Source organism: Pinus tabuliformis, chromosome 6 (genome assembly GCF_031772625.1).
Source record: "Pinus tabuliformis cultivar Carrire ecotype Pingquan chromosome 6, CPIR1, whole genome shotgun sequence".
Classification (NCBI taxonomy): Eukaryota; Viridiplantae; Streptophyta; class Pinopsida; order Pinales; family Pinaceae; genus Pinus; species Pinus tabuliformis.
This window is the reverse complement of record NC_142292.1, coordinates 1,654,668,656-1,654,740,744: the sequence shown is the minus strand read 5'-3', so window position 1 is coordinate 1,654,740,744 and position 72,089 is coordinate 1,654,668,656. Positions and strand designations below refer to the sequence as shown.

At 36.8% G+C, this 72,089-nt stretch overlaps 3 protein-coding genes across 3 annotated transcripts; all 3 read left to right on the top strand.

Annotated features, from left to right (window-relative positions):
- Positions 1 to 23,981: 23,981 nt before the first annotated feature.
- LOC149265308 (uncharacterized) lies at positions 23,982 to 25,598 on the top strand. The gene is made up of 3 exons (XM_089402892.1): positions 23,982 to 24,404; positions 24,781 to 24,904; positions 25,018 to 25,598. The coding sequence occupies exons 1-3, from the start codon at positions 23,982 to 23,984 to the stop codon at positions 25,596 to 25,598; spliced, it is 1,128 nt and encodes a 375-aa protein (XP_089259018.1).
- Positions 25,599 to 25,907: 309 nt separating this feature from the next.
- LOC149265307 (uncharacterized) lies at positions 25,908 to 26,851 on the top strand. The gene is made up of 2 exons (XM_089402883.1): positions 25,908 to 26,216; positions 26,408 to 26,851. Exons 1-2 carry the CDS (start codon positions 25,908 to 25,910, stop codon positions 26,849 to 26,851), a joined length of 753 nt encoding a protein of 250 aa, XP_089259009.1.
- A 19,392-nt stretch (positions 26,852 to 46,243) lies between these two features.
- LOC149265306 (uncharacterized) lies at positions 46,244 to 46,669 on the top strand. Its single transcript, XM_089402873.1, has one exon. It carries the CDS (start codon positions 46,244 to 46,246, stop codon positions 46,667 to 46,669), a length of 426 nt encoding a protein of 141 aa, XP_089258999.1.
- The last annotated feature ends 25,420 nt before the right edge of the window (positions 46,670 to 72,089 follow it).

Sequence of the window (72,089 nt, the reverse complement as noted above, 5' to 3'; positions counted from 1 at the left end):
ATGGCAGAGCTGGTCATCTCCTTCTTCGGGCAACAGAATGGTCAGAGGACGTGGAATGCATGGGTGGTGGACGATTTGGGTGAGCGAGAAGAATGGTCGTCGAATCGAGGAAATGAACGGCGGAGATGGCTTGATGGAAGGCTATCGGCTGAGGTGAGAGCGGGGTGAGTTGGGGCCGTTAGATCTCCATCGGACAGATCGGATGGTCATCGGGCTACGGAGCTGCACGGATGTTTAACGGGCGGGGCGGATTGGTCGGGCAGTTAATGGTTTCCATCGCACCGCTTTCGGGCATAAAGTGGTAAAAGCCCAGGGTCAAGCGATTCCATTCAGCGATCGACATGTAGCGGCGGATGAGAGAGAAAAACTGCTCTCATCGCGCTATCGTTCGATCAACTTGTCGGCGCGATAAAAGCGAAGACCGTTAGATCTTGATGGGGATGATCTAATGGTGGGGAGTTGTAGAGCGGGTCGCCTTTATCGGGTGCAACAGGAGCCATTGGATCGGCGAGGAAGATCAATAGTGGGAATGCGGTGTGACAAGTTATGAATGCGCTAAGACATATGGTAGGGTTTTGTGGTAGGTTTGGGGTTTTGCGCTCGGGGCTAAAGTCAAAGGGGGTTATTTTTTTGGGTTTATGAGGCAAATAGGGAAACGGAGATGGAGGAGAGTAAGCAGGGTAGAAGGAAAGAAGAGAAGAGTGACCATTGCGAGCTCTCTTCGGACACAACCAACAGACCATGCTCCTTTCTGACCTTAGAACGTCAGCGCTGCATAGTAGAGCTAACACCATTCACCATGTTCTTCTTTCTTAACAACACCATACTCTGAAAATTTATATGTCCCATCCTATAATGCCAAAGCTTACTATTTGCTTCTTCTGTTGTATTCAAACTTTGTGATTTACTTGAATCAAAGGAGAGATTTAAAATTCTATCTTCAGTCATTTCACCTCTTGCTACAACTGCATTTTTATTCAACTTATCCATGATTAAGCATGCTTTATTATCAAACACTAACTTGTAGTTTTTCTCCATCATTTTTCCTACAGAAAGTAGGTTCTTCTTCAATTCTAGTGTCAACAAAGTGTCCTCAGTTAACTTCTTCTTTCCATGTAATGTTGGTATTGCAACTGTGCCTTTCCCTTTCACCTCAGAAACACTATCATCACCAAATATGACTTTACCAGAATAATTGTCATTAATTTTGGTAAACAACTCCTCTTGAGATGTCATATGAGTTGAACATCTTGAATCAATATACCATGCTTCACTTTCTTCACTATGTGCCATCAAACTTGAGATGAATAACTTCTCATTCCTAGTTGCTTCAACCACTGTATTAGCACCTTTTCACTCCATATCTCGCATTTTTGCATAGCAATCTCTTTCAAGATGGCCAAACTTTTGGCAATAATAATATTGTGTTCCTCCACCTCTTCCTCCATTTCTTCCTCCATCTTTTCCTTGTCCTCTTCTGCGAGATCCATCTCTGCATCTTCCTCTAAACTGACTGAGATTCCTGCCTCTACCTCTTGAAGATGATGCATTTCCTTGGGAACTTTGTTGATTTATCTTTTGATTCTGATTATGATATTGACCCCTACTCCTTCCTCTTCCTCTATGCTTTGCAGAAAAGGCATGTTCTACTCTCTCAAATGGTTGATTGTCTTCAACAGTTAACAAGAATCCACTTAATTCATCAATTTTCATGGTATTTAAATCTTTGGAGACCATAATAATGGTAGTGACGATCTAAAACTTAGGCATAACAATTCTTAAAATCTTCTCAATTAGCCTTATTTTTGGAACATCTTCACCTAATGATCTTATTTGATTAACAAGATATTGAATTTTTTTGATGTAATCATGAATGGATTCATTACTTTGCATATGGGCATTTTCAAAATTCCTCCTTAATGTTTGTAGTTTAGCTACAACAACACCTTCATATGTGTTCTTTAAGATATCCCATGCTTCTTTAGATGATATTGCACCACTGATTCTTGGAAATATAGATTCTTCAAGAGCACTACCTATAAGTGAAAGCGCTTCATTATCTTTCTTAGTAAGTTCCTTAAGGGATTTCTTTTCATCGTTACTTAATGCTTTGAATTCATTGGGAGAAGGCATAGTGTATCCATTAGTTACAAGTTCCCATAAATCTTTAGTGATGAATATATATATATTTTTTTTTGTAGGTAAGCACCCACAAGGGATTTGAACCAGTGACCTATCGCAAGGAGTGCCTTAACAGTACACCCATTCACCGTCAATCCAAAGCCCCGTGCGTCTTTATTGATGAATATAGGATGCATACGTTTTCTCCAATAAAAATAGTTTATGCCAACAAGTTTATGAAATACAATACTGCTTGTCCCCATGCTGAAATTAAGAGAGAATTAGAGAATTAGGGAGAGTGTGCACAATGAACATAATGTGTCCCACTTCAACCCAGGACAAGGACTAAATGTCCCAAAAATTGGGACTCAACGACCACCAATTTTTTTTATTTTTTATTAAAAGAGAGAGTACAAAAATGGCGCAACAAATACACAATTACAATCAATTTCTCCTTCAAAAATAAATAATCATGATTGAAGGTGATTAATACTTCTTACCTTCTATTTTCATCTCACTTACAAATCCCTTTTTATTAAAAAAAAAAAAAAACCATTACAGAAGATTGCAAATGTACCCTCAATTTTCAAATTAAATACGAGTTCAATTAAATTTCATGCTCTCTTCACTAATTCTCTCCTACCTCCATTTTCCACTAATTTTCTCTCATAAACACTAAACAATGATTCTTTCTGCATAAGAGACAAACACTTTACATGATTTGTAAGGCAACATTTAATATAGAGAGTGCTATTGTTACCAAACGGTTATTCTCTCTCAACAATATTAACTTAAAACATTTGTTAAAGATCTGTGGTTTATAAATTCTTTAAAGACTTTTCATAATGAACTTACGTTGATTCCAAAATTTCACCTTTTGAAATTTTTTCACTTTGCGACCTGAAAGAAGTAAAATTTCACCCACGTTCTGTACGCAAATCGCAAGAGAAGCTCCTCACAAACATACAGATCCATTTGACTTTTGAGCTCACAATGGCTGCATACTTCATTGCTGGCTCCGCCGCTTCGACTTATGCTACTATGCTCGGATTTCTTAAATAAATGCACATTGGCCACTCCACGCAGCGTTTAGAAAAAAGAGTTCAAGTATGCCACTCCGCGTAGCCGAACATGCTTACACATCCACACAAGTCTTCAACACATAGCCATCCACATGAATTCTGCTCCCACCACTCACACAGATTATAATGTTCACGATTTGTCCAATGCAGTAACATGCACCACGCAACAACGTCAAACTGCTCACACGTTTATGTGCATTCACATTATTTACAACATTTTTCCAACGTTCATACTATCAAAAATAAAATTCTTTATTGAAGGACAGTAAAAAAAAAAATTACAGCATTAACAACATTCACTTCTCTATTCCAAATTCTTTTTTAAAATGACATATCAGCGCTCATAAATTTCACAAACTCTCTGATCTTTGGTTTTGGGCAATGACTTTGATACCAAATGTAAGATAGAACAATATAGTAAAAAACTAAATTATAGAGCATAAAACATTTAATAATAATGCACATGTCTCACACACCAACTCAATTTATTTAATTAACATAGACATATATTTATACACTAGCTTAGATCCATATTAACTCCGGATCTATCAAGTGCCAAGTATTTCATTAACATAGATATATATCTATATGCTAGCCTAGATCCATCTTAACTCCGGATCTATCAAGTGCCAAGCGAGATCAAATTTCTTGAGGTGCAAACTTTTTTTTAGTGCAAAACTTGAGGAAAAGTTTACACCTCCAGAGATTTGATCCTTGTGGGCGCTTGATAGATCTAGAGTTAGGATGAATGATTGATTTTATCAATAATATGTAAAATCATCTAATACTAATATAATCATTTTAAATATGGTAAATATGTCTCATATTAATCTGGTCATTTTAATTTTAAATTTGCTTAGTTACTTTATTTTGTTGAGATGATAAATATTGTGAATAACTTTAATGATGAAAAATGATGAAATAAAAATTTTGAATATAAAGTGACAATGTAATATAGAAAATGTGAATAATAAGAATATAGTAAATTACAAATAATCTTTCATTGTGATTAATCTCAAACTATTTTCTTCTACTATTCTTATTCTCACCCTTTTTACTTTTGTCGTCTTTTCATATCCATTATATGAAAAGGACATGTTAAATCGTAAAACATAACATCATACATCGTCTCTCTTTCTCTCGAATATTAATAGGCTTAATTACTATAACACAAAATTCAAGGTACATTCTCAATAATTTTTTATGTTTACACTTAAATCAATGCATAATATTAATCAAATCACTTTAAAATTAATGTAACATCATGCATCCAATTATATCAAATCTGAAATCAACATCTACACTGAAATCAATGCATCTAATGCAAGAAATCAAATAAGATTAGAAAACAACATTTACACTGAAATCAATGCATATAATGCAAGCAATCAAATACGATTAGAAATCAATATTTACACTCAAATCAATGCGTCTAGTGTAAGTAAGCAAATAGGTTTATAAACCAACATCTACACTGAAATCAATGCATTTAGTGTAAGTAAGCAAATAGGATTATAAACTAACATCTACATTGAAAACAATGCATATAGTGCAAGCAATCAAATAGGATTACAAATCACCATCTACACTAAAATCAATGCATTTAGTGCAAGAAATAAAATAGGATTAGAAATCATCTACATTGAAATGAATGCATCTAGTGCAAGCAATCAAATATGATTAAAAATCAACATCTACATTGCAATCAATGCATCTAGTGCAAACAATCAAATAGGATTACAAATCACCATCTACACTGAAATCAATGCATTTAGTGAAAGCGATAGAATAGGATTAGAAATCATCTGCATTGAAATAAATGCATCTAGTGCAAGCAATCAAATATTATTAGAAATCAACATCTACATTAAAATCAATGCATCTAGTGTAAGCAATGAAATAGGATTATAAATCACCATCTAAACTGAAACCAATGCATCTAGTGCAATAAATATTCTTCCCTTTCTCCCCCTTCCATATATATATATATATATATATATATATATATGTATATATCCCTCCATCTCTCCTTCTTTATCTCTCTATCTCAACCCCCCAAACACACACGCTCTCTCACTCCATATCTATCAATCTCTTTGTCCCTCCCTCTCTCTCCATCTATCTCTTCTTTCCTCTCTTCACTTTACATCTGTATCTCTATCTACCTTTGTCTCTCTCTATCACCCCAAAAACATACACTCTCTTTCTCCAATAAATCTATCTATCTCTCCCTCCCTCCTCCTCTCCCTGCCTCTCTCTCAATCTTTCTTATCACTCCCTTTCTCTCTCCACATTTCTCTCTCTATTTCTTTATTCTTACCTCCCTCTCACTCTCTCTCTCCAACTCTGTTACTATATCCTTCCCTCTCTCCTCTCTCCTTCTCTCCCCATTGTCTCCATCTCTCCTTCTTTGTCTCTTTATCTCACCCCCAAACATACACACGCTCTCTCCATCTCTCCCTTGTCACTCCCTCTCTCCCTCTCCACTTCTCACTCTATATGTATTTCTTCTTCCCTCCCTCTCTTCTCCTCTCTCTCAAGTTCGCTCTCTCATACTTCCTCTCTCTCCCTTTCTCTCCTACCTCCCTCTCTTACCCCATCACTCTCTCTCTTTGCCATCCAATTCTCTATCTTCCCCCATCCCTCTCCTCCTCTCTCTCAAGTTCGCTCTCTCGTACTTCCTCTCTCTCTCTTTCCCTCCTACCTCCCTGTCTCTTACCCCATCACTCTTTCTCTTTGCCCTCCAATCCTATATCTTCCCCCATCACTCTCCTTCTCTCTCTTAAGTCTTGTCTTTCATTCTCTCTCTCTCTCTCCAACTATGTTACTATATCCCTCCCTCTCTCTTTCTCTCACTCCTTCTCTCTATCTCTCTTTCTTTGTCTCTTTATCTCACCCCTAAACATACTCTCTCTCTCTCCATCTCTCCCTTGTCACTCCATCTCTCTCCACTTTGCACTCTCTATGTCTTTCTTCTTCCCTCCCTCTCTCCTCCTCTCTTGCAATTCCTCTCTCCCTTTCTCTCCTACCTTCCTCTCTCTTCCCCCATCTCTCTCTCTCTCCACCCTCCAATTCTCTCACTATCTCCCTCCCTCTCTCATTCTCTCTCTCCCCCTCCATCTTTGTGTCTCCCTCTCTCTCTCTTACCTTTCTCTATATCTCTCACTCATATCCCCCTCTCTCTCTCTCTTCATTCCTCCTCTCCCCTATCCTGAAGTTTATCTCCATCTCTACCTTGTCACTCCCCCTATGTCTCTACCTTTATCACTCTATGTCTTTGTTCTTCTCTCCCATATATATCTAGAGTTAATATATATCATGATATATTAATATATATTATAATATAACAAATTTAATAATATTAATATTATAATATATTAATATGAATATTATATTTAGGAATAATAATAATAATAATAATAATATAAAATTAATATTAGGGTTAATAATGTTTTTTTTTGTATGGTATTAATAATAATTTGGCCCATGGATGTCACCTAAATAAAAACTATTTTTTGAGTGTTAGTAAGTATAAAGATGTTTATGAAGTAAATATAAAAAAAAGTTTTATTTATTTACCATGCTTTTGGTTTATTTATATTTATATTTATTTATCATATCTCTTTTATTTACCATGATATTTGGCCCATAGGTTTGGTATATAATTAGATTTTGATTTAATCCTATTTGATATATTTTTATTTATTTATCATACCTCTTTATACCTCTTTTATATTTATTTATTTACCATACCTCTTCTATAAATATGGTATTTGGCCCATGGTATTAATAATTATTAGTTCCATGGTATTTTTGTCATATGTTTCACCTACAAAAGCATATCTTTTGAGTTTTCGCAAATATAGAGGTTTGTGAAATAAATATTAAAAAAAGTTCTATTTATTTACCTATCTCTAGTTTATTTATATTTTTATTTATTTACCATTATATATATATATATATATATATATATATATATATATATATATACACGATAACTGTAGTTTATTTATATTTTTATTTATTTACCATACATTTTTTTGAGTGTTCGTAAACCTTTTTATATTTTAAATTTATATTGTGTTTATACATAATAATAATTAAATTGATTTTTAAATAGGGCCAATATTAGATTAAAAATGTTAAATGTTAAACATTACATTTACATTTACATGTTTACGTTTTTATGTGAGATCTACTTCCATAATGCCCTGTTTACATTTACGTTTACGTCTACATTTATGTTTGCCTCTAGGCACAATGAGGAGGGAGTCTACATTTATGTTTGCCTCTAGGCACAATGAGGAGGGATATTACCATTTTGTTTACGTCTACATTTATGTTTGCCTCTAGGCACACTGAGGAAGGATATTACCATTTTGTCAATTCCACAAATTTCTCAATCAATAACTCCACAAATCACTCCATAATTTTCTCAACAATCATTCCACAAATCTCCCACATATCATTCCACTAATTTCTCCTTAAATCTCTCACTAAAAACAATAACTTTAATTATTTAATATTTGACCAATAATCCATTATTACATCAATTTTAGCATCGAGGCAAGGCCAAGTTAGAGGACGCTAAGCAGGTAAAGACATGAATTAGCCCATCATATCCTACCGGCTAGATGGACGTTATGTCGGACTTGTACATGGTGCAGGTAGTTGCAGATCAGATCGTATTTTGTTTTTATTTATGAATTTCCTTCAAACGTGTTGATGGGTTTAATAATTACTTGAGAACGAACGCCTATGTCATGGGTTGCATTACATGCTCTACGGAAATGGGGTCCTCCATGCGTTGCATTATTTGCTGCCGGGAGAAAATGGATTGTGCAGGTGATCATGAACCTTACATCTTTTGATTTTTCCAAATTAAAAAAAAAAAAAAAAAAAATTAAAATTAAAATTAAAATTAAAATTAAAATGGTTAAATGTTTTTAAACAATCAATTTGTTAATTTCCTTCCTCAAATTATTATCGGACTTTTTGTCTCAGTGGACGTCAGAATCGCTAAAGGAGATCAGGGAATATGAGCTGTCCACCAACAGGGGTCACCAGATGAAGAATGGAAGGCTGGGAGCTGTCCACCAGGAAGGTACTTGTTTGCAACATGATTCTTGTGCTTGTCAATGGTTGGGATGTGACCTTTCATGTTTTTTTTTAATGTGATTTCTAAGATTTTTTTTGGACTTAATATAGTAGGGAATGCATATTTCTCAGGCTATAGGTTTATTAATTTGTGAGGTCTGTATTTGTGTAAATCTAATAATAGATATGTATAGGTTAATTTCTGGATAATGTACTTTCACAAATCTAAGGATAGACATATAGGCCCCCCACATCAATGAATAGGCTGGTAAATATTGGTTACCAATATAATATGGTAGTAGTTTATATGAGATATTTTGGGTTTCTGAATGTGATGGATTTTAGGGGTTGAGATATTTTGGGTTATTGAATGAGATGGATAATGGGGATTATATTTGATGGCATCTACCAGTGATGATAATGGTTTACTTAATATGGTAGTGGTTTATTTGACATATTTTGGGGTGGATACTAAAGGTTGAGATATTTTAGATTAAAGGTTGAGATATTTTAGATTATTGATGGGTAATGACGTTATATTTGATTTTATTTTAATTAAGTTATTAATTCTAAAATTAATATGATATAATGATGTTTATTTAATGTATATATAGATTAAAATATATATTAATATAATATTTTTTAAATAATTTTGATTAAATTTATTGATAAAAATTAATTACTTTGATTACATTGAATTAATTTTTATTTTTATTTTTAAATGAATTTTGGTTTTATATAATTAAGTTCATTTATTGATCTTTATCACATTCAAATGAAGTTCAATAATTTGTTTTGGTGAGGGATGTGATCACATTCCATTAAAATTTTTCACAATTCTCTAGAGCATAGGGACATTGTTGATTCTTATAAATCAATGACCCCGATCACATTGAACCAAATTCCATTCCAGAAATATAAATGAGTTTTGGTTTTGATGTGGTCAAAGTTGTTGATTTTGCATAAATCAACAACTTTAATTAAAAGAATTCCAAATGATATGCATTTAGTTCTTCATTTATTTTGTTATAATCTATAAATTAAATTTTGACTGCACTTCCTGCATACTATATTATATGGTTGTGTATAAAGTATTTATAAATTAGGGTTAATTTTAATTAAATTACTTTGTTTTATTAAATGTGACATAAGTCTATGCAACAACTCAATTAATGATTGTGTGTTGTTAAAAAGTATTATCTAAACTATGAGAATTAATATTTAAATCCTACGAGAGTGTGTACTTCAAATTAAATTTTAGAATGCTTACAACTAAAAAGTGACATTTTAAAATGCTTAAAAATAAAGAGTAATATTATTTCGTAGAAAGCAAAATTAATATTGTTATGCTTTGTTTTAATCTAAATTTTAATTTTAGACTTATAAAAAATATATAAGATCAATTTTTTTTTTTCCAAAGAAAAAAGAAAACTTATTATAAAAAAAATAAAAAGTTACATAGTATATGCCTAAGCATTAATTTTGTTGTATGATTTGCAAATCATAGAGCTCACAGGATGAGACAATCAGTCTTGTCCAAACAAAAATGAAGGAGAAAACTACTGCTGATGCACGGACCTCCTCATATCGATGAAAAATAGCCCCTTTTTTCAGCTCAAAACAGTAAAACTAGTTTAATCTATAATATCGAAATGTATCCAAAAGAAATCAGTTGTTTGCACTTCCCAGGTCTCCTCAGAGAGGAAAACAACCCAAACAGGAAGGAAACAAACCAAAACAATAGTCTGAAATATAAGCAGCATAACCTATATCAAGTGAAAAAATAAAAACACATCTGAAAACCAGTCTGTTTTATAGACCCAAAAGTCCATAAAGTGAAAGCTGGCTATGTATATGGTGGCTGATCCGACACACGGATCTCGCCCTGGTCCTCATCCGCTATCCTCCAACTGCCCAAATCTTGTTGCAGACCCTCTTTAGAAAGCCTGTCTGCTGCATCATTGCGATCCCTGTAGATGTGGCAAAGAGAAAAAACATTAAAGGAGTACTTTAAATGTTTTGTCTCTTCTAATAATGGTGATAAAATGTAATTTTGACATCTGCTCTCTCCATTGAACCATTTTATAACATTCATTGAGTCCCCGAAAATCTGAACCGTGAGAATGTTCAGATGAATAAGCCAACATAGGAGAAATTTAAGGGCTGACAACTCCGCAAAATTGTTTGTTCCAATCCCCAACCCCATTGAGGCTTTAAGACATCTGTTTTGATTTATGTGTATTACCAGCCCTGCTCCCGCTCTATTGTTTTGGGAAGCCCCATCAAAATATGCCCATGGTATTCCTTCCTTGAAGTGTACCACCCTAGATTGTCTAGGAGAGTTTTCTTTGACAGGCTCGGGTATATTGGTGTATATTGAAGTACATTAGATTGCAATGGCCTCATAAGAGGTGTGCTTATCCAGAAAGATGCATATGTTCCTTGCTATCCAAATGCCCCATGCTATGATAATCAAATTTGTTTATTTATAATAAATAAGATGAGAATTAAAAAACCAAAATGTGTTTAATTTTACTTTAAAAACATATATATCTATATATTATATTATATTATATAGATGCTTAAATTAAATAACAAATTAATTAAATTATATTTAACAATAGTCAAGTTTTAAAGTATAAAAGGCTTATATTTAGAATATATCATTAATGGTAGAACATTTAAGTGGATTTTGGGAAAATCTAAGTCCAAGAGTATTGAAAATTGGCCAACATTTACTATGTTATTTGATAAGTTTGTTTATATATATATATATATATATATATATATATATATATATATCATGTATGTTATTAATCTTTATCTTATTCTATAAAATATGTTTAATGTTATTAAATAAATGAATTAGTTAGTAATTTTGAATGAGTTGAAAATATTGTAGATGCTTAATTTGGATTATTGGAAAATATTTTATTTTATTTTAGTTTTATGAAAAAAAATATTTTGGTTTAAAAACAAATATTGTTTTTTGTTTTGTTTCGGTTTTTTTTATCTAAATATATTTTTGAAAAGTTTATATATTGTTTTACTTTTGAAAATCAAGTAAAATAGGTATATATCTCATGCATCATCAACATATCTATCACTAGGTAGGTGGTCTCAATCTACCTAGCAGGAAACGAGATATTTTTGACCACCTACCTATAGAATAATCAGTCCAAAATTCAAGTGTCAGCGCTACAAGCATAACTAGGCTATCTATGAGAGCATTGTAAAAGAAAAAAATAGAAATAAACATGAAAAATCAAGTATTTAAAGAAGCGACTGGGATTGTGGCACTAGCACTTGATCCTAGGGGAGCATGAGAATCTAGTTTACACTGGAAATGAAGCTCAATGTGTTTAATCGTCTCTTCAATCTCGTCTAGACGATAATTCTGATTGCATTGGTACATTTTTACATCTTCCAATCCAGTAAAGATGTTGTATCTCTTAGCTTGTTTATCCATCAAAATTTTTCCTAACATAGTCTTCCTCTTCCAATATAAGGTTAAAGCTCCAAAATAATGTTTCCTTCATCCCTGAGTTAGGAATCCAAGTGGTTACATATTCCGAGATCTTAGAATCCAAGAAGACCTATGTTTCTTGAACAATCTGAGACTCTAAATTATGAATGTCATTGTGGGTATTAGGGGGAACCACTCCATGATAGTTCTTTGCAGCCTCCACGCAACCTCTTGGGCCTAGTATTGAGCTTTATTGCATCCTTGGGGGTTACGTCCCCCTCCACCACACCTATTGTAAATTCTTTGGTGTTCCATCTTCCACCAATAATAATGAGTGCTTATGATGACACTCACAAGAATTAACATTAAGCCGAGGGGACATAACTACCCAACCTAGTATATTTTTGAACACTCACACTAAACTTGCCCACTGACGAGCAAGACAAGTTGTAGGGAGAATAAAAACACAATAAGAGGAAATTACACCTACCCACAAAGATCCCTCGAACAAGGTTGATTACTAACAACAACTTCGAGTGGATTTCTAAGATGAATCCCCACAAACATTGACCTCTATAAACCAATGGACCCTAAAAATCAGAAAAAATTGAAAACCGAGATAATTCCAAGCTTAGTTCAACAAACAAATACTATAAGTGACATTGCAAGGTGCAAAGATGGAGATAATTGACTAAAACATGACCTCACAATTGAGACCCCAAATACTATTCAAACCATTACAAAAATTACACTGTAACTTCTCACAGATAAATTATTTTCCAAATATGCACCATATAAAATTCAAAGAGTAATCTTCAAGATTAAAATAAACGCATTAAATATTGAAGGGTACCCTTTTGACGTAGTTTAGGGGAGGCACCCTACTCAAGGGGGGGATATTTGCATCCAGGATTATAAGCACGACCATACCAAGAGACCCTTTGCAGTTGCCTCTATCTATGCCTTCTTCTATCGTCTCCAACGACTTCCCCCAGTTAGTATGCAATTCCAGCCATAGAATAATGACTCTAGTGCTTCTTACAACGAATACCATCAAAGATTTCGCTTTGAACCAAGTCCCAAAACCGTTTTGTTGGAACCTCTTCAAGATATATCTCCAAATTTTCTCGTGGGGAAAAGAAATAACCCACTAGCATTTCCAGTGATCGAACCAGACTTTCACCATCTCCCAGCTTCTCCGCACTAACACCAAACATATTTATGGAAGGGAATTTAATCGACATGATTTTGCATGCAATGGGAAACCACAACACACCTGATATTAATTATCCTCATATTTCCACGGTTGTGGGCATGAACCCTTATTCTCCTTCGTTTCTCCAAATTCACCCCCATAGTGGGAGTTGTTGTTCAAAACGACATGATCTAGGTCATTTCTATCTCCTTCTAGGATAAGTTGTGTTGAAAAAATCTAGTGTAAAAGGTTCGATTTGACTTTAGCCTTAGTCAAATTGAGTAAATGGAATTTCCACATCAGAAGGACAACTTGGAAGTAGTTAACTAGTGTTACATGGATTTTTTTCACTTAGTTAGCTTGTAAATTCAAGTTAGAGGGCTTGGAGTTCAATTATGCATGTGTGATTGCTAAATCTTAGTCATCCAGTTCAGTTATTTGCAGTTGTATTCAGTTAAATGACCTCTAGCTATTGTTGGAGTCAGTTGAAGTTCAATTGTGGAGTGCGACAACAGTCTAACTCAGATATTTGTTAGTTAACTAATCAATTAGCCCAAACTAGCTAATGCATGCATGCAATTTGAATTCCTCAGCTGAAGTGGAGATGACAAGGCAGTGTAACAAGAGTTATATACTAGTTCTGAGTGTATAGGTGTTGCATGCAGTTAGTGATCAATCCTTGGGAATTCTACAAGCAATTAGGAGGAAATTCCTATCTTTTAGGGGCTAATTTACTCAGGAATTGTGCAAGGAAATAAGATGCTTGGTGGGAAAATAATTGGCTAAGTGTTGGCCAGAGTTTCTCATTTTGAGCAGAGAGAACAATTATTCTTTTGCAGGTTGAGCTCATAGTTGGAGCTAGCAATTGTAATAGTTTATATATTCAACTGATTAATGCAAAAAGGCTTGAGGAGTTTTTCCCAGTTGGGTTCCCCTATAAATCATTGTGTATTTTTGGTCTTCATTATTGCATGTATATGCATGTTGTTTTAAATTGTGATTTGCATTCCACAAATTAGTAGAGTAGAATTGTGTCTCTTGTTTTAAGGTTGAAATCTTGAGTAGTTGATTTCTATAAAATTTCTACATGGTATCAAAGCCATGAAATCATATTAGAACCAATATTTCAAACCTGTCTCTCAATAATTTCGAAGTAGTAGCTTTAGTGAAACAATTTCTCTTTAGGTTCGGGAGAATGTCTTTCAACGGACTAAGATTGGAGTATGCCCTAGAGGGTAGCTCAAATTTTGTAGCCTGGAAAGGTTAAAGGGAAGAAATGTTTGATGACAATGGCATGTTAGAATATGTGAAAACTGATATTGCAAAACCTCCACAGTCGGATGCACATACATTAGCCCAGTGGAAGAAGGATGTTGCAAAGGAGAGAAGAATTATTATGGAAGGTGCGAGAGACAATGTGGTCTTAAATATCCATGGAAAAGAGACATTGTTTGCTATGTGGAAGACATTGACTGAGCTATTCGAAAAATAGTAGCGACCATATAAACTTGGCCCTAAAAGACAAACTTTGAAACATCGGGATGTAGGAAAATGACACTATTTCGTAGTATCTCTCCAAGTTTACACAAGTTTGAGATGAGATTGGAGGGGTTGGGGTGAATGCTGCAGAAGATGACATGTTGAGCCTATCTCTTCTAGGCCTTCCAAAATCTTGGCACATTTACCAAGACTTTTTGAATGGAAGGGAAAAATTACAAATTGGGAAACGTTGTGGTCTGATTCGGTTCAAGAAGAGTTCAGGAGAAATAACAGAGATGGAACTTCATCCAAAGCAGAGGATAAAGAGAATTTTTCCTTGGTTGGAAAGGGGAAAATAAGTAAAGGAAAGACGACCCAAAGCAAACCTGAACCCAACCAAAATAATGGCAAGAAGAAAGACTTGAGCAAGATAAAATGTTTCCACCGCCACAAATATGGGCACTATGCAACAAAATATTCACATTATAAGTCTACCAAGAAGCTTTTAGGAGAAGCAGTAGGTGAAGCACTAGCTTCACAATTTGAAATAGACTTCACCCTAATAGCATGCATGGCAACCTCTATTATGGGGAGTGTGTTGTACCTTGATTTTGGTGCCTTGTTCCATATGACGCGGTGCAAGGATATTTTCAGTAGTCTAGAGGAGAAGGATCTCCAGATGCATATCAAAATGGGGGATGATGGGAGGTACAATGCTATAGGAATTGGTAATGTCACCTTTGAGAGGGATAAATCCTCTCCTTGTCGCCTCAAATATGTTATGTTTGTACCTGAGCTAAAGAAGAACGTGATCTTTGTAGCAATATTGGAGGATTGTGGCTTTGATATTATTTTTAGTAAATGGGAATCCTTTATTAGACACATAACTATTGGGAAAGTGAAGAGAATCGGGGTTCAAGTAAAGAAATTATATAAAATTGAGGTGGGAGATTACACTACATTAAGCAGTAAGGATGAAAAAGTGAAGAGTCGAGATGTTGGAGAACTATGGCATAGGATATTTAGTCATTTACACCATGGTTCCTTAAAAACCAGGCAGCAAACTACCATCAGTCTCCCCCAAGGCTCCCTTGACCAGCAGGATGTCTGCAAGGGTTGCACATTAGGTAAATATGTCAAATCCACTTTCCATGGACGAGAAAGCAGAGAAATTGCAATCTTGGACTGAGTCCACTCTTATTTTTGTGGATAATTTTCTACAACATCCACAAAAAAACGTAAGTACTATATTATTTTTATTGATGATTTCTCTAGAAAATGTTGGATCTTCTTCATGCAGAAGAAGGATGTTTTTTCTCAAAATTTGTTGAATTCAAGGTTGGTTTAGAAGGATACAGAGAATAAGGTGAAGGCTCTCAAGAGAGATAATGGAGATGAATTTGTTTTGCATGCCTTCAAGGATTTATGTGCCAAAGAAGGTATTCAAATAGAACTAAAAACACCCCATAACCCACAGTAGAATGGAGTAGCTAAGAGGAAGAAAAGGAGCATAGTGGGAGAAGCAAGGGCCATGTTATATGATCAGGGGTTGTCATTACATGTATGGGTAGAAGCATGCAACACCGCAGTCTACTTGCAGAATCGAAGTCCTCATAGAATACTTGGTATGACCACACTGGAGGAAGCTTTCTCTAGGAGAAAGTTTGATGTGTCTCATTTCAGAATTCTTGGAGCTTCAGTTTATTGTCACGTATCTAAGGATTTGAGGAAGAAACTTGAGCCTATAACCGAGTTGGGATATTTTGTAAGATACAGTGAAACTTCACACAATTATTGGGTGCATTTTGCTTCACTAAGGATGACAGTTGTAAGGAGAGATGTCAAGTTCGATGAGGAAAAGGCTATGAGATGCTATCTAGAACAAGATTTGAGTATCCCACTGGAGGAGCCTCAGGATGAGCTTTAGGAGGTTGTGGAGCAGCCACATGCAGTGGATTAGACAGGAGGCAGAGTGGAGGCACCCACTCAACCAGAATCTTCCAGAGAGGGGGGAAAGAGAATGAGAGAAGCTGATAGATTGGTGTTGGATGCTAGGGAGAATCTGGGAGCCCCTACATCACAGCACATGTAGAGGGGGTCACCTGATAGGTATACTAGTTACATGGCTCTCATGGCAGGGCTCATTGAGATAAAGACTTCTTCATTTGAGGAAGCAGTTTCTCAACCTATTTGGATTGATGCCATGGTGGAAGAATATGAATCCATTATGAAGAATAATGTATGGGAGGTGGTGCTGAGACGAGAAGGGAAATCAGTGGTTGGTTCAAGATAGATCTACAAAGTGAAGCGTGCAGCCGACGAGAGCATCGAGAAGTACAAGGCCAGGTTTGTGGCCAAAGGATTCTCTCAGGTAGAGGGAGTGGACTATGAGTAAAATTTTGCACCAGTTGTAAGATATTCCTCAATCAGATCCATTCTAGCATTGGTTGCGTAGATGGGGTGGAAAATTCACCAGATGGATGTCAAGATCGCCTTTCTCAATGAGGTTGTTGAGGAGGAAATTTACATAGAGTAGCCAAAAGGTTTTAAGACATATTATCGGGAGTCTCATGTGTGCAGAATCAAGAGAGCACTGTATGGTCTCAAATGGGCGCCCCGAGCATGGTACACTCAGATCAACAATTATTTCAGTGGATTGGCTTCACCAAAAGTGAAGTAGATGTGAACCTCTATCACATTGTGGTAGATAGTAAGTTGCTTATTCTTGTTTTGTATGTCAATGATTTAATATTAACAAGTGATGAGTAGCTGATACATTCTTGCAAAGATGATCTTGTAAGGGGATTTGAGATGAAAGACATGGGCATAATGCATTACTTCCTTGAGCTGGAAGTATGGCAAAGTGATGGTGAATTGTTTGTGTCTCAGGGGAAGTATGCCTTTGAAGTAGTTCGTATATTTCACACAAAGAATTGTAAGCCCATGGACACACCTCTAGATACAAGTTGGAGGAAGGAGAATTTCACTTTAGGTGAAGATGTTGATGCTACCATTTACAAGAAACTTGTGGGGTTTTTGATGTTTTTCATGAACACAAGACCCAACATGTTCTATGCAGTAAACCAACTGAGTCAAGCTATGGTGAGGCCTACCAAGCTGTATTGGAAGGTAAAAAAACATGTGTTACGGTACCTCAAAGGCACTATCATGCACGGATTATGGTACAAGAGGACAGAGGGAGTAAAGATTCAAGGCTTCACTGATGCCGATTGGGAATTGAGTTCATCTGACAGGAAAAGTACTTCAAGTTCTATCTTTAGTGTTGGGTCTGCAACTATTTCCTTGTACATCAGGAAATAGAGTTCTGTGGTGCTCATCTCAATAGAGGTTGAATACATGGTTGCAAGTCAAGCAACATGTGAGGCCATATGGACGAGGAAAATATGTGTTGGTCTTTTCAGTCAGAAGATGGACCTGACATTGATATATTTTGATAATCAAAGTTGCATTAAGCTCTTTGAGAATCTGATATTTCATGATAGGTCCAAGCACATTAATATCTAGTATCATCATTTGCAGAACTGTGTTCATAGGAGAATTGTGTTGCTACAATAAATTCGAAATAAGGAGTAAGATGCTGACATCTTGACAAAGGCATTCTCAAGACGTAAATTCGAATTCCACAGGTGTAGGATAAGCGTGGTGAAAAATCCCCTTTTTGCTAAGAGGGAGTGTTGAAAAAATGTAACAAGAAATGCTCAATTTGACTTTATCCTTAGTCAAATCGAGTAAATCGAATTTCCACATCAGTAAGACAACTTGGGAAAATGAAAAATGAAAAGAAATTACTCATGTATGATAAGGCTTGGATGTTTGTAGTTCAATTTTGTTTACATATGTTGGCAGATGTAATGTGTAAACTATACAAGTTAAATAAGAAATTCCAGGAGAAATATGTTGATGTTACATGTTTAGGGGTAAGCATAGATGTTATTATAAACACCTTAAAAGGTGGTTTTTAAGAAGTAACACATTTGCAAATGGCACATGTTTCGAATATTAATTTCTAAATGCTTCTAAATATTGCTATCTAGATATTATTGATACAGAAGGACTTGTTCATAGGCATGAATTGGGATTTGTATCAATTCCACATGCATATGGTGATTATGTTGATTCACAAAAATAGTCATGGGAATCTTGCACAAATGGTTCACTGGAGAGTTGCAAATAAATTGCAAAAGAGTATAAGCAAGCACTCGTAAAGAGTTTGAATGGAATATTCCTTGATATTCGTTTTTCAACTCTGCTAGGTTGTTTATCCCTTATCCTTAGTTATAAAATGTTCATGGAAGGGAAGAGAATTCAAAGCAATAGTTTGGAAAGATTTATCAGCACCTACAACATAGTTTATGTGAGAGAGAAGAAAACAAAACATTATTTGATTTTGAAGCTTGTCCAAAAGAGTTGCATGCATTTTTTGATACTCTGTGTTATTTGTGAGGATAATCCATGAAAGATGCTTGGAGTAATTTTTGTGTCACAAAGTTACATACAATTTTTTCAAACATGTCAAAATTATGGCAACCAATACTTACTTTTCTTGAAAACACAATTGCATGTGAGAGGATTCTTAAGACAAAACATTGTAAAAGATATAAGAAGAACAAAACTATCATTGACTACATTAGACACGTTGATGTGAGTGTCACTACCAGATTCATCAATTGTGAAATGGAATAGGGTATATGAAATTTGGTAAGATGCTAGGAAGGAAAAATTTTGAATATTTAAGAAGTTTTTTACATTTGGAATGATGTTGTATTTGATATGATCGATGTATAACACATCAAATATTTTGTATAATTTTTTGCAATTTGAAATACTTGTAAAAGTTCACTATACTTGAACAATTATGCAACTCTATTAGATTATTGGGTATAAACATGAGCATATGATTTCTCTACTTATTGTTTGGCAATAGTGCTTCATGTAGTCACTCTCTTCCCTATTTGTGTTGATTCTATATTTTATGTTAAATACAATTTCATAATAATTTTATATTCTTTTAACACAATAATAATAATATGCACTAAATTTAAGCATTTTTTAATATTATCATAATTTCCATGCACAAATCGCTTAGTATTCATAATAAAAATTAATTAAAAAAAACATGTAATACAAATAGTTAATTGACAAGTAAAAATAAATATCAAAAATTATGCAAAGGATACCTTTAATAAGAAACCCAACATACATTTTTTTCCTAATGGGAAGGATTACACATCAAATTTAACCCATGGATGAAGTCTTGAGATCTTATTTTTCCTTCAATGTCGAAATTGTTAAATTTAAGAAATATTTTGTTTAACTAGCTACTTATTGAAACTTTTCAGACATTTACATTGGTAGCATTGTCTAAAGGTTCTTTTCCATCATATATTAATTAAAAAGAAATATAGCCATCCTTTTGTCAAAATATGAACTATTAAGAAGGATAGTGGTCTTTTTGTTAAAACTACTAACACTAAAAATGAGAAATTGATATTGAAGTCAGGTTGGTAGAAACAATCCAAGACTATAGATATTTTAGAGTGAATTTTAAAGAAGTTAAAGTGGGATGCATGCTTAAGGGACACATTATAAGTAGAATAGATAGAAATATTCCTAATAAAAAATAAGTGCCTGACATTTATTGATGTGAAGTATGGGGATTAATTTTACCTACAAATAGATGGAATTAGATTGAATGATTACAAAAACACTTAATAATATGTTGTATAAGAGTGAAAAACACCACCATTTACAAGGGACTCTTTGCCAAAAGAAGGCTATACCCAATAGAATTAGAGGGACTTAGTAAGTTGCTTTTCTATTGATAAGAAATGATAGATGTGGATAATACTGAAAAACACTACCTCTTACAAGACACTCTTAGCCAAAATAGGGATATACCCAATAGAACTGTAGGCACTAAGAAAATTGATTTTGTATTCATAAGAAATGAAAAATGTGGATAACAATGAAAATTACTGCTTCTTCCAAGATACTGTTAGCCAAAAAATAAAATTGGAGGCATTAAGAAAGTTGATTTTTTATTGACAAGAAATGATAGAGGTGTATAAACAAGATTTGAAGAAATTACAATTATCCAAAAAGGAGAAAGAAAATATGGAAGTGATAGTGCAAGGAGTCGTTTGAAGATTACATCATAGAAAAATAAAGTTTCCATTAGGGAAAAATGTCTTAAAAGGCCATGCACAAGATTGTTATGAGAAGGAAAATGGAGAAGAAATATACCAAAAGAGAGCAATCATACTACATATACAATTTCAGTAATGAAGGAAAGAATAAAGCACAAACATACTTGGCCCTTAGCATCACATGGCATGAAAAACAAGTAATAGCACAATGAGTATCTGAGATATTACATAGGAAGAAGGGAACATCCAAAGAAGTAATGGGAGGAAAATATATGATAAGCATGTGGAAATAAAACGTTATAAATCAAACCATATTTTCTCTTACACTATAAGAATTAAACATGGATATCAAAAATAAGTTAATGTTATAGGGTACTAATATTCAAAATAGAAAGATTCAACTTGCTTGCCGCCGCTCTGCAACTGATCTCCTCTGCGATTGAGGTTGTTGCCTCGGCCCTGTGGCCACTTCGGAGGGCTTTGCTCTTCTCCTGTGGGCTGGGTTTTCCAATACCTGAGCTGTTCCTGCGCGGCGCCTAGACTGGGAGTCGCGGCGCATTGGGTCGGCGCGACGCTTTGAGTCGGTCATCCAGTGCTTCATTTGACTGTGCGCGGCGCTTTAAACCTGCACGGCACTCTGGCCATTCTGCGCTGCGCATCGACCCTCTGTTCTTTTCTTGGCTTTACAAGGGCTCTATCACTTACGTGTTGGCTAGAAGGACCATGTTTTGATCACTGGGATTTGTGTGTGCTCGTTTCGATCAAGCTAAGGCGTCGCTGCATCAATGGAGCCACCCCTACCGCCTCCCCTTTCTGATGTTGACGCCTTTCTCAAACTTTTGGATTCTCTTCCAAAGAAGAAAGCGACTGAGGCTGCGAAGTTTGTGAAATGTTTGGATGACATCCCTGAGATTTTGCTCCCTCCTGAGGGTCTGATTCAGGTCGCCCTTTCTTTGGCTGAGCGTGCTTTGGTTGGACAGTTCACTGGACTCTGGCCCTCCCCCAAAACCACGAAGAGCTGGGTCGCAAGGAACTGGGCGCCGCTGATTAAAAGCAGAGTCACTTCATATTTTCTAGGGAAGGGATTCTTTCTGTTTGAATTCTCTGAAAAGGATGATAAGGATCTGATATTTCGTAATGGTCCCTATTTCATGGACCCTCAGGGGCTGTATCTCAATAAGTGGACGCCCGATTTTGACCTAGCAGCTGACGTCCCCACAGCCGTCCCTGTGTGGGTTAGGCTGCCCAACCTACCAGTGCATTGTTGGAATTGGGAGTCTCTTAAGCACATCGGAAACACCTTGGGAAAATTCATTGATCGAGCAAACAGTAAAGACCAATACGACTGTGCTAGAATCTGTGTTGAAGTTGACCTTGAGGTCGGTTTGCCCGAGGCAATAAAGATCAGGGTTGGAAGTTGGACTCATGTTCAAAAGCTAGACTATGAGCAGCTTCCGTTCAAGTGCCGGAAATGCCATGTCTATGGCCATTTTGCTAGAGGCTGTCCAAAGAATAGTGAAGTGGAGAAAGGCAAGGAGGAAGGATGGACTCAGGTCAAAAGGACCAAAACTGCCCACAAAGCCCCTAGGACTGGTAATATAAAAGGCAAAGGCCCCCAGGCAGGCTCTGGGATACAAACACCTTTCATGGAAGAACAAGGAAACAAATTTACACAGTTAAGCTCAACAATAGAAGACACCCAAGAAATAGAGATGCAGAAAGAAGGATCGCCCCACAAAGAGCCCCCCTCGGGACCAAAGCAATTCGAAAGTAATGCAGACAGATCGAAAGAGATACCCACAGAAGAGGCTGAGGAAGTGCAAGGTTCAGAGGACTCAGAAGAAGAAGGTGAAATAGGGGATTCGCAAACCTCGGCTAGAAGATCATTGAGAGGCCGAAAATCTGCCTGTGAAAAAAGAGAGCAGGAGACTTATAAAGGCAAACTCCAAGGAAGCCAACTAACCCTCGAGAAACTCTTGGAAAAAACACCGAAGATGACCAAAAATCAATCTAAGAGCTCTAAAGGAGCTCTCCATTCAAAAAGCAAGTGATGAAGATTGTCTCCTGGAATTGTAGGGGTATGGGGAGCAGAATAAAAGAAGAAGCCATCAAAAGCCTAATAAGATCTGAATCTCCTGATATACTCCTCATCCAGGAGACTAAAATGGAGGACAAGGCAACACCAGACCTCAGCTTAGAGGTCAGCTCGTGGTGCCTCAGGAGGTCTGGGCACCCTTTGGAACACAAACAAATTCTCAAGGATCAAAGAGGTCGCCAACACCCATTGGCTATTCTCTAAGCTGCAACACGTTGATTCAGAAGAGACCCTCTATCTCTTCAACGTGTATGTTCCAGTCAGCGTAGGAGAGAAAAAGATCTGCTGGGATTCCATTAGAAGTTTGGCAGATTCTGAAGATTTAGCGAACATCATCATTGCAGGGGACCTAAATCTCACCTTATCTTTGGCTGAAAAGCATGGAGGAAGCATTGTAAGGGATCCGGCATGAGAATGGGTTGAGGATCTGCTTCAGGATTGGGACATGATCGACATTAAACCTTCGTCGGGAAAGTACACTTGGTCCAATAAAAGACTCGGTCCGGGACATATTGCTGCAAGGTTAGACAGATTTCTTGTTCAAAGTGCTTTTCTTATTCTTGGTTTAGAGTCTAGAATGCATATTCTCCCGTGTAGTGTCTCCTATCACAGACCCATAAAACTTGATCTTCTGGCCCATATGGATCAAGGTCCTATCCCTTTTAAATTCAGTCCCCTTTGGGTCAAGGAACAGTCCTTTATGCAACTAGTAAAAGATAGTTGGAAGCAACCAGTCAACGGCTCTGCCTTCTTTGTTTGGGAGGAAAAACTCAGGAGAGTGAAAGCTGCAATGAAAACTTGGGTAAAATCCCTTCCTAACCCAGCAGTGGAAAGGAAAAAGATCCAAGAATGTCTCGAGATTCATCATCTGAAATCGGAAAATGAAGAGATCACAAAAGAAATTCTAGACAAGGAGGCTGAACTTCAGCAAAAGCTACTCAAGGCAAGCTTGGCCAAGGAAGAGTACTAGAGGATTAAATCCCATAGGCTTTGGCTTAAGGCAGGAGATAGGAACTCATCCTTCTTTCACAAGCAAGCCCAAGCTCGAAAAAGTTTCAATTCCATCTCAGAAATCAAGGAAGAGAACATCAAACACAGAGATATACAAAGCATAAAAAACGCTGCTTTCCTTCACTTCAAAAATTTGTACAGCGAAGAAGAGGGACTGGGGCATATTTCAACTTTAGTGAATGAGGTGCCCTCTCTGATTTCTGCCAGAAAGAATCAGTTTTTGGAAGCAGAAGTCACTAATAATGAAATAAAAACCGCCCTCTTTGCAATGGAGCCAGATAAGGCCCCGGGCCCAGATGGCTTTACTGCCAGATTCTTGCAGAATTGTTGGCAGATTGTGGAAAAAGATTTATGCAGAATGGTCCAGAAATCACAAGCTTGTCAGAAAATTGGGGGAAGCACCAATTCGGCTTTCCTGGCCCTTATTCCTAAGGAAAAAGGCGCCAATTCCTTCACCAGATTTCGTCCTATCTCCCTTTGCAATATAGGCTACAAGCTGATAACAAAAGTGATTGCAAACAGACTGAAAACCATTCTTCCAGACATTATTCCTGAGAATCAGGGAGGTTTTATTCAGGGAAGACAGATTGTGGACAATTTTATCCTGGTCCAAGAGGCGATCCATTCAAGCTTGACCCGGAAAGAGAAAGGAATGGTTATCAAGTTAGATCTTGAAAGCGCCTTTGACAGGGTGAGACATAGATTTCTGTTGGATGTCCTGCACAAATTTGGTTTTGGCCTCAAATTTATCAATTGGATCAAGGCTTGTATTAGTGAGCCTTGGATTGCCCCTTTGGTGAATGGGAGGGCTACTGATTTCTTCAAAGCCTCTAGAGGGCTGAGGCAAGGGTGTCCTCTCTCCCCCTTGCTCTTTGTCCTCCAAGCTTCTGTTCTCAGCTTCCTTTTGAATAAAAAGCAGTCAGATTAAGAAATAATGGGATTGAACATCGCAAGAGGTGTCAAAAACATAAACCATGCACTATTCGCGGATGACTCTCTCTTGCTGGGTGTAGCCTCCTTGCCCTCGGCTAAAAGATTTAAAGATGTGGTGGATGTCTATTGTGAAGACTCAAGAAGCAGCCTCAATAAAGGCAAATGTCATATCTACTGTTGGAACTCTACTACCAGATCGCTCCAAGCCATCTCCAGCTGTTTCGGTTTCGCAGCCTCCTCTTCATGGTCATCCTTCAAGTATTTGGGGCTCCCTATTTTCCAAAAAAGTGCTCTCAGCAGAGACTAGCTGCCTCTGTTGGAAAAATTTAAGTCCAAAATCCACTCCTGGGGCTTCAATTGGCTCAATCTAGCTGGCAAGACAGTGCTTATAAAAGCTGTCTTGAACAGCCTTCCCATTTATCAGTCTGCAGTTATGATGGCTCCTATTGGCATCATGAGGAAAATGGAGGATTACATAAGGAATTTCTTTTGGAAAGGCAACAAAGCAAATGAGAAGAAAATCCCTCTATTAAGCTGGGATATAATCTCCTTGCCCAGAATGGAAGGTGGTTTGAACTTCAAGAATATTAGTAAGCAAAATATCGCATTGGGTGCAAAACTGTTATGGAGGATAATTGCCCCAAATCCGGGTTGGGCTCAGCTAGCGTTGTGGAAAAAATATTTCCGTGGGCAGAGAACACGTTGTCTAGACAATCCCATTACAACCTCCGGAACGATGATCCACAAACTGTGCGTAAAAGCTTTCTCCTTAATTAATCTCCATGTGCACTGGATCCCTGGAAATGGCAAGCGCATTAAAATCTGGGATGACCGTATTATGGGTTATGATCCCTTAGCTGATGATCGCTCCCTAGTTGTGTTGAAAGATTGGATGGACAAAGCTGGTTTTAAAACTTTGTGGGACATATCTCATTGGGAGAATGGTGATTAGCAGAGTTTGGAAAAGTTAGAGGTGCATGAGAACCTTTCCAAAGATTACGCAATCTTTCTATCCCTCTTAAAAGGAAAAGCCCCTTTGAAGAACAGAAAATCAGACACTCGGGGATGGGGTCCGATCCCTGGGCGTTACACAGTTTCGCAGGGTTATAGGCAGATCACTTTGCATCCTCATGTACCTCCTGACCCGAAGCCCTGGTAGGGGATCTGGTCTCAGACATCGATCCCTAAAATCGACTCATTCTGCTGGCTTCTATGCCATCAGAGAATTTTGACCGACGATAGGCTTTGGAAAAGAGGCTATATGGGGCCCTCCCGTTGCTCGCTATGTGGGGAAGACGAAGAAAATGCCTCCCATCTGATGCTCTACTGTAATTTTGCTGCAGAAATTTGGAAAGAGGCCTTAGGCCCATGGAGCATCGTCTTCGCCCCCCCTAATCGCTGCTCAGACCTGTTCTCAATCTGGAAGCTAACGTACCCTGGTGGCACTCCTCAGAATGCTCACATCAAAGAAGCCTGGCTCGCCCTTCCCAAATTAATCTGCTGGCAAATATGGCTGGAAAGAAATCAAAGGATATTCAGAGACAAGAAGAGCGATCCCAAGATAGTCTGGGTAAAAATTAAAAGCCAGCTAAAAGACTGTTTGGGAGATCATCTTGACGGGCAGATCTTAGTGAACAAGACGTTGAATGGGGCGCTACTCTTGATCTCCACTTCATTGATATAGCCAGGCATCCCTCTCCTCTAAAACATTGGCAAATTCGCCTTAAGGCTGCATAATTCTTTGAGTTTTGCACCAAGAAGGCAAGAAATGCTCTCTTTTTTGACGGGGCAGCAAAAGGCAATCCTGGTATTTCCGGAGCAGGTGGAGTAGTCAAAAGTGCAGAGGGCATAACTGAATTTAGATACGCCTGGGGAGTGGGCTTCAATACCAGCATTCAAGCTGAAGCTCTGGCTCTTCTCCAGGGGTTCAAGCAGCTCATTTTTCTGGGTATCAAAGATGCAGTATTTGGTGATTCCCGGTCTATTATAAAGGCCATTGTGGACAATTCTTCACCTTCAGATTTAAGGTTATCAAGATTGACGAGCAGAATTAGATCCCTGTTAAAATCCTTTCAGAGTTTGGAATTCCTTCATGTAAAGAGAGATAACAACAAAGAAGCTGACACTGAAGCCAATAAAGTGGTTCTCCTCCCCCTCGGAGTCCTTCTAAGAGACGGACACGAAGGCTGGGATCCCATCCCATAACTGTCTGATTAAAATGTTTTACTGTCTTTTATTGGAGAAGTTTGTTTGTATCTGCAAATTAGGGAAGATAGAGAAGATTTCTCGTATTATAGTTTGCAAAATTCGCAGGCTTATTAGTGGGGAAGCCATTTGGTTCCTGGCCGAGGAGAAATCTGAGCACTGTCTATCTCTTTGTAACCTGAATTGAGGCATTTCTGCCAAGAGTCAATATATCATACTAACCGTTTCTGTCAAAAAAAATATTCGAAATAGATATATTGAAAAATATAACAAAGTTAGATATATTGAAAAATACAACAAAGTTAGTAAAATCTTATCCGAGATGAGTAAAAAAGTGATGTAAGAAAAAAATAGAGGAATAAGAGTTTAATGAATAAAGAAATTAACCCTTCTACTAAAAGGAAAAGGATGATACTCAATAAAATAAATGAGACCATAATTTTTATCAAAGGATTACATCATCAACTTTATCTTTCATAAAATCTTATTATAATTTTTAATTAACCTATAAAACTTACTTTATTATTTAATACACATAAATATTAAATAATTTTTTATTTCTATAATTTAGTATTTATTATTAAATTCATAATATAATAATGGAAATACTTTTAATTAATATGATATGGAAATTTTCATTTTTTATGATTTTTTTTAAAGCATATAATTGAATAAGATAATTGAAAATGATGTTAGTAACTACCATTCATAAAATGAAAAGTTTCGTTAGGAGAAGAAAATATTTATAATGCTAAATTTAATTTCAACATTGTTTATTACAATTAAATTAAATTGTATTAAAATATTAGTGTAACCATATAAATTAAATGGCCTAGTTTTTATGATTTTGTTTTAAAAAACAAACAACTGAACAAGAAAATTGAAACTGATGTTAGTGAGGAAAAATCATAAAATAAAAATTTGTGTCATGAGAAGTAGAGACTTATAATGTGAAATCTTACTTCCACACAATTTATTGCAATTAAGTTGTGTTAAAATACTAGGGCAACCATATCAATTAAATGGTTGGTAAACATTAATAGGCATCAATCCATGATAATCATCAAAACACAGGCTTCATGATGCTAAAAAGGAAAAAAAAAAGAAAAAAAAATTCATAATAATTAACTAAATTATAACTTTATTTAAACTATATTATTATTATGAATTAAAAACAATTAATATATAAATTAAGCATATAATTTAAAACAAACTTAGTCTAACTTATGAACAAAATAACATTTTTCACCAAAATTAGCCCATAAAATTTTGAGTAAAATTGTGATACATGTTTTTGAATGCATAAATGGATTTAACACTGAACATATTAAACAACTTAAATAAGAGTTCTCTCACATATTTTGGTTAAAATTATCCACAAAAATTGCTCTGGAAAAAGTCATTTCGTCTATTTACATGTAACAAGATTCTTAGTCATAGAGATTCATCCTCACTTTATTATGGAGATTGCTTTGTTAAGAAATCATGGGCCAATAATATAAATTATCAATATCACAAGCCCAAAAAATCATAATTTATTTAGTACAATATTAATTCATATCACATTTTTTAAATAATTAATTTAATTTAAAAAATGATATAAATATTTTAAAAATAAATCTTAGTTTTTAATTTTATGTACTATTAAAAATATTAAAAATATTTAAAAAATAAATAAATCCTTATTATCCATTTAATAATAATAGAGAATAATTAAATTATAATTCTAAAAACACTATTCTAAATTAAATAATAAAACCAATTTTTGGAAAAACACTGTAAATCCCATTAACATTAACATCACCAACCAAAAAAAAGAAAAGTTGTTTTTTTAAAATGATTGATGGGCCTGTCACCCAACTATTCTCTAAATTTAGAATCTTGAGGTACCCAAGCGGTGGCATTTTCATCTCACGTTAAATCTAAAATTTATATGGAAAAAAATAATGTTGGTCATATAATTATGAATTTATATGAAAGGATAATGTTTGTTGAATAATTATGAAAGAAGAATGCCCGAATTATATACCATGTTCCTGCGCAACCACATTAAAGTAAACTGTGTTATTCGTGACTTTGGAACTACACGGAGCGACTGAATTGCTATTTACATGTTTGATAATAATAATATATTTAATTTATTGGTCCTTAGCCAAAGTAGAAGTAGGATAACAGTAACAAATAAGATTATGGTGTTTGTTTTTATTAATATTAATTTATTTTTTTATTTACGTAATTTAATATTTAATTTTGAAAATAAATAAAAATATTTTTAAATATTTAATTGGTTAATAAATTTAATTTTACTTGAATTTTTTAATTATTAATTGATGATTAGTACCAAAGGTCACTGTATTAAGGTGGGGCCCCATCTTTCTATACGATGCAGGAGGGGCTAAAGATAGTTGTGTAAGTTTGTTGGTTGGTAGGAAACAATTGTTACATTAACATGTAGCTTTTAACATAACAAAAAAACACAGCATATCACTTTTATTTAGTTATTTTTATTAATTGATTCTCAAGAGTTTTTGAGAAGGTTGAATTTGAAAGATGTTTGATGTAGGTGTTGTTGTAATCGTAAAAATTTTCTTATTATATGAATTAATGTATATTGCAATATTCATGATTGAAGCAATTCTCAATATGGTGAATATCCCTCTTGATGCATGAACAATGGCCCGCTAGTTCCACCATTGCGACCCCAAATTGGTGTTCGTCGATTACCCATATTTTCCTCTAATTGTGGAAGTCATTAAGAGAACCAAACATAAACCATGCCTAGTGGTGATTGGAGAGCTTGTTAGTAATGGTGTAGAATATAACATGCTAAAAATTGTCATACTAGGGATTGTTCCAACGTTGGGCAAATTTTGCATCAAACATGAGATTGTACAAAATACAAAATGAGACACGCCAATTTTGACATAGGACAAAGATAGTAATTTTTATTGCTCAAGAATTTGTGGGATTCCACACACAAGGTTTACATAGCAACACATAATATATAAATTTCTTGGTATAGATTCACTAAAATCTAGATAGTCAAGGGTTTCATAATTATCCCATAGCCCAAGAAAATGAATTACCATACATTTAAGCAGTTATGGTTGTCAACACCCAATAATCTCCACCTGGAAAACAATTTCCAAATACCTTTCCCATGCCCATTCATCACCTTTTTTGTAGGCCAAGGGAAGTATATGTATGCACAACTTTCTTGAGTATGAACCTTCTCAAGATCTACTCTTCCTCCATCAAAGGTGATGTAATGATCACTTGTACCTCTAAGATATCGAAGCAAACATTTCACTGCTACCTAATGATCTATACCTATATTTTCCATGTATCTACTAACAACACCAATTGCATGTGAAGTATTTCATCACATATATTAAAAATACTACAATATTAGCATATGATACACAAGACATTTAACCCTTTTCTTCTTTACTACTAAGACATAACCTTGAATAAAGCTCAAAATGGGAAGAAAAAGGGATATTTACAAGTTTCACATTCAACATAATGTTGTTATGATAACCAAAGCTTACCATTTCATGTCTTTGTGTATTTCAATACCCAAAATTTGATTTGTTGTTCCTAGACCCTTAATAACAAAACCCCTAACCAACTACGCCTTTAGCCTATTGATCTCAACCATGTTCTTGCTTGCAACAAGCATATTATGGTATGTATATTTCCATAGTCAGTAACATAATGTTGTTGACAACTTCTGATAACTTGTGTATTTTGTTTGAAGAGCCCGACATTTCGAGTGAACATTTCACCTATCTTCAGGGACAAGAAGCTTAAATAATGATGGGAAGAGTGCTTGGCCAAGATATATAGAGAATGGGGGAAAATAGTCATTAGAGAAAGTGAGATTAAAGGAAACGTTACATCAATGATAAATTTGACTATAACTATAGAAAGAGAAATGAAATAATTTATTAAAAACTTAATTTTAATTTATTTAATAAGTTAACAATCTTGAAATTCCTTTGACCCATAAATTTTCAGGCGATAAATCTAAAAAGGTAAATTGCCAGGCTTTTGAATCTTCAATATGCCCTGTTGAAGAAAAATATGGTCAATTTGAAAGTCATATTGAAATGCATGTCTTTGACCATTATGCTGATGAAAATGATATTGAACTATTATTCTTACAAGTCAATTTGATTTAGTTACAACTGGTGCTCATCCTCCTAAGCCTTTTCATCCTTTCTCACCTCTATCACACCATTCATTGTACCCATATATGTTTGATAGTTTTGTTATATTAGCATTCCTCTAAATCCTTTAGATATTTATCCAGTTGATCATGGTTTCAATTAGGTATAGGATGGTGTGGCCCTACAATTAGAGGATGAAAAGTTTCAATCTATCCTTCATGGTCTATTCAACTGTAAATCTTTCATAAGCCAGGAGGAAGATGTTCCAACTCTTTTATCTATTCAAGGGAGTCTTCCGATCAATGTATTTAAATTTTCTGTCCATCAAGAGTTTGATATGCCTAACCTTAAATCTGATCAAACTAGTGGCACAAACAATGTTTTCATTGATACATTTGACAATAGTGGTGCATATCTAACTTTTGATTTTTCTAAGCCACCCAGATTTGATGATCCACCATCAAAAAGTTCAAAGACTATCAAGAAGTCAAAGCACTTTAGCCCCTACTGATGGTTATGTCAGGTTCTCACAATCCTATTGAGATCTCTAAGAAAAGTTGGATCCATATTTTCATGCATGATTATTTCCTTAACATCAACCCATCGGTTATGAGTTCATTCTTAAAGGACTTTCAATGTTTCCAAGTTAATATTCTTGATCCTCAAGATGGAATTTCTGATCAGATAAAGGCTCTTGTTTGGTTAGTCCCCTTTCATGTGAATCCCTTGTATTAGACCAAGGGTTGGAGATCAAATCTTTCGTGAATCCTCATAAATTGAAATCCTTTCATTTTGATTATCAAGAAAAAATTCATTTTGGGTTGGAGGATTTATCTCTGTTAAACTCTTCGGAGATCGATCATATTTGTATCTCTTTTGTGCATATCATGAAGTTAATAATATTTCTGGCACACTCTCTCTTCTTGAGTGATATCAAATGCTTGAATCATTTACCAGACCAAAACCCTTATATTGACACAAATACTGGGTTTGATTTAGCACATGTCTCCAATCTTGTGTCAACTCAATATCTTAATTGGTTTCCTGGGTTTACGATGTTAGAAATTATTTTTAATGCCCTAAGATTTCATATATATGGTTTTGCATGTAATTGGATACAAAGCAAACCAATAGAGACTCAAAACCTTATATGTTAATTGATCAGTCAGATCATAATACTGGAGATTCTCTTTGTTATTTGAATGTGTTAACTGGATTTTTATTTTTCTTACGAGTCTCAAGGTTTTCAAATTGGTTGTTTTCAATATTATGATCCAATCGTTGAATGGTTAGAGCAATCATACTTAGCAAGCTCCTATGGTAATAATAAGTTTCAATCTTTCGTAATGTTTGCAAAAACTGAAAACGCATATGAATGTACATTTGCAAGAAGCCTTCAAGGTTTGTATGATCAAATTTTCAATCAACAAGGTAAAGTTCGAGACTAGATCAAACTAGTTGGTATGGCACATTCATTTTTAATAAGAAAGACCTTCATTTCATTGTGTAAGTTTTTCAAGTTGTTATTTTTTCTTTTGCACAATGCTTTGTCTTGCTTTTATTTGTTCATATCTTTGTGTTTGCAAGTCAAGAACGGTTATAGTGCTTACATAGGAAATTTCATTACACTTAGCCCTAAGCTTCTAGTCTGTTAGGATAGGTGTAGGTCTAGTTGCATTTAGTTTCCCTTGCATTGCATCCACCCTCTATCTTGCTCTCCATTTAATCTTTCCTTTCTTTTCTTACTTTTGTCTTGCATGGTGTTTTAGATTTAGTTTTTCATTGCTTTAATTATTTGGTCTTGTTTCTTCATTTTGTTTTGTTTTGTCTTTTGTTTTGTGTTTGTTAATAAGAATTTACATGAAATATGTTCCTTTTGGCTCAAAAGATAATGTGGAAAAACTTGAAAAGGGAACTGTGATGATGGACAATGCTTGCCTAATTTGTCATCATCTTCTTTTTCTTGGTTATATATCATTAAAGTCAGTGATTTATGAATGGAAAATACAATTCATTCTAGACAGAAAGCCTTTGGCTAAACTACAAAGCCTGTATCTTTATTAGAATCTTCATTCTGATTTATACTTGTATTGAATGGTGTTTCAACCTATCAACTCAACCGAGTAGAGAAGGGAAAGGAGAGAAACTGAAAACAAACATTTTTACTTAAGTTATCTTTAAAATCCCTTAAGCAAGGAACAACCTCTCTTGCAAAGAAAATAATTCGTGATCCCTCTTCTTCCCATGTTACAAATTTTCAATAAATTCTTCAAGCATATCTTTAAGAAAATTAAATAAAATGGTGAAGAAGAGAAAGGCTTCCTTCATAGAGAGGTGACGCAAGAAACTTCGTCAGGGTATTGAATACGCCTGCTAGCAATGAAGTGACACTTGTGCTTCCTTGAGGTGACTCTGTCAGGGTACTGAACAAGCTCGCTTGTAGCAGAACAACATTGAATGTGCTTAATTCTGATTATCAAAAGACCAGTACACTCATTATCCTTCTCCCCAATCAAAACAATTGAGGTATGACTAGTCTTATGTTGATGTGTTCCAAGTGGAGCAAAGAAAAAAGAGACTACATCTTAAACCAAGATAAGTGGTAAATTCAAGGAAATCTACATGGCGAATAAATACTTCCTAAAAATACTAAGACCTTACACTTAAAGGTAAAACCTAAACAAAGAATCTAGAGTTCTACTAGTGTGTCACCAAGTGTTGACGTTGTGATCAACACCCTCCAAAATTTTTCCTACACTTGAATTTTGGAGCCCACTGAGGATCTTACGACCTATTGTCACATTGTCACTTCATTGTTGATTGATTTTGTGCTAAGTGTGTAAGTCTTCTTCTAGATTTCTAACTATCAAAGTCACTTTCTCACACATGATATGTCCTCGATGAATGCATAAGTGCACTTCCTTTTATGCAAGCTTGAAAAGGAATAGCACAATCCATCAAGATAGTGCATGCGCAATGTTCAACATATGTTGATAGTCATTGTGCACTCTCCATTAACATTCCCCCTCACTTTGGTTGCAATTGTACTTCTATTTCAGTGAGTTTTCCCAACTATTGCTTTTGCACACTTTTATTTTTACAAATGTTGCTTTCACTTTTGTGGCTATCATTTTTTCTTGATTTCACTTTAACAAGTTTCATCTTCATGTTATCTTCACTCTGGGATGTGTTGCCTTCACTTTCTTTAGCTTTTGCAAGTGTAACTTTTACAACTCCTATATGTGTCACACCCTTCCACATTATTAGAGGTAGATCTAGTGCATTCTTCTACATTAGATGGTCCTACATATCATTATAATATATGTTAGACACATTCCTAGAAATTAGCACACTTTGTGGTCGCAGTCGACATTTTTGTCGCAACTTGTATCCTAAGTGTCACAATGTGGCATTTCAACTGTCACACTTAGAAATAAGTGTCGTTATGTTGTCATTTCAAGGTGTGATTGTTGTTCATGAGTCCTATTTATTCCCCTAGCTTGTATTGAGTCATGTGTGTGATCCATTTTTGAGTCTTATTCAGATGCTTTCCCCTCTCTTACTCTACTAATGCCACACTTTGCCATTTTGGAGCTCTTTTTGGTCCTATTGCCCAATGGAAGTTGTGAATACATGAAATCTCTCCCAGGTGATGACTTATCCTATTCATTAGCCTCATTGGTGAGATATCTCCCTCCTAGACTTGTTCATTGATTCTTTCCTAAGGATATCTCATATGGCTACACATTTAGAACCTTCAAAGGATAGTCACATAACCCTCCTCACTTGTATTGACTCACTGCGCTGATTTTTGAGAAATTCTACCTTGTATAGCACATGAAGCATTTCTAGTAGCCCTCTACAAAACAAAACTGCACCATACAAGGTCTCCTCCCTCTCATAGTGCATTAAGTTTCTCCCTAGGCAAAGTGACTTTCCTTCCACTATTTTCCTTAGCCAACTATGCAATATCCCATTCTAGTGAGCCCTCCTGGGTGCATAGTGCATCTTTAGTGAACAATCAACCATTGTTGAAGAGAACTCTACCCAGCAGAAGGATATCTCTTTCAAAGCTCACTTCTGGAAACCAAGGACCCTCTGAGCACACTTTAAGAAAACAAGGACTCTCTGAGTGCAATTTCGGGAAAAAAGGATCCTCTAAATGCACTTCTATAAAAAAGGACCCTATGTCCCTTTCAGAGCAAACAATGTACTCTCAAGCAAGATTCAGGCATCCTTGTCCACTATCACTGTGCCCTATGCCCTCACTGGACCTCTCTGGTGCATTGCACACTCTTAAGCAATAGTGTGCCCCTCATTGTCTCTTGTCACTATGCCCTACGCCCAAGAAGTCTCTCTCTCTCTCTCTCCATGAGCACATGGCAAACTTTTAGTCCATAGTTAGGGCCTCCCTTATTCAATGTGAAGCTTAACTACACTTTCATTGTTTCCTCCTCCCTTAAGCCTAGTGCATGGCTCAGTTTTAGTCAGCAAGCTCGTCACATTATTCCTTGAACTTTCCCACTGCGTTGGACCTTGAAGAACTGATACTCATAGCATATGGCACAGTCTTAGTGAACAGTGGTGGCCTCCTCAACTAGTGTTAAGTTCAATTGTGCCCTCCTCATTAATGCTTTCCTTTTGAAGTCCTTTCACAGTCCTTCACAAGCAGCTTCTTCTATGAGAAAAGTAAAGATAGGATAGATGATTTCAAGAGTAATTTGACCTTGTCATGAGTGATCTTCATTGGTAGGTGTAGCTCCTCAACAAGGCAGGGTAATGCTCAAGGAATATAGTAAGGAGAAGGAACGAGGAAGCACTTACAGAGAAGAAGCACAAAGAAGAACCATCATGAAGGCATGAAGCAAATCTTGGACCATTGCATGATAACTCAGTGGGTCCCAATGTTGATTCAGGACATTGTGGAGGGTGAAGATGAAGAATAAAGCAGATCTTTCATGAAGATTGAAGACAAAGCATCAAGAAGAACAACTTGGCATTGCCACCTCATCATAAAACCCCATGTCATCATTGTCAAGTTGTGACTTGCACCAGTGCCATCAAAATGTCATATGTGTCTTACCACATCATTTGTGGATGTAATGATGTAATTATCAAAAGGAAGATGAAAAATTTTTATGTGTGGAATTCCAAGAGTCACATGTGGAATATGAAAAGTCACATGTGGACAAACGAGTCAAGTAGAAGTTCAAATGTCGCATTGGAAGTCTAAGAGTCATGAAGGTAGTTCAAAAGTCATGGGGATATGAAAGGTTATTCCTCTGCTATAAAAGCAACCTCGTAACTCAAGAAAAGGGCTTTTGGAGGCTTAGGCTTTGGGGAGCTAGCCTTGGCTTATCTAACTTAACATAGGAGAGAAAATCATTCCTTGGAGAATCAAAAGTGACTTAATGTTCCACTACTGGAGCTAGTGTTTCACCATTGTAACTGAGCTAGAGTGCTTCTTCTTTGTAGGAAGCATTCTAGTTGGGTAGAGATCACTGACATTAATAATAAAAAGACCTGCATAGCAATATGTTATTCCCCCCCATCAATTCTAACTTCTGTAAGAAGAAGAATCTAGATAAAAATAATCCCTACAATGGTTTAGAGAATGATATTTCTAGCCTAAGGAATGAAGGTAATATCCTTTTAATATGTGACTTTAATGCTTGAACTTCAAGCAACCAAGCTATTATTCTAAGCAATCATTCCAACCCTAATCCTCTTTGGTTAGACGAATACCCTACTCTGGCTAGTAGGTACAAAAGGAGCTTTGAAGACCTCGGGGAGAATTTGTTTGGGTCAGAGCTAGTCAAGTTCTATAGTGCTTAGGATCTCATAATTTGCAACAGTCTAAAGAAGTGGCCCAATTCTAGCCAGATGACCTACATCCATGGGCTTGGTAGCAGCGTGGTAGACTATGTTATTTCCAATCTCCCTTTATACAACGAAATAATAAATTTTGACATCTTAAACGACCACGAGCCTGACTCTGATCATAGGCCTTTACTTATAACTCTCAATTTTTTCATGCATAGAGATCCCATAGAAAATAATCCTTATAGCCAAAAGAACCTAATATTTGATAGAAATAAAAACGATCTCTTTCTAAATGAATTAAAAACTAATTTGCTTCCTTTATCTAGTATAGACAACATAGAAGACCTCTATCATAATTTTACTACAACCCTCTCATATTCTATTAACAAGTTCTCAATTGAAGTTTCAAATAATAAAAGAAATAGCAAAACCAACCCATGGTATGACAAAGATTGTAAAAGTGCGAGGAGAGCAATTAAGGAAGTTGTTGATGAATCTCTTAAAATGGGCAAGATAAAAATATACAAAGCCCTAACTAAAAGGAAAAAGAGGCAATACATTCGTAAAAGACAAGAGAATCTCTTACACCTCTCTAAGGTAGCTCCTAAGAAATTTTGGAGGCAGATTCTGACTAGGAAAACTAAAGATAATAATAAAATTGCTTTACACGATTGGAATTCCTATCTTAAAAAGCTTTATGAATCTCCAAATGTCATGGATAACTTTGAAACCTTACTCACAACAAAAGAAGTTTTCTCATTAGAAGACATTGATTTTGGGGTTAAATGCCTGGAAAATGGGAAAGCTAAGGACATCGAAGGTTACCAGGCAAAAATCTTAAAAATTGGAGGTCCTGTCCTCATCCCCCACATCCACAAGCTTTTCAATCAAGCAGTCAAGCAAGGGTTCCCTAAACCATGGACTGAGAGCCTCATTATCCCTATTTTTAAAAGTGGGGATACAAATAACCCCTCTAATTATCGGACCATTATGATCAGCCCTCTCTTAGCCAAGCTATATGGTATTATTTTGGAAAAGAAGTTGAGCATATGGCTTGAAAGTGAAGGTAAGCGGGCTAAAGGCCAAGCGGGTTTTAGAAGGCATCACTCAACAACATACCACCTCGTTACGCTTAGGATCATTGTGGAGGAATGTCGTAATGATAAATCCAATCTCTTTTGTTGCTTTGTGGACTTTAGAAAGGCTTTCAATACGGTTCCTAGAAACAACCTTTGGAATAGATTAGAAGAGCTAAAGGTTCCTTTCGAGTTGAGAGCTGCCACTATAAGATTATACGAGAATGTAATTGCCAAGATAAAAAGCAATGAGGGGTGGTCGAAAGATATTAAATGTAATATTGGAGTTAAACAAGGTTGCCCCCTCTCCCCTACCCTATTTGGCATTTACATCGACAACCCTGAAGGTTATTTAGAGGAAGCAAGTTGTGTTGGCACGATATTAGCTGGGATAATCATCATCCTTCTTCTCTATGCTGACGATATTGTTCTTCTCACAAGGTGCCCATCTGATCTTGATAAGCAACTTAGGCTTCTTAAGGATTTCTGCTCTACCATGGGTATGACTGTTAACACTGACAAAACAAAAGTTATGATTATCAAATCCCAGAAGGACACTTACGCTAATTTTATGTATGACAATAATAACTTGGAGGAAGTGTATTCTTACAAGTATATAGGAATTGATATTCATCACAAGCTCAACTGGAACTATAGCATTGAGAAAAGGAGTAATGGGGGGTGGAAAGCCTATTTTTTTCTTGAAAATAATTGTAAAATGACAAACCTCGTAATGTGGGTTGCAGCATCTCTAGAGAATCCTGAAGAAAGATTGAGCAAATCCAGAAGCATTTTATAACGTATAACTTGAAAATTCAAAGCAATACACCTTATCCTATTCTCCTTATAGAAGTAGGTCTTTCCCCTATCGAGAGCCTAGCTATGACTAGGCTTCTGTTGTACAAGCACAAACTCAATAACATAGGAGATCATAGACTTCCTAAGCTAGCTTTAAATTCTAGCCAAAACCACCTAAGGCTCAAGTGGGGGTGGTATAAAGACACGAGGGCCTGGTTAAACCTTTGGGAGATCAACGAGAATGATGCATTGCAAAACATTAATAACATTAAAAATATTGTTACTTCTAAGTTCAAAGAAAAAATGTGGTGTGAGAAAGATTTAGCAGCTAAAAGAAAATTAAGTTATTATAAGAAGGTCATCAACCCCACCCTAGAAGATCAAAAGTATCTCTCTATTTTAACTAGCTCAAAGAAGAAAATTAATATAGCGAAGATTAGAACGAACTCTCATGAGCTCCATAGTGAAACAGGTCGTTGGGCAGTTCCTAAAACACCATGGATGGAAAGGATCTGCCATCTCTGTGAGAATAGGAACATCGAGGATGAAAACCACTTCCTCTTATAGTGCCCCGCGTACAACCACATTAGATCTTAGTTTCATAATCTTTGTCGCAACACTGACCTTCCTAGCCTTTTACGATGTCAAAATTATAGTGAGCTCGGGAGGCTTCTCTCCAAGCTTTTTGAGCATAGGAATAAAATCTTAAATCAAACTAAATAATGTATCTTTAGGTCCGATAGACCAAAGTTTGGTCTCAGTGGACGTTAACCATCATCATCATCATCATCATTATATATATATATATATATATATATGTATAAACCTTCTCTTTTACATATATATGAAATTGATTTTGAAATATTTTTTTTACTATAGATGTTCAAATAATTTATTAAATTTTGTATTGAAGTATATTTTAAGAAGCATAAGAATTATATATCTTACATATAGTCAAAAGTGAAAATATAAGATATTTTTTGCTTTTATTTACAATTAGAAGTTAATATAAAACTGCGTTACTGGGATGTTGGATACTGCCAACATACAGGGGGTCTCCCCAATGTGAAGTAGCAATTAGACCTCACACCGTTTGGAGTAGGAGCCTCATTTGGAGTATCGACCCGACTACCATAACTTAAGTTTTTCATTGGTTTCAATGGATGACATAAGAGACTATGCACATAACCTTTGAACGAACAAGTAGATTGATATTACGAAACACCAATTGCAATGTGTAAAAGGAGGCCTTCACGAGAGGGGAGATAGGGGTGAGTCTCTAGAAGAAAGTAATAGTACTAACCTAAGAGAGACACACCAGCAAGAAAAAATTCGTTAGTTATCTAGCAAAATAGTTCATATATACACAACGACCATTAAAGCAAATACAACATATATAGCAAATACAACATATATTCAACATGATAAGTACAATATATAAACCTTCTCTTTTAGATATATATGAAATTTATTTTGAAATTATTTTTTTACTATAGATATTCAAATAATCTATTAAATTTTGTATTGAAGTATATTTTAAGAAGCATAAGAATTATATATCTTACATATAGTCAAAAGTGAAAATATAAGATTTTTTTTGCTTTTATTTACAATTGGAAGTTAATATAAAACTATGTTACTGGGATGTTGGATACTGCCAACATACAGGAGGTCTCCCCATTGTGAAGTCGCAATTAGACCTCACACTGTTTGGAGTAGGAGCCTCATTTGGAGTATCGACCCGACTACCATAACTTAAGTTTTGCATTGGTTTCAATGGATGACATAAGAGATTATGCACATAACCTTTGAACGAACAAGTAAATTGATATTACAAAACACCAATTGCAATGTGTAAAAGGAGGCCTTCACGAGAGGGGAGATAGGGGTGAGTCTCTAGAAGAAAGTAATAGTACTAACCTAAGAGAGACACACAAGAGCAAGAAAAAATTTGTTAGTTATCTAGCGAAATAGTTCATAAAGACACAACGACCATTAAAGCAAACACAACATATATTCAACATGATAAGTACAATATGTAAGACATTTTGGATTTCTGGCGGGTTTAGGCCCTAACCACTCTCGAGCACAACGGTATATTCACAACAGAATATTCAGAAAACCACCGTGCAGTTCGATCGCGAGATCTCAGTGCCATAAAAGGTTAGAGTTGTCAATATGTAAGACATTTTGGATTTCTGGCGGGTTTAGGCCCTAACCACTCTCGAGCACAATGGCATATTCACAACAGAATATTCAGAAAACCACCGTGCAGTTCGATCACGAGATCTCATGTTCATTAACGACCGTTGGAGGAAAACAAGTTCCATGTTGTCGGCTCTTAAGTGGTTTGAAGAGAACCTTGTGACTCATGAGTCTTAAATAATTTACTTTCAAATTTATAGGAATTACGCATAATGTAATTATAGTTGTTAAATTTCAAAATTTTGAAGACTAGAAAATTCTTAATAATATTGAATTTATTCAAAAACATAACATAATTTTAAAAAAATATAACCTTGTCGAACTTTCATGATTTTAGATACCCTAATTTTTTTTTTAATTGTACTGACTCAATTTCCAATATCAGGAAAAACTATTCACACTCCAAAAATTGAAGTTTTTGAAAAACTTTGTAACTTTGAAGCAAGTAAAGCCATGAATTGGCCCATCATATTCAACCAGCCGGTCCACTAGTTGCATAGATGGACGTTGTGCCGCACTTGGATATGGTGCAGGTAGTTGCAGATCGTATTTTGTTTTTATTTATTAATTTCCTTCCTTCTACGGAAATGGGGTCCTCCATGCGTTGCATTATTAGCTGCCGGAGAAAATGGATTGTGCAGATGATCATGAACCTTATATACTTTGATTTTCCCAAATTAAAAAATAAAATAAAAATTTAAACAATAAATTCTTTAATCTCCTTCCTCTCCGCATATGTGCATGTAGATTTTTTTTTTTTACTTTTTGTGTCAGTGTACGTTAGAATCGCTGAAGGAGATAAGGGAATATGAGCTGTCCACAAATAGGGGTCATGATTGTGTGTTCTTAAGAAGTATTATCTAAACTGTGATATTTAATATTTAATATTTAATATTTAAATCCTACGACAATGTGTACTTCAAATTAAATTTCAGAAGGCTTAAAACTAAAAAGCGATATTTTAGAATGCTTAAAACTAAAAAGTGATATTATTTCATTGAAAGAAAAAATAATGTTGTTATGTTTTGTTTTAATTTTAATTTTAATTTTTAATTTATAAAAAATATATAAGATCAAATTTATCTATTTATAATAAATAAGATGAAAATTAAAAAAACCAAAAAGTGTTTAATTTTATTTTAAAAACACATATATCTATATATATTGTAGATATGCTTAAATTAAATAACAAATTAATTAAATTGTATTTAACAATAATTTTGTTTTAAAGTATAGAAGACCTATATTTAGAATATATCATTAATGGTAAAACATTTAAGTGGATTACCGGAAAATCTAAATCTAAGAGTATTGAAAATGGGCCATGTTATTTGATAGATTTGTTTATAATAGAAGATTTATTAAGAAATTATTTATATATATATATATATATATATATATTAATCTTCATTTTATTCTATAAAATATGTTTAGTGTTGATGTTATTTTATATGACATTCTATTCATTAAATAAATGAATTAGCTAGTAATTTTGAATGAGTTGAAACTATTGTAGATGATAAAGTTGGATTATTGGAAATTATTTTATTTTATTTTAGTTTTATAAAAAAAAAAATTGGTTAAAAACAAATATTGTTTTTTTGTTTTGTCTTGTTGTTTTTAATCTAAATATATTTTTTAAAAAGTTTATATATTGTTTTACTTTAGAAAATCAAGTAAAATAGGTATATATGCCATGCATCATCAACATATCTATCACTAGGTAGGTGGTCTCAATCTACCTAGCATAACTATCACTAGGTAGGTGGTCTCAATCTACCTAGCAGAAAACCATATATTTTTTACCACCCACCTATAGAATAATCAATCCAAAATTCGAGTGTCAGTGCTACAAGCATAACTAGGCTATCTATGAGAGCATTTTTAAAGAAAAAACTAGAAATAAACATGAAAACTCAAGCATTTAAAGAAGCGGCTGGGATTGTGGCATTAACATAAGAATCTATTTTACACTGGAAATGAAGCTCGGTGTGTGTAATCGTCTCTTAAATCCCGTCTAGACGATAATTCTGATTGCATTGATACATTTTTACATCTTCCAATCTAGCAAAGATGTTGTATCTCTCAACTTGTTTATCCATCAAAATTTTGCCTAACATAGTCTTCCTCTTCCAATATAAGGTTAATGCTCCAAAATAATGTTTCTTTCATCCTCGAGTTAGGAATCCAAGTGGCTACATATTTCAAGATCTTAGAATCCGAGAAGGCCTATCTTTCTTGAACAATTTGAGACTCTAAATTATGAATTTCATTATGGGTATTAGGGAGGATTACTCCATGATAGCTCTTTGCAGCCTCCACGTAGCCTCTTGGGACTGGTATTGAGATTTATTACATCCTTGGGGGTTACGACCCCCTCCACCACACTTATTGTACATTCTTTTGTGTTCCATCTTCCACCAATAAGCCCGATGGGACATAGCTACCAAACCTAGTATATTTTGGAACACTTACACTAAATTTGCCCACTAACGGGAAAGACAAGTTGTAGGGAGAATAAAAACACGATAAGAGGAAATTGCACCTACCCACAAAGATCCCTCAAGCAAGGCCGATTACTCACAACAACTGAGGGTGGATTTCAAAGATAAATCCCCACAAACATTGACCTCTATAAATCAATGGACCCCAAATATTAAAAAAAAGTGAAAACCGAGATAGTTCCAAGCTCAGTTCAACAAACAACTACTATAAGTGACACTGCAAGGTGCAAAGACAGAAGTAATTAACTAAAACATGACCTCATAAATGAGACCCCATATACTATTCAAACCATTACAAAAATTACACTGTAACTTCTAGTAGATAAATTATATTCGAAATATGCACCATATAAAATTCAAAGAGTAATCTTGAAGATTAAAATAAACCCATTAAATATTGAAGGGTACCCTTTTGATGCAGTTTAGGGGAGGCACCCTACTCCACTAAGGGAAATTTGCATCCAGGATTATAAGCATGACCATACCAAGAGAACCTTCACAGTTGCCTCTTTCTACGCTTTCTTCTATCATCTCCAGTGACTTCCCCCAGTTAGTATGCAATTCCAACCATAGACCAAGGACTCTAGTGCCTCTTACAATGAATACCATCAAAGCTTTTTTTCTGAACCAGGTCCCAAAACCGTTCTGTTGAAACCTCTTCAATATACCTCCCTAAAATCTCTCGTGGGGAAAATAAATAACCCATTGACATTTCCAGTGACTGAGCTAAACCTCACCATCTCCCAGTTTCTCTGCGCTAACACCAAACATATTTATGGAAGGGAATTTAATCAACATGATTTTGCATGAAACGGGCAACCACAACACCCCTGATATTAATTATCCTCATATTTCCACGGTTATGGGCATGACCCCTTATTCTCCTTCGTGTCTCTGGATTCACCACATCGTGGGAGTTGTTCTTCATTTACAACCTCACGATCTAGGTCATTTCTATCTCCTTCTAAGATAAATTGTGTTGAAAAAATGTAGTGTAAAAGGCTCAATTTGACTTTAGCCTTAGTGAAATTGAGTAAATGGAATTTCCAAATCAGCAAGAAAACTTGGAGGCAGTTAACTAGTTTTACATGGATTTTGTCACTCAGTTAGCTTCGTAAACTTGAGTTAGAGGGCTTGGAGTTCAATTATGCATGTGTGATTGCTAAATTTTAGTAATCCAGTTAATTTATTTGCAGTTGTATTCAGTTAAATGACCTCCAACTATTTTTGGAGTCAGTTGAAGTTCAATTGTGGAGTACAAAAATAGTCTAACTTAGATATTTGTTAGTTATCTAATCAATCAACCCAAAATAGCTAATGCATGCATGAAATTTGAATTCCTCAGCTGAAGTGGAGATGACAAGGTAGTGTAACGAGAGTTATATAGTAGTTCTAAGTGTATAGGTGTTGCATGGAGTTATTGATAAATCCTTGGGAATTGTACAAGAAATTAGGAGGAAATTCCTATCTTTTAGGGGTTAATTTCCTCAGGAAAAGCGCAAGGAAATAAGAGGCTTGGTGGGAAAATAATTGGCTAAGTGTTGGCCAGAGTTTCTCATTGAGTAGAGAGAACAATTATTCTTTTGTAGGTTGAGCTCAGAGTTGGAGTTAGCAATTGTAATAGTTTCTCTATTCAACTGATTAATGAAAAAGGCTTGAGGGGTTTTTCCTAGTTGGGTTCCCCTAGAAATCATTGTGTGTTTGTGGTCTTTCTTATTGCATGTCTATGCATGTTGTTTTAAATTGTGATTTACATTTCGCAAATCAGTAGAGTAGAATTGTGTCTCTTGTTTTCAGGTTGAAATCTTGAGTACTTGATTTCTATCAAATTTCTACATGGTATCAAAGCCATGAAATCATATTAGAACCAGTATTTCAAATCTGTCTCTCAAGAATTTTGAAGTAGCAGCTTCAGCGCAATAATTTCTCTTTAGGGTTAGGAGAATGTCTTTCAATGGACTGAGATTGGAGTATTCCCTGGAGGTTAGCTCAAATTTTGTAGCATAGAAAGATTAAATGGAAGTAGTGCTTGATGACAATGGCGTGTTAGAATATGTGAAAATTGATATTGCAAAACCTCCATAGTTGGATGCACATAAGTCAACCCATTGGAATATGGATGTTGCGCAGGCGAGAAGAATTATTCTCGAAGGTGTGAGAGACAATGTGGTCTCAAATCTCCATAGCAAAGAGACACCGCTTGCCATGTGGAATAAATTATTTGAGCTATTTGAAAAATAACAGTGACCATATAAAATTGGCCCTCAAAGACAACTTTGAAACATCGGGATGTAGAAAAATGAAACTATTCCGTAGTATCTCTCCAAGTTTACACAAGTTCTAGATGAGATTGGAGGGGTTGGGGTGAATGTTGCATAAGATGCCCTGGTGAGCCTAGCTCTTCTAGGCCTTCCAAAATATTGGCTTAATTAACAAGACTCTGTGAATGGAAGGGAAAAATTACCGAATTGGGAAATGTTGTGGTTTGATTTGGTTCAAGAAGAGTTCAAGAGAAATAACAGAGATGGAACTTCATCCAAAGCAGAGGATAAAGAGAATTTTTCCTTGGTTGGAAAGGGGAAGAAGGGTAAAGGAAATACGACCCGAAGAAAACTTGAACCCGACCAAAATAATGGCAAGAAGAAAGACTTGAGCAAGATAAAATGCCTCCACTCCCACGAATACGAGCACTATTCAACAAAATATTTGCACTATAAGTGTACCAAGAAGCTTTTAGGAGAAACAACAGGTGAAACACTAGCTTCACAATTTGAAATAGACTTCACCCTAATATCATGCATGGCTAACTCTATTATGGGGAGTGTGTGGTACCTTGATTTTGGTGCCTTGTTCGATATGACAGGGTGCAAGGAGTTTTTCAACAATCTGGAGGAGAAGTATCTCCATATGCATATCGAAATGGGGGATGATGGGAGGTACAATGCTATAGGAATTGGTAATGTCACCTTTGAGAGGGATAAATTCTCTCCTCGCTGCCTCAAAGATGTTATAGTTGTACTTGGGATGAAGAAGAACGTGATATTTGTAGCAGTATTGGAGGATTGTGCCTTTGATGTTATTTTTCGTAAATGGGAAGCCTTTCTGAGACACATAAATATCCGGAAAGTGAAGAGAATTGAGGTTCGAGTGATGGAACTATACAAACTTGAGGTGGGATATTACACTTCATTGAGCAGTAAGAATGAAAAAGTGCAGAGTCGAGATGTTGGAGAACTCTGACATAGAAGATTCGGTCATTTACACCATGGTTCCTTAAAAATCATGCATGAAACTACCATCAGTCTCCCCCAAGGCTCCCTTAACCAATAGGATGTTTGGAAGGGTTTCACATTGCATAAATATGTCAAATCCACTTTCCATGGCCAAGAAAGAAGAGCAACTGCAATCTTGAAGCGGTTCCACTCTTATGTTTGTGGACACTTTTCTATAGCCTCCACAACAGAACACAAGTATTATATTATTTTTATTGATGATTTCCCTGGAAAATGTTGGATCTTCTTCATGTAGAAGAAGGATGATTTTTTCACAAAATTTGTTGAATTCAAGGTTGGTTTAGAAGGATACCGAGAAGAAGGTGAAGGCTCTCGTTAATTATCATGCAAGTCATTCCGCCAGAGTTCATTTTAGGATCGTCGTGGTTGATGAGGGACAACGATCCTGGTGAAAGGAACGCGCCCTTTACCTCGTGCTTAAATAACTCATTGGGCCCCTTGATCACTTTAAGTCGTGGTTAGGTATGAACCTCCAGTTTGTAATTCATGTTGTATCGTGAACTAAGTGTTGAGAGAGGTCAGTCCTTGTGACTTCCCTCGAGAGTGATTATTCCATTAATTTTTAGTGAACACCAAACTATTGCAATCATTGGAGAAGCATATTAGGGTTGGAGATAACATAACATAATAATGATAATGATAAAGTATTAATATACCACAAGTAAATTTCTAGGTTAAAGAGAAATCAATTGTAAAAACCCCAGAAAGTTTGCCCTAGATTTATCAACACCCACAAATCCCATGCAGTATGGACCTTCAAAGGGAAATTTATGATGGAATTCTCACAACTTGTTGTTTTTCCCTACTTTAGGAGGGTGGACTTATACAACTTGTTACTTCATATTTGTATCAATTCAAGATGTACAATTTAGACCTATAATATCTTGATTCTTCTTCCTTCCAATAACACCATTATCACTTTATTTGGACTCTAAATCTCCAGATATCACACTTTTCATAGAATCCATACTTTAAGCAAGGTTTTGGGACCGAGAAAAATGTCTATTTAACTTCTATACATTGTACTATCAAAATTATAGAAAATCAAAATATAAAATCTTGAGAATGGTACCTCAATGTTTAGTATTCTAACCCCATAAGTTCCATGTCAATCCAATATTTTAGAAGAAAAAAGAGTGAAAATGTATAATGTTTTGTTTAGAAAAGTCCAAACCACAAATCCTTTTCTTTGTACCAAATGTTGTGATCCAAATAATTGAAATCACATAAAAATAAAAAGAATACGTGATTCTATGCCTTGAGAATGATAAAAGGTGAATAACTAAAAATTTCATTATTATTATAAATATTTTTTAAAGATCCTTAAAAATAGATCTCCTTGGTTCTATACGAGGCAAAGGGTACATTTATAAATAATGAGTCTACCATTAATGGCAACAAATAATGATGTAATGGTCAAGGGTTTAACATTTAGGGCACTCAACATTATCACCATAAAAAAACCAGCATATTCTACCAAGGATTGATGACTTACTAAACTAATTGCATATAATGATGTAATGGTCAAGGGTTTAACATTTAGGGCACTCAACATTATCACCATAAAAAAACCAGCATATTCTACCAAGGATTGATGACTTACTAAACTAATTGCATAGAGATAATTGGTTTCCAAATTAGATCTCAAATAAAGATATTATCATGTAAAATTCAAGAAAGAATAAACTTGATAGGAAAAATTCAAAAGAAAACTTAAATAAGTGGCTCATAATTACCATTTAAAACTTATAAACACACCATCCACATTCATGAGCATGATGAATAAAATCCTAAACTCTCAAACCATTTATAAATATATATTTAGCTAAAAAAATTTCTTTTAGAACATAATATGATATAACTAAAGATAAAAAAGATGTAATTTTCCAAATTGTTCATGATTAATGGAGATCAACAAGGTGGATCTAACCAAACTTAATACATCAGGGGACACTTACCCCATATATCTCTTGTGATGGAAACATTTAAGTGGTATATGCTTGATGAATTGATGAAGAACTTCAAAGAACTTCAAGCATATTTAACTATTCTATGTTTAATGAATAACTTGAAAGGTTAGCATGGGAAATTTATAATCAATACCTAGTTTAAAAATAAATTGAAAAGCCACTGGAGATTTAGTATTTTCATAGGTCACTGTTAATAATTACACAAATTAATTTTACATTTCTAGGTGATAACTACACTATTTCATTCCTAAAAAAATGGCAGGAAATTCGTTGAGATTTTCTGCCAAAATATTTGTGATATGTAAAGCTTGTTTTAGTAATTTAAAATTTGCAGAAGTACTTTCAGATTAATGTTGATGTATTTATTTATAATTTTGAAAGCAATTTTTTCTAGTATATTTATGTACATTATTACGTGGATAAGTGTGTTTAATTTAAAATACAGTTTTCAAAATTTTATGTTAATTTTCAATAATTATTAAGTGAATAATAAAGGTTTAACCTTTATATAATAGGCTAGAATAATTTTAATAGTAGTTACAAATTAAAGGTTGTAATCTATTTTTAAAAGGTAGTAATTCCATTTTTATCTTTTTAATTAAAAAAAAGTCATATAAACATTTCACATAACGGAAATGTTGTATTGTCATCTATATTATTGGCCCATAGTATTATAACAAGAAGTTAAAAATCTCATAATAAAATGAGGTAAATTTTTATAGTTAAAAATCTTGTTATAAATTTTTGTTTTTATTTTTAATAATAATAATAATATGATACAAGAGGGTTGATGTCTATGAATATTTACTAGTCATTGGGTTGAAAGGCATATTCTACATGCGCATTCTATAGCCTATTATGAGGGCTAAAAAGAAAATATTCTCTAAATAAAAATAACAATGCCCACTATAATAAAAAATAAATAAAAACAAATATACTTGTGTGGTACGAAGAAGATGTGGTAAAAAGATCTCACTCTCATGCTTAGTATTAACATAAGTAATTGTTGACGTTGTAATCAACACCCTCCAAAATTTTGCATACACTTTAATTTTGGAGCCTACTAAGGATCTTATGATCTATCATACCATGGTCACTTCATTGTTGATTGATGTTGTGCTAATTTTTTAAGTCTTCTTCCCGGTTTCTAACTGTCAAAATCACTTGCTCACACATGCTTAGTCCTTGATGAATGTATAAGCACACTTCCTTTTATGAAAACTTGAAAAGGCATAGCACATTCCATCGAGATAGTGCCTACGTAATGTTCAACCTATGTTGATAGTTAATGCGCACTCTCCGTTGACAATCCCCCTCACTTTGGTTGCAATTGTACTTCTACTTCAATGAGTTTTCCCAATTTTTTCTTTTTTCACACCTTTGTTTTCGCAAGTTTCGCTTTCACTTTCGTGGTCATCATTTTTTCTTACTTTCACTTTAAGAAGTGATGTTTTCATGTTATTTTTTCTCTAGCATGTGTTTCCTGTAGGTTTTAACCCTGTACAAAAATTACCTGCATACGAATTCTAAAACACAGAAAATAAACAATGTGAGAGCATAACACATAAAACACATATACGCAGATATTTTCCCTTGGATCCCAAAACCGGGACTACCAGCTTCATTTTTCATTATTTTCCTTTCAATGTTACAATACATATTTATACATGCCGAAGCATCCAATACCATGGACCAAAATTCATTGCATCCAACACCATGTGCGAAAACCATGCACAAAAACATAGGTAGGTTCGCCCAACCTAATATAGGGTCCAAAAAAAATTTCCCTGGGGTGCTGCCCTGGACCCCGTAGAGGGGGGCTACCCGCCTCCCTCAAACCCCCCGTGACCCCCCTGCTGCGCAGTTAGCGAAACGAAGGGGGGGCTCCACCCACCCTCTAACCCCCCGGTTCACTAGTGCGGCTAGTCGAGCCCCCCCTCTAACCCCCCAGTTCATTAGTGCGGCTAATCGTGGAAATAATATAACAGAACCCAACATTCTCCCACTTGTTGTTTTATTTCCACAGGGGGCCACAAGAGAGCTTAGTCATTTATCTAGCTCTGCAACACCCATTGTTTCTCTACACCAAGAGAACTTCTCAGAGCTCGCAGATTTTTTCAATGCATCTGTAGTATTCTTCAAAGTGTCCACCTTTACCAACAACACCTTTTTGTCTTCTATCATATCCCTCACAAAGTGATATTGAACATCAATGTGCTTTGTCTTTGAATGGTAAGCAGGGTTCTTTGCCAAGAAAATTGCACTTTGGATGTTACAGTCTATCCTTATAGCTCCCTGTACTAACCCCATACTTGAACAATCTCTGCAACCAAACTGCTTCCTTGCTTGCATGAGTGGCTGCCATGTATTGTGCCTCTGTAGTTGATAATGCCACTACAGATTTTTTTCTTACTCATCCAACTAATTGCACCTCCAAATAGGTTAAACACATACCCACTTGTATATCTTCTCTGATCTAGATCTCCAACCTAGTCTGCATCAACAAAGCCATGGATATCCAAAACTCTGTCCAATCCTGGTCTTCCTTGATAGCACAAACCATAATCACTAGTGCCACGCAAATACCTCAAAACCTGCTTCACTGTTGTCCAATGCTCCTTCCCTGGTTTTGACATAAACCTGCTCAATACTCCCACTGCATGTGCAATGTCTGGTATTGTTGGGTTGTGTTATATTCTTTCCACGTAGTTAATAGGGGGTTTGAAGGGCACCCGTAACCCCACTTTATGGGGTCCGGGGCAGCGCCCCAGAAAATTTTGGTTTTGGACCATATGTTAGGTTGGGCGGACCCACCTATGGTTTTGTGCATGATTTTCGCACATGTTTTTTGGACGCGATGGTTTTCGGTCCATGGTATTGGATGCTTCGGCATGTATAAATATGTATTGTAACATTGAAAGGAACATAATGAAAAATCAAGCTGGTAGTCCCGGTTTTGGGATCCAGGGAAAAATCTCTGTGCATATGTGTTTTATGGGTTATGCTCTCGCATTGTTTATTTTCTTTGTTTAAGAATTCGTATGCAGGTAATTTCTGTACAGGGTTAAAACCTACATTTGGTATCAGAGCTGTTTTGGCTTCAAGGGGACGCCTTTGTTGCTGAGGGGTTTCGCTCGGGCCTGTGGTAGACCCTGTTCAGTGGGAGATCTGCGAGATCGATTCTGGTGGTGAAAGAAGATGGCGAGCAGTGGAAAGATAGAGATTGAGAAGTTCAATGGTCAGAATTTTGAGTTGTGGAAACTCAAGATGGAGGATCTGTTGGTGGATAAAGATCAGTGGATCGTGGTAGATCCAGGTACTAAACCATCGGGAGTGACCGATGAAGAATGGAAGAAGTTGGATCGGAAGGCAAAGAGCACAATACGATTGTGTGTCTCAGATTCAGTATTGCTGAATGTATCAGGGGAAGCTACGACAAAGGCTTTGTGGGTCAAGTTAGGGACTTTGTACCAATCTAAGTCTCTGGTGAATAAACTGTTCCTGCGGAAAAAGCTGTATAACCTGAGGATGAAAGATGGAGACTCAGTGGCAGAGCATCTGAATGCGTTTAATACTGTGGTAAGTCAGTTATTATCTGTTGATATTAAAATTTCAGATGAAGATAAGTGCATCAGTCTGTTGTGTTCGCTACCAGATTCGTGGGATAGTCTGGTTATTGCAATAGGTAGCAATGCAACTGCTTTGCAGTTTGATGAAATAGTCTCAGCCTTGCTGACGGAGGAGATGAGACGGAAAAATATGGACAACCATAATGGTGATGCCTTGTCTGTACGAGGACGGTCCCAGAACAGAAACAAAAATAAGTCATCGAGTGGGAGATCTAAATCTAGAGGGAGATCTAAATCTCCAGGAAAACCTACAAAGGTGGTGTGTTGGAAATGCGGAAAGGAAGGGCACTTCAGAAGGGATTGTAAATCTAAAGCTCCTGATAAAGGAAAGGGATCTGATGATGCTCCTTCTGCAGAGGCGAAAACCACCTCAGATGAAGGTGGGGATGTGTACTTGGCTTCTTCAAGTACACATGTAGATCATGAGGCATGGTTGATTGACTCAGGTGCATCCTTTCACTTCACTCCCCATAGAGAGTGGTTCTGCGAGTATGAGAAATACGATGGTGGTGATGTCTTCTTAGGAGATGATAGGAAGGCTAGAATCATTGGTCGAGGAAAAGTAAAGTTGAAGTTGCAAGGTGGAAGGGTTAGAACACTTCCGGGTGTTCTACATATTCCTGCATTGGCCAGAAATCTGATTTCTGTAAGCAAGTTGGATGATGCAGGTGTAAAGACGGTGTTCGAGAAAGATACCTGCAAGATGGTTCAAGGAGCACTGATATTAATGCGGGGAGTTCGGATTGGAACTCTGTACAAGCTGCAAGGTAGCACTATTGTTGATGGGTGCAATAGTTCTATGGTTCCTGAAAATGGAGTAGAGAATCTAGTGGTCTCTGGAGAGAAGACCATGTTGTGGCATCAAAGGCTTGGACATATTGGAGAGAAGGGCCTTCGAATACTTCATGGTAAAGGTATGGTAGAAGGTATGAATAATAGCTCTCTAGATTTTGATTTCTATGAAAATTGTGTATATGGGAAGCAGAATCGGGTGAGTTTCCCCTCTAGTGGTAAGAGGACGAAACAGATATTAGAGCTTGTGCACAGTGATGTGTTTGGACCTGTGAAGGTTCCATCACTGGGTAAGTCTGTGTACTATGTATCATTCATAGATGACTTCTCAAGGAATACATGGATATATTTTCTTAAGAAGAAATCTGAAGTCTTTGACAGGTTTAAAGAATTTAAGGCTCTGGTGGAAAATCAGACAGAGAAGAAGATAAAGGTGCTGAGGACAGATAATGGTGGAGAATTTTGCAGCAAGGAATTTGAAGAATTTTGTAAGAAGTGTGGTATAGCACGACAGAAGACTACTCCATATACACCTCAGCAAAATGGAGTCGCAGAAAGAATGAACAAGATGTTGATGGAAAGGGCAAGAAGCATGCTCAGTGGTGTCGGGTTAGGACAGGAATTCCGGGCAGAGGCGGTGGATACTGCATGTTACCTGATCAACAGATCACCTTCATCAGCGTTGGAGGATAAGACTCCACAAGAAGTATGGACTGGTAAGAAACCCTCTCTTTCACATCTAAGGGTATTTGGATGTGATGCATATGTACATGTTCCAAAGGAGAAACGAACCAAGTTGGATAGTAAATATGAAAAGTGCATCTTTACTGGGTATAAGGATGGTTTAAAGGGTTATAAGCTTTGGAACCCAGTCACACGGAAGGTTGTGTACAGCCGAGATGTGTTGTTCAGAGAGGTAAAAGATGTTATTCAACATGAAGTCCAACCAAAGGAACCTGAGAAGATAGAGTTTGAGCCAAAGGAGGAAGAATCAGACTCTGCAGCAGAGGAGGAATCAGAAGATGAAGAGCTACAAACTCCGGCTGTGAGAAGATCAGTTCAAGAAAGAAGGCAACCAGAAAGGTATAGTCCATCTGCTTTCAGTTCAAATTTTGCTTTGTCTGTTACTGATAATGATCCCAGAACTGTGAAGGAAGCAGTGGATTCATAGGATGGAAAACTCTGGAAAGAGGCCATGGTCGATGAAATGGCATCTTTGCACAAAAATGAGGCCTGGGATCTGGTGGAGTTGCCGGCTGGAAGGAAACCCATTGGCAGAAAATGGGTGTTCAAGAAGAAGACAAATGCAGAAGGAAAGGTGGAGAAATACAAAGCTCGGTTGGTAGCAAAAGGTTATTCCCAGGTGCCGGGAATTGATTTTGGTGATATTTTTTCTCCTGTTGCCAAGGTAACTTCTATTAGATTACTTTTATCTATTGCTGCTGCTTTTGATTTTGAGGTAGAACAGATGGATGTGAAGACAACATTTCTTCACGAGGATTTGGAAGAGGAAATCTACATGAAGCAACCTGAAGGCTTTGCGGTGAAGGGTAAGAAAGAACTGGTATGCAAGTTAAAGAAGTCTCTGTATGGGTTAAAACAATCACCAAGGATGTGGTATCAGAAATTTGATACATTTATACGGGGACTTGGCTTCACCAGAAGCAAAGCAGATCATTATGTGTATTTTAAATTACTTGGTGACCGTATTATTTATCTGGTCTTGTATGTGGATGATATGTTGCTGGTTGGAAATGACAAAGAAATTATCCAGGATTTGAAGACCCAATTGTCCTCCAAATTCGACATGAAAGATCTTGGTGCTGCAAACTATATTTTGGCCATGGAAATTAAAAGAGATCGGTCAAAGAGGAAGCTCTGGTTAAACCAGAGGAAGTATGTCGAGACAATACTCCAGAGGTTTAATATGCAGGATAGTAAACCGGTGAAGGTTCCTATTCCTGTAGGTGTGAGGTTATCTGCTGAACAGTGTCCCAAGACACAAGAAGAGGAAGAGGACATGTCCCGTGTTCCATATGCAAGTGAAGTGGGTAGCCTGATGTATGCAATGGTCTGTACTAGACCAGACATTGCACATGTAGTGGGAGTATTGAGCAGGTTTATGTCAAAACCTGGGAAGGAGCACTGGACAACAGTGAAGCGGGTTTTCAGGTATTTGCGTGGCACTAGTGATTATGGTTTGTGCTACCAAGGAAGACTAGGATTGGACAGAGTGTTGGATATTCATGGCTTTGTTGATGTAGACTGGGCTGGCGATCTGGATCAGAGAAGATCTACAAGTGGGTATGTGTTTAACCTATTTGGAGGTGCAGTCAGTTGGATGAGTAAGAAACAATCTGTAGTGGCACTATCAACTACAGAGGTAGAATACATGGCAGCCACTCATGCAAGCAAGGAAGCAGTTTGGTTGCAGAGATTGTGTTCAAGTATGGGGTTAGTACAGGGAGCTATAATAATAGACTGTGACAGCCAAAGTGCAATTTTCTTGGCAAAGAACCCTGCTTATCATTCAAAGACAAAGCACATTGATGTTCAGTATCACTTTGTGAGGGATATGATAGAAGACAGAAAGGTGTTGCTGGTAAAGGTGGACACTTTGAAGAACACTGCAGATGCATTGACAAAATCTGTGAGCTCTGAGAAGTTCTCTTGGTGTAGAGAGGCAATGGGAATCTCAGGGCTGAAAAATGACTAAGCTCTCCTGTGGCCCCCTGTGGAAATAAAACAACAAGTGGGAGATTTTTGGGTTGTGTTATATTCTTTCCACGTAGTTAATAGGGGGTTTGAAGGGCACCCGTAACCCCACTTTATGGGGTCCGGGGCAGCGCCCCGGAAAATTTTGGTTTTGGACCATATGTTAGGTTGGGCGGACCCACCTATGGTTTTGTGCATGATTTTCGCACATGTTTTTTGGATGCGATGGTTTTCGGTCCATGGTATTGGACGCGATGGTTTTCGGTCCATGGTATTGGATGCTTCGGCATGTATAAATATGTATTGTAACATTGAAAGGAACATAATGAAAAATCAAGCTGGTAGTCCCGGTTTTGGGATCCAGGGAAAAATCTCTGTGCATATGTGTTTTATGGGTTATGCTCTCGCATTGTTTATTTTCTTTGTTTAAGAATTTGTATGCAGGTAATTTCTGTACAGGGTTAAAACCTACACCCCCTGCTGCGCAGTCAGCGAAACGAAGGGGGGGGCTCCACCCACCCTCTAACCCCCCGGTTCACTAGTGCGGCTAATCGAGCCCCCCCTCTAACCCCCCGGTTCATTAGTGCGGCTAATCGTGGAAATAATATAACAAAACCCAACATTCTCCCACTTGTTGTTTTATTTCCACAGGGGGCCACAAGAGAGCTTAGTCATTTATCTAGCTCTGCAACACCCATTGTTTCTCTACACCAAGAGAACTTCTCAGAGCTCGCAGATTTTGTCAATGCATCTGTAGTATTCTTCAAAGTGTCCACCTTTACCAACAACACCTTTTTGTCTTCTATCATATCCCTCACAAAGTGATATTGAACATCAATGTGCTTTGTCTTTGAATGGTAAGCAGGGTTCTTTGCCAAGAAAATTGCACTTTGGATGTTACAGTCTATCCTTATAGCTCCCTTTACTAACCCCATACTTGAACACAATCTCTGCAACCAAACTGCTTCCTTGCTTGCATGAGTGGCTGCCATGTATTGTGCCTCTGTAGTTGATAATGCCACTACAGATTTTTTCTTACTCATCCAACTAATTGCACCTCCAAATAGGTTAAACACATACCCACTTGTATATCTTCTTTGATCTAGATCTCCAACCCAGTCTGCATCAACAAAGCCATGGATATCCAAAACTCTGTCCAATCCTGGTCTTCCTTGATAGCACAAACCATAATCACTAGTGCCACGCAAATACCTGAAAACCCGCTTCACTGTTGTCCAATGCTCCTTCCCTGGTTTTGACATAAACCTGCTCAATACTCCCACTGCATGTGCAATGTCTGGTATAGTACATCATTGCATACATCAGGTTACCAACTACACTAGCATATGGAACACGGGACATGTCCTGTTCCTCTTCTTGTGCCTTGAGACACTGTTCAACAAATAACTTTACACCTATAGGAATGGGAACCTTCACCGATTTACTATCCTGCATATTAAGCCTCTGCAGTACTGTCTCGACATACTTCCTCTGGTTTAACCAGAGCTTCCTCTTTGCTCGATCTCTTTTAATTTACATGCCCAAAATATGGTTTGTAGCACCAAGATATTTCATGTCGAATTTGGAGGACAATTGGGTCTTCAAATCATGGAAAATTTCTTTGTCATTTCCAACCAGCAACATATCATCCACATGCAAGACCAGATAAATAACATGGTCACCAATTAATTTAAAATACACATAGTGATATGCTTTGCTTTTGGTGAAGCCAAGTCCCTATATAAATGTATCAAATTTATGATACCACATCTTTGGTGACTATTTCAACGCATACAGAGACTTCTTTAACTTGCATACCAGTTCTTTCTTACCCTTCACTGCAAAGCCTTCGGGTTGCTTCATGTAGATCTCCTCTTCCATATCCCTGTGAAGAAATGTTGTCTTCACATGCATTTGTTCTACCTCAAAATCAAAAGCAACAACAACAGATAAAAGTAATCTAATAGAAGATACATTGGCAACAGGATAAAAAATATCACCAAAATCAATGCCTGATACCTAGGAATAACCTTTTGCTACCAACCAAGCTTTGTATTTCTCCACCTTTCCTTCTGCATTTGCCTTCTTCTTGAACACCCATTTGTTGCCAATGGGTTACCTTATAGCTGGCAACTCCACTAGATCCCAAGCCTCATTTTTGTGCAAATATTCCATTTCATCAACCATGGCCTCTTTCCAGAGTTTTCCATCCTCTGAATCCACTTCTTCCTTCATAGTTCTCGGATCATCATCAGTAATAGATAAAGAAAAATTTGAACTGAAAGCAGATGGACTATACCTTTCTCGTTGCCTTCTTTCTTGAACTGATCTTCTCACACTCAGAGTTTGTGGCTTTTCATCTTCTGTTTCCTCTTCTGTTGTAGAGTCTGATTCTTCCTCCTTAAGCTCAAGCTCTATCTTCTCAAGTTCCTTTGGTTGGACTTCATGTTTAATAACATCTTTCACCTCTCTAAACACCACATCTCAGCTGTACACAACCTTCCTTGTTACTGGGTTCCAAAGCTTATAACCCTTTAAACCATCCTTATACCCAATAAAGATACACTTTTTAGATTTACTATCCAACTTGGTTCTTTTCTGCTTTGGAACATGTACATATGCATCACATCCAAATACCCTTAGATGTGAAAGAGAGGGTTTCTTACCAGTTCATACCTCTTGTGGAGTCTTATCCTCCAACACTAATGAAGGTGATATGTTGACCAGGTAACATGTTGTCTCCACTGCCTCTACCAAGAATTCTTGTCCTAACCTGGCACCACTGAGCATGCTTCTTGCCCTTTCCATCAATGCCTTGTTAATTCTTTTCGCAACTCCATTTTGCTCAGGTGTATATGGAGTAGTCTTCTTCCATGCTATACCACACTTCTTACAGAATTCTTCAAATTTCTTACTGCAAAACTTACCACCGTTATCTGTCCTCAACACCTTTATCTTCTTCTCTGTCTGGTTTTCCACCAGAGCCTTAAATTCCTTAAACCTGTCAAAGACTTCAGATTTCTTCTAAATCTAGAGAGATATTACTCATACCTTCTACCATACCTTTACCATGAAGTATTCAAATTCCCTTCTCTCCAACATATCCAAGCCTTTGATGCCACAACATGGTCTTCTCTCCAGAGACCACTAGATTTTTTGCTCCACTTTCAAGAACCATAGAACTGTTGCACCCATCAAAAACAATGCTACCTTGCAGCTTGTACAGAGTTCCAATCTGAACTCCCCGCATCAATACCAGTGCTCCCTAAACCATCTTACAAGTATCCTTCTCGAACATTATTTTTACACCTGCATCATCCAGCTTGCTTACGGAAATCAGATTTCTGGCCAATGTAGGAATATGAAGAACACCCGAAAGTGTTCTAACCCTTCCACCTTGCAACATCAACTTTGCCTTTCCGCGACCAATGATTCTAGCCTTCTTGTCATCCCCTAAGAAGACATCAACACCATCATATTTCTCATACTCGTAGAACCACTCTCTATGGGGAGTGAAGTGAAAGGATGCACCTGAGTCAATCAACCATGCCTCATGATCTACATGTGTACTTGAAGAAGCTAAGTACACATCCCCACCTTCATCTGAGGTGGTTTTCACCTCTGTAGAAGGAGCATCACCATATCCCTTTCCTTTGTCAGGAGCTTTAGATTTACAGTTCCTTTTGTAGTGCCCTTCCTCTCCACATTTCTAGCACATCGCCTTTACAGGTTTTCCTGGAGATTTAGATCTCCCTGTAGATTTAGATCTCCCCCTCGATGACTTATTTTTGTTTCTGTTCTGGGATCGTCCTTGTATAGACCAGGCATCACCATCCTGGCTCTCAATATTTTTCCATCTCATCTCCTTTGTCAACAAGGATGAGACTATTTCATCAAATTGCAAGGCAGTTGCATTGCTACCTATTGCAATAACTAGACTATCCTACGAATCTGGTAGAGAACACAACAAATTGATGCACTTATCTTCATATGAAATTTTAATATCAATAGATAATAACAGACTTACTACAATGTTAAATGCGTTCAGATGCTCTGTCACTAAGTCTCCATCTTTCATCCTCAGGTTATACAACATTTTCCGTAGGAACAATTTATTCACCAGAGAATTAGATTGGTACAAATTCCCTAACTTGTCCCACAAAGCCTTCGTTGTAGCTTCTCCTGATACATTCAGTAATACTGAATCTGAGACACACAATCATATTGTGCTCTTTGCCTTCCGATCCAACTTCTTCCATTCTTCATCGGACACTCCCATTGGTTTAGTACCTGGATCTACCGCGATCCACTGATATTTATCCACCAACAGATCCTCCATCTTGAGTTTCCATAACTCAAAAATTTGACCATTAAATTTTTCGATCTCTATCTTTCCACTGCTCGCCATCTTCTTTCACCACCAGAATCGATCCCACAGATCTCCCACTGAACAAGGTCTACCACAGGCCTGAGCGAAACCCTTAGCAACAAAGGCATCCCCTTGAAGCCAAAACAACTCTGATACCAAATGTAGGTTTTAATCCTGTACAGAAATTATCTGCATATGAATTCTAAAACACAGAACATAAACAATGCGAGAGAATAACACATAAAACACATATACATTGAGATTTTCCCTTGGATCCCAAAACCAGGACTACCAGCTTGATTTTTCATTATTTTCCTTTCAACGTTACAATACATGTTTATACATGTCGAAGCATCCAATACCATGGACTGAAAATCATCACATCCAAAACCATGTGCGAAAACCATGCACAAAACCATAGGTAGGTCCACCCAACCTAATATAGTGTCCAAAAAATTTTCCACGGGGTGCTGCCTCGGACCCCGTAGAGGGGGGCTACCCACCCCCCTCAAATCCCCTGGTAGGAGGGTTTCCACCCCCCGTGACCCTCTCGCTGCGCAGTTGATGCAACGAAGGGGGGGCTTCGTCCCCCCTCTAACCCCCCGGGTTCACTAGGGGGGCTAGTTGTGGAAAGAATATAACACAACCCAACATTTCCTTCACTTTCTTTAGCTTTTTCAACTGTAACTTTTACATCTCTTGCATGTGTCGCACATTTACACATCACCAAAGGTAACTCTAGCACAATTCTTATGCATTAGATGGTCCAAGATGTCATTAGAATATATGCTAGACACATTCCTACAACTTATCACACTTTCTGGTCAAAGTCAAAACTTATGTCACAACTTATATACTAAGAGTCGCAATGTGGCATTTCAACTACCGCACTTAGAAACAAGTGTCTCTTTGTTGTCTTTTCAAGGTGTGATTATTTTTCATGAGTCATGTGCATTCCGTTAGCTTATATGGATGGCACTCATGTGTGTGATCCATGTTTTATTCTTGTTTGGATGCTTTCCCCTCTCTTACTCTACTAATCCCACACTGAGCCATTTTGGAGCTCTTCTTAGTCCTATTGCCTCATGCAAGTTATGAATAAATGAAATATCTCCCAAGTGATGAGGATAGCCTATTCATGAGCCTCACTGATAAGGTCTTTCCCTCCTATACTTGTGCACTAAGTATTTCCTAAGGATATCTCATATGGTTGCACATTTAGAACCTTCAAAGCATAGTCACCTAACCCTCCTTGCTTGAATTGAATCACTGCATTGAGTTTTGAGCAAGTCTACCTTGTATAGTGCATGAAGCATCTCTAGTGGCCCTATGAAAAAGAAAAATATTCCATACAAGGTCTCCTCCCTCTCACAATGCATTAAGCCTCTCCTAGGCGTAGAGCACATCTTTAGTGAACAACTAGCCATTGATGAAGAGAACTGTGTCGAGTAGGGATATCCCTTTCATAGCACACTTCTGGAAAACAATGGCCCTCTGAGCACTCTTCTGCAAAACAAGGACCCTTTGAGTGAAAATATGGAAAGCAAGGATCCTATGAGCACACTTCTGGAAAATAAGGACCCTTTGTCCCTTCTAGATTGCACAACACACTCTCAAGCAATAGTCGAGCATCTGTTTCCACTATCACTGTGCCACACTACACACTCTTAAGCAACATTATGCACCTTCTTATCTCTTGTGATTGCGCTTTGTGGCCAAGAAGTATCTCTCTCTCTCTCCATGAGTGCATGGTGCACTTTTATTCCACATTCAGGGTCTCCCTCAGTCACTGTCACTCTCAACTACGCTCTCATTGTTTCCTTCTCCATTGAGCCTAGTGCATGACACATTTTTAGTTAGCAAGCTCATCACATTGTTCCTTGAGCTAGCCCATTGTGTTGTACCTTTGATAAATCCTCCTCATAGTGCATGGCATAGTCTTAGTGATATTGGTTCCTTCCTCAACCACTGTTAATCTCAAATGCGCCCTCCTCATAGTGATCTCCCTCCTCAAGTCATTTCAAAAACCTTCATACGCAGCTTATTTCATGAGCAAAGTAGAGATAGGATATATGATTTCAAGACTAATTCTTCCTTGTCATGAATGATCTTCATTGGTAGGTGTATCTCCTAAACAAAGGAGGGCGATGCTCAAGGAAGATAGTAAGGCTAAGGAACAAGGAAGCACTTGCAGAGAAGAAGCACAAAGAAGAACCATCATGAAGGCATGAAGCAGATCCTGGAACATTGCATGATAACTTAGAGCGTCCCAATGTTGATACAATACCCTTTGGAGGGTGAAGATGAAGAAAAAATTAGATCTTTCATGAATATTGAAAAAAAAGCAATAAGAATAACAACTTGGCATTGCCATCTCATCATAAAACTCCATGCCATCGTTATCAAGTTATGACTTTCACTAATGTCATCACAATGTCATGTGTGTCCATCTATCTTACAACATCATTAGGGATGTAATTATGTAATTATCAAAAGGAAGATGAAAAAATGTAATGTGTGGAAGTCCAATAGTCACATGTGGACAAACAAGTCAAATAGAAGTTCAAAGGTCACATTGGAAGTCTAAGAGTCATGAGGGTAGTTAAAGAGTCATGGGAATATTAAAGGTCATTCCTCTTGAATAAAATCAACCTCATAACTCAAGAAAAGGGCTTTTGGAGGCTTAGGATTTGGAGACTTGGCCTTGGATTCTCTAAGTTGACATAGGATAGAAATTCATTCCTTGGAGAAGAAATAAGTGACTTAATCTTCCACTACTAGAGCTAGTGGCTCTATTATAACTGTGTACTTGGATCTTTCACGTAATAATCGAAGCTCATAGGGCCAACACATTTGCATGCATGTATCATGAATGTTGTAAAACTATTCGTTAGATATTTTGGGTATATGTTATGTTCATATGTACTAATGAAATTGAACTACTTCACTCGCTTTGGTACTTATCATGTTGAATATGTGTTGTATTTTCTTTAATTGTCATTGTGTCTATGTGAACTATTTCGCTAGATAACTAATGAATATTTTCTTTCTCTCGTGTCTCTCTCATAGGTTATTACTATTACTTCCTTCTAGACACTCACCCCTATCTCCCCTCTCATGAAGGCGTCCTTTTACACATTACAATTGTTGTTTCATAATTTCAACTAACTTGTTTGTTAAAAATGTATGTGCATAATCTCTTATGTTATCCATTAAAACTAAGGAAACCATAAGTTATGGTGGTCAGGACGATACGCCGGATGAGGCTTCTACTCCAAATGGTGTGAGGACTATTGGGAGTTCACATCGGACATACCCCTTGTATTTTGGCGATATTCAACACCATCAACATTTTGGCACTAGAAGGAGGGCCAAATGACAATTTGTACCTATTGAATATGTTTTGGATCTCTTATCTCAAATGACTCATTCCCAAATCATAATTTTAGGATGCTTTTAAAAGGAGCTTGATCTTACCATCCTCGTGGAAAAAATTTCATAACTTGTCACAATTTAAGTTCGATGGTGAGGATGAACTAACTGTCCTTGAACATATGTTTCAATTTGCTAACTTTTTCCTTTCTAATGGAATACATTGTAAGGATGTCATGGCCATAATTTTCGCTCTCACATTTGAAGGTCGAGTCAAGAAATGGTGTCATACATTACCAACGATTTCTATCTATTCATTTGAGCAACTTGTTAAGGAGCTTCATGAAGCCTTTGACTGGTATGATTATCACGATGTATGTGATGGAATCAATCAACTTAGAATGAAATCAGGTGAATCTATAGAAGATTTTATTCAACTTTTTCTTCACCTTTTCTATGAAATTCTCGAGGGGGTGGTTGACACATATTTCATCATGGAAAATTTTGATAGTTTGATTCTACTCACCTTGAAATATTTTGTATCTGAACCCTTAGATAATTCTGCTCTCCCAACTTTTGCAAACCATGAGACTAGATAATTCTGCTCTCCCAACTTTTGCAAACCATGAGACACCTCTAATTTTAGAGGAGGAACTTATTATTCATTTTGTTCCTTTTCCTCCTTTTCCAGTACCAATTTGGGTGCCTCCTTGTGATGATGTTCAAGTTGGGAAATCTGGAAAACAAATTGTTGAGTCATCTTATCAACCTTCTTCCACTTCCCATGATCTAGTTTCAATGGAGAAAAGTTTCGAGTGGTTCATGAGCCTAAAGTGTAGACCAATCCCTTAATGATTCAATATGATATTAATGATCATAAATTTAATCTTGAATTAGGTTTGATTGAGAGCATGATCTCGTCAAGGGATATGTGTCACTCTTTATCATTTATTTCTCATGACCCCTTGTCCCTTGATTTACTTGATAGGTCTTTTCCAAACTTTCTTAGTTTTTAGTTTTTCAATCCAAAAGGTAATAAAGGACAAGGTAGTTTCGTTTCACAAGTACAGGAGAAAAGCGTTGAATATATGTCCTATCTTTCTTCCCTATTTCAAGATGATAATCTCGCATTCCTAACTGATCACCGATCTAGTAGTCTTGATAACATTTCAAATGATTCTAAACCCTACATCCAAGTTGAGACTTTGGACAACCATCACCTTGACATCCACATTTCCACTAACACATATGGTTATTAGTACTCAAGTGAATTGGGTGATATATTTCCTTATTTAGAGGATTTGATTTGCAAGGTATCGATTTGGAACTTGTTTCTCATAGTGTACAATCTCCATTTATCGGTTTGGATACTATTTTAGTTCAAAACAATCTTGAAATTCCTTTGACCCATACATCTTCAGGAAATAAATTTAAAATTGTAAATTGTTAGGCTTTTGAATCTTCAATATGCCTTGTTGAAGAAAAATATGGTTAATTTGAAAGCCATATTGAAATGCATGTCTTTAACCATTATACTAATGAAAATGATATTGAACTATTATTATTACAAGTTCAATCTGATTTAGTTAGAAATGGTGCTCATTCTCCCAAGTCTTTTCATCCTTCCTCACCTCTAGCACACCCATATACATTTGATAAGTTTGTTATACTAGAATCCCCTCTAAATCCTTTAGATATTTATTCGGTTGATCATGGTTTCAATTAGGTACAGGATGGTGTGGTCCTACAATCAAAGGATGAAAATTTCGAATCTATCATTCATGATCTGTTCAACTGTAAATCTTTCATAAGTCAAGAGGAAGATGTTCCAACTCTATCTATTCAAGGGAGTCTTCCGATCAATGTATTTAAATTTTCTATCCATCAAGAGTCTGATATGCCTAATCTTAAATATGATCAAACTAGTGGCACACACAATGTTTTCATTGATACATCCGAAAATCATGGTGCATATCTAACTTTTTCTTCTTATAAGCCACCAAGATTTGATGATCCACCATCAGAAAGTTTAGAGACCTATCAAGAAGTTGAGGCACTTTAGCCCCTACTAATGGTTATATCAGGTTATCACAATCCTATTGAAATCTCTAAGAAAAGCTGGATCCATATTTTCACGCATAATTCTTTCCTTAACATCAACCCACTAATTATGAGTTCATTCTTAAAGGACTTTCAATGTTTCTAGGTTAAACTTCTTGATCCTTAAGATGGAATTTCTAATTAGATAAAGGATTCTTGTTTGGTTAGTCCATTTTCATGTGAATCCCTTATATTAGACCAAGGTTTCGAGATCACATCTTTTGTGAATCCTCATAACTTCAAATCTTGTCATTTTGATTATCAAGATAAAATTCATTTTAGGTTGGAGGATTTCTCCTTATTAAACTCTTCCGAGATCGATCATCTTTGTATCTCTTTTGTGCATATCATGAAGTTAATCATCTTTCTAGCACTCTCTCTCTTCTTGAGTGATAACAAATGCTTGAATCATTTAGTGGACCAAAGCCCTTGTATTGACACAAATAATGGGTTTGATTCTACACATGTTTCCAATCTTGTGTCAACCCAATATCCTAATTGGTTTCCTGGGTTTACAATGTTAGGAATTATTTTTTATACCCTAAGATTTCATATTGATGGTTTTTCATGTAATTGGATGCAAAGAAAACCAATAGAGACTCAAAACCTTATATGTTAATCGATCAATCAATTCATAATACCAGAGATTCTCTTTATGATTTGAATGTGTTAACTGAATCTTTTTTTTCTTATGAGTCTCACAGTTTTTAAATTGGTTGTTTTCAATATCATAATCCAATCGTTGAATGGTTAGAGAAATCTTACTTAGCAAACTCCTATGCTAATAATAAGTTTCGATCTTTCATAATGTTTGCAAAAATTGAAAACACATATGAATGTACATTTGCAAGAAGCCTTCTAGTTTTGTATGATCAAAATTTCAATCAATAAGGTAACTTTCAAGATTGGATCAAACTAATTGGTATGACACATTTGTTTTTTAATAAGAAATACGTTCATTTCATTGTGTAAGTTTTTCAAGTTGTTATTTTTTCTTTTGCACAATTCTTTGTATTATTTTTAATTGTACATATCTTTATGTTTGCAAGTCAGGAGCAATTACAGTGGTTACATTGGAAATTTCATTACACTAACACTGGCCTTCTAGCCTATTAGGATATGTTTAGGTCTAGTTTCATTTAGTTTCCCTTACATTGCATCCACGCTCTATCCTTCTCTCCATTTAGTCTTTCCTTTGTTTTCTTACTTTTTTCTTGCGTGTTTTTTAATGTTTAGTTATTCATTTCTTTGATCATTTGGTCATGTTTCTTCATTTTGTTTTTTTTTGTCTTTTATTTTGTGTTTTCTAATGAGACTTTGCATGAAATATGTTTCTTTTGGCTCAAAAGACAATGTGGAAAAACTTGAAAAGGGAACTGTGATGATGAACTATGCTTGGTTAATTTGTCATGGTCTTCTTTTTCTTGGTTATATATCTTTAAAGTCAATGATGTATGAATGGAAAATACAATTCATTCTAGACAGAAATCCTGTGGCTAAACTATGAATCCTGTATCTTTATTAGAATCTTGATTTTGACTTAGCCTTGTATTGAATGGTGTTTCAACCTATCAACTCAACTGAGTAGAGAAGCGAAAGGAGAAAAACTTAAACATTTTTACTGAAGTTATATTTCAAATCCATTAAGAAAGGAACAACCTCTCTTGCAAAGAAAATAATTTGGGACCCCTCTTCTTCCCATGTTACAAATGTTCAATAAATGCTTCAAGCATATCTTTAAGAAAAATAAATAAAAGGGTGAAGAAGAGAAAGGATTCTTGCGTAGAGAGGTGAAGCAAGAAACTTTGTCGGGGTATTGAATAGGCTTGTTGGAAGCGAAGCGACACTTGTGCTTCCTTGAGGTGAATTTATTGGGGTACTGTTGATAGTCCTGGAACCACCAACATGTCAAGGGGATCTCCCTGGTAAGAAGTCCCAATTAGACCTCAGACCGTTTGGTGTAGGAGTCCCAACAGTGAGTCGTAAGGTAATACCTTGACCATGATGTCGCACAGAGGAAAGTAAGATAAATTTGTTAGTAGCAAGGGTGTGACCACTGTAGTGAGTCAAGGAAGGTGCATGAGAGGTTCTAACACAAAAGGGGTGGGATGCTTGTGCCCCTTGACAACCTGTATCAGTACTCAGCTGGGAAGGGAACACACGAGCGAAGATGCATCACAAGATTGGAAAACAGAGCAATAAACAATCCAAAGTGATGGTTAAACCAACAAAACATTCGCACCAAGATTCATATAATTGCATTTGAATCAGTTCATACACAAATACGTAAGCTAAACAACATATATCATTAAGGCAACTGGAATAGTCCAACTACAAGAACAACATATGCATGAATATGTGTTGGCACTTATTATATAAAGAAGTGTAAGTTCCAATCATACAATACATCCATGTAAACCTACTAGCGCCATCAGTGAAACGTTATAGCCACATCTGCCTGCTCCTCCAAAGAGATGTACTAGCTCAGTGCAGTGGAGAAGCTAAGGCATGTTACAATATTGTCCAAGCTTTCTTCAAGATAGACTTAACATAAGCTTGTATGACCAAAAGCCCATACAACGAGTTATGAGGGACTGTTTATAGAAAAGGGTGGGGTGACCCTTGACATTCCCCTTTGTGACCATTTAACTACTCTCATGACTCTTCACCTACTCTATGACTGTTACATCCACTAGTGACACTTGACTTGCACTTGACATGACTGAACATTACAATGCACATGTACCCATGTGAACAATGGCTTGAACAAGCTAAAGTAGACATAATTCTAACTTAGACATTTATAGAAGTCCAACTGCTCAACATCCTCATGCTGATCAATAGTAACATATTGATGCCAAGATTGGTAGTCCTTGATAGTGTTCGTGTGTTCCACTGTCACATCTGTCTGAAACCTGAACCTTGCTTCCATAACATCTGAGTACATTGCTCCGGTTCCTCTGTCCAAATTGTCTGAAAGCATGCGCATCATTGTCTTCAATGTGGTTGGACTAGCAACATACTTGCACATGATGTCTACACTGATAGGAAAGTCTGGGCTGGTGGCAGTGCGCATCAACTCGTCGAAGTACGATTCAAGCTCCTATTGAACCTACTTCTTTTTCTTCACCTGGGTGAGAGGCCCAAGTGATGGGATCACATGTGTGTGCACCACAACATCCATGCTCTTGAATACTCGTGCATGGGAAGCCTGTATACATGATGAGTTGTGATAGGTCATCATAGTTCCGGATCTGACTCTAGATACGTGCTTGCAGCTCAACCGCATTGGCCCTCACCATCTTTGGTAAGTGAAGCGGGGCTCCCTTGTACTTCATCGTCCATGCTTGCATGTTATCAACAAAAACATGTATGTTCTTTAATATGCGTGCTCTTCTTGCACATTGTTGCTACCATCCATGGAGATGGACGACTGCTTGGTGCACGGTATCAAACTTGGAGTACAATGCTCACATAATTGTATCAAGGGAGAATACTTCATCTAGTATTGCCTTCTTCAGTTCAGCTCGAGCGGACATTGTCACCAAGTCTCCTCCTTGCTTGGCCACCTATAGTTCCTTCACTATTCAGTCATTCTCCGCTATGAGGAAACAAACACTTGAGCTAGTGGCTTTGGCATACACTCTGGCTGCATTGGCCAAAGCAGCTGGATGCTTTTTCACATCAGTCAAAATCACTTGTGCAGGGGATGTTTAGTCCTCCGGATTCAGTACTCTCTGAGACTACACAACTCTGTAATGAGATTCGTCAAAGGAGATGTTGTGCATCTCTGCTTCTGGCTGACCACCAAGGATATTAGTGCCTCCTTGTTCATTTGAGACTTGTTCATCATATGGATGTAATGAAGCGAGTGAGTCAATCTCTTTGTGGTGAGGCATGAGATCAGTGTCCTATTCTAACTCCTTTTGCTCCATGCCCACATCCAACTGTTCAAGCGCTTGTTATATCTCATGAGAAAAGTCTTCGCCTTATGATGGTTCACCCTATTCGCCTGATGCTAGCTGTTCTGATGAATCAACTACTTGTACGAGCGCTGTTTCTTCCATTTGCACATCATCTGCCCCCTGATGTATCTGCTATTGTTGTGCTTCCCTCTCATGTTGGCGCAACTCTTGTTCTTTCCAGAGTTTCCCTCAGCTCATGCAACTCCTTCTTTGCTTCTTCCATTCTCTTCTTATCCCTCTGCCTTCGCGCGATTCACTTGTTGCATTGCTGCCTCTTTGCCTCTATAGCCATAGCTTCTTTTTCTACAAGTGGATCTGCTCGAAATTTTCAGCTTTGTTCCTCCTCCATGCGATCAACAATCTTCCTCTTTCCTTTCTCATGCACTGGTATGCTAGTCTCTACTGCCACTACTTTTGCTGCTACCGTTGGTGCTCTCCATGATGCTACTTCATGTTGCTTTGCTAACCACTCCACGACGAAGCCAACCTATTCATTGGTTTAGGAGGAACTGTAGCAATACCTCCATGAGTCTTCCTCGGCCCAATGAAATGACCCATGGATCTAGTTGAACTAAAATCTCGTGCAGTGATCCTTCACAATGCAATGGGGGTCATACGGGTTTAAGCTTCAGAGGTCGAACGGGTACTTCTTCATCTGTTATGCTTCGAAATCCACTTGCTTGATACTCCGGATCTCATATAACCCAATTTGCAATGAAAGAGCAGGCCAAGGTGCCTTCTTCTTCTGTTGCAGTCTAGCTGTCAATCCTGCTGAGATGTGATATGCTACTTCCTACATGACAAGTACGCCCAAGGCAAACTTTGGTAGAACATGCGGAGGATTCTTCGCACTGAACATTCGGATGAAAGTGTCAGATGGTGAGACATACCAATCTGCAAGGCCTAACAATGCCTCCATTACTTCCTCTGACATGCAGGGTGGATCCTGTTCCAATATCATCTTGTACACTGGGGTGACAAAATGGTCGAAAAGTCATATGATTACTCCTCTAAAGCTGCATTCGGACAACAATTTTAAATACGTGTTCACAACAGTCTCCGCCGGTGACCATGCTCACTCCAAGCCCAAAAACTCATGTCGGGCATAAAATGCATCTAGGATATAGGCGGACATGTAAATCTCTACATGCATACCTTGGTGTGACTGTCGAGCCTCTGTGACTTGTTCCTTCAGCTGATGAGCCAGTATGCTGGACCAGTTGCATGGTTTACCTTCTCTAGCCAATTGGTCCAATGCAATCACCGAACTCTGAGGAAAGGTTTCAGTGCTTGCTTGGCCACTCAGTTGACATGTGAATATGACCAAGTATTGGTATGACTTCCTCAATATATTTGTCTTGTAGATCTGGGTGGGTGTCATCCTCAAACGAGTTGGCTCCTTAATCCACTCCTTCAAAATGTCTCTAGAGTTAGCTCTGTTATTGGGCAACCTAAATGGAGGAGTCATGACAGTCATAGGCTCTAACATATGATACATCTCATCATAATCTCGTGCCCAAAAGGTCGCAAGCTTCGTCCCACTCACACTGCTCAAGGTCATCATCTTGGGGTCAGTGTGAGAGATGATCCAATGAATTATGTCCGCGCATGGGAACATGGGGTATCTGCATACAATCCGTTACAAGCCGGACTTGTGAATGTTCATGTACACCTGACGGTATTCAAGGTCTTCCCCAAACGTGCCTGTGAATGTTTCATTAACCTCTTGCCACTTCAATTTGATGTCCTTATCTAGATACAACTCCGTATCTTCGTAGATCGGTAAACTAGAGGACATCTTCTCAACTGCAACTCCATCGGTGTCTTGTGACCCTGTTCTCTTAGAAGCCATTGAGACAAATGAACACTTGAAAGATCTGGAAACAATCAACATGCATGGAAAGAAATATGTCAGTGGAAGCAAAGAAAATCTAGGGAAGGACACAACACATACCTGGAAAACTGATGAGCAAGATTGCACAAATTTTACTAGGAGGTTGGGTGACTGGCTGCCAGAACTGTGCAAAAGGCAGTGTGGGCTTTCTAGGAGAAAGGACTGGCTACTAGATCTGTGAAATGCGCAATCCAGTTAGGTTGTTGGCTGTTGGTATTGCGCAATGCGCAATTCCAGCTGGGAAGGACTACGGGCCCAAGGACATATTTGGGCAATTTCTTGGTCCAAGCAGCCACTGCCCTCCAAAAATGTGAAAAATAGTCCTGGAAGCTAGTGCTGGGTAGGAATGCGCATTTCTGGAGAGGAAGGTGAGCCTTCCTTCCCTAGATTGCGCAATGCAGCCTAGGTGGAGGCAGAGTCCGGGCCAAGGTTGGCCCGACTCGCTGACGGGAAACTGAAAACAAATAAGACAGTGAATGCATAGTGACACTAAGAGATAACAGAAGTGATTGATAGTGCATACAAAACATGAACGAAAGATTCCGCAAGCAAATCAACATG

What these genes read in the sequence shown, in the direction of transcription:
- LOC149265308 (XM_089402892.1), top strand. Translation starts at nt 23,982, where the DNA reads ATGGAGCCAGATAAGGCCCCGGGCCCAGATGGCTTTACTGCCAGATTC. An exon ending in TTGAAAGCGCCTTTGACAGG is followed by an intron (nt 24,405 to 24,780) that starts GTGAGACATAGA and finishes TCTATTGTGAAG; the next exon opens with ACTCAAGAAGCAGCCTCAAT. An exon ending in TCTTCATGGTCATCCTTCAA is followed by an intron (nt 24,905 to 25,017) that starts GTATTTGGGGCT and finishes GGCTCAATCTAG; the next exon opens with CTGGCAAGACAGTGCTTATA.
- LOC149265306 (XM_089402873.1), top strand. Translation starts at nt 46,244, where the DNA reads ATGGGGAGTGTGTGGTACCTTGATTTTGGTGCCTTGTTCGATATGACA.
- LOC149265307 (XM_089402883.1), top strand. Translation starts at nt 25,908, where the DNA reads ATGGGGCCCTCCCGTTGCTCGCTATGTGGGGAAGACGAAGAAAATGCC. An exon ending in GCGATCCCAAGATAGTCTGG is followed by an intron (nt 26,217 to 26,407) that starts GTAAAAATTAAA and finishes TGCACCAAGAAG; the next exon opens with GCAAGAAATGCTCTCTTTTT.